Source organism: Peromyscus leucopus, chromosome 2 (assembly GCF_004664715.2).
Source record: "Peromyscus leucopus breed LL Stock chromosome 2, UCI_PerLeu_2.1, whole genome shotgun sequence".
Lineage (NCBI taxonomy): Eukaryota > Metazoa > Chordata > Mammalia > Rodentia > Cricetidae > Peromyscus > Peromyscus leucopus.
The window spans coordinates 5671534-5743622 of NC_051064.1; the positions used below are offsets into that span (position 1 = coordinate 5671534).

General features: G+C 42.5%; 1 protein-coding gene and 1 non-coding gene across 2 annotated transcripts; one reads left to right on the forward strand and one right to left on the reverse strand.

Annotated features, from left to right (window-relative positions):
- The first annotated feature begins 3173 nt into the window (after positions 1 to 3173).
- Positions 3174 to 50948, forward strand: Zbtb10 (zinc finger and BTB domain containing 10). The gene is made up of 6 exons (XM_028887545.2): positions 3174 to 4201; positions 25123 to 26005; positions 40544 to 40642; positions 45446 to 45622; positions 45810 to 45982; positions 46237 to 50948. The coding sequence occupies exons 1-6, from the start codon at positions 3230 to 3232 to the stop codon at positions 46540 to 46542; spliced, it is 2610 nt and encodes an 869-aa protein (XP_028743378.1). The 5' UTR covers positions 3174 to 3229; the 3' UTR covers positions 46543 to 50948.
- Positions 42529 to 42634, reverse strand: LOC114705629. Its single transcript, XR_003736418.1, has one exon. It is a non-coding gene; the product is annotated as a U6 spliceosomal RNA (small nuclear RNA).
- Positions 50949 to 72089: the final 21141 nt, after the last annotated feature.

The window sequence follows — 72089 nt, forward strand, 5'->3', positions numbered from 1 at the left end:
GAGTTAGAAGGCAGCCTGGACTGCACACTGAGTTCTAGGACAACCAGGTGTAACACAAACGTTAAATGGTCTTTTAATAAAAAACCCCAGAGCCAGATGTTAGGGTAAATGCTGGAAGACCAGAGAGCTAAAGGAACAAGCCACTGACATGTCTCCCCTCGCCAACTCCATAAATCCTCTGACTCAATGTCTCTGAGTCCTCAGCTGAAAGCTTTCCAGGCCAAAAGCTTCAGCCAACAAAAAGCTCTAGCTCCTGACTCCTCACACCTTATATACCTTTCTCTGCCTAGCTGTATTACTTCCTTCTTAGTGCTGGGATTAAAGGCATGTGTGCCTCCCAAGTACTAGTAGCAAAGGAATAAAATCCCAAGTGCTGAGATTAAAGCCTGTGACTACCAAGCACTGGGGTTAAAGGTGTGTGCCACCACTGCCTGGTTCTGTTTCTCTCCTAGACTGAGTCAATCTCATGCAGTCCAAGATGGCTTTGAACTCACAGAGATCCAGACAGATCTCTGCTTCCAGAGTGCTAGGATTAAAAGTGTGTGCCACCACTACCTGGCATCTGTGTTTCATCTAGTGGCTTGCTCTGTCCTCTGATCTTCAGGCAAATTTTATTAGGGTACACAATATATCACCACAACCAGGGGTATGAAGCGAAGCCTCCTCTAAACAAAGTAAACAAACCAAAAACTTCATTGAGGTAGCTGGGCATAGTGACAAAACTGTGGAGGCTGAGGCAGAATGAATTCAAGGCCAGCAGGGCTACACAGAAAGCCATCTCAAAAAAAAAAAGTATTAGCAAACAGTCATTTATAACACTTTGGAGAATTATAACACATGGCTTTAAATTTTAAAAAAAAAAATGTGCATCTGTATATTGCCTGCAAGTATGTCTATGCGTCATGTGCTGCCTGGTGCCCCTGGAGCTGGAGTTACAGGGAGGGAGCCAGGTCCTCCGGAAGAACCACCATCGATCCAGCCTCCAGCATCTTTAAAACTTGAAAGTGGAGAGACCCTTTACCAGCTCCCCTTTCCACCCAAAAGGGGGAAAAAAAGCGCCAGGCATGGTGGTGTACACCTTCGGGAGGCTTGAGGCAGGTGAATCTCTGGGGTTCGAGGCCACCCTGGTCTAGTGACAGCCAGGGCTACATACAGAGACTCTGTCTTAGGGAAAAGAAAATTTAAAAAGGAAGGAAGAAAGGAAAAGAAAAAGGAAAGAAAAGCCCGAAATACGCTTGAACAAAAGAATTTTAAGATTAACCTTATGGGGTATGGTGGTGTACATCCGTAATCCTAGGCACTAGGAATACTGAGGCAGGAGGATTGCTGTGAGATCAGCCTGGGCTAGACAGCAGGGCCCTGTTTCTTTTGAGACAAGGTCTCAAGTGTGTATCCCTGGCTGACCTGGAACTAAACCATGCAGACCAGGCTGGCCTGGAACTCAAGAGATCCGCCCGCGTCTTGGAAGATCCTGCTTCAAAAAATTCCAAATTAAAAAAAAAAAAATAAGTAAGTAAATAAAAAACAATTATCAACTTTGTCAATTAGTAAAAGTCTAAACGCGTTAATGTTTTCCAAATAGAGCATAATGAAGGGGGAGGGTAAGTTTAAGGGCTCCTAATTGGCAAGCCTCTTCCTGAAAAACTCGACTAATACAGCGACGGGAGGTTCATTTCCAGCGTAGACCGTTCTAATCGCTCTAAATTCCACTCCGCGATGCCAACAGCTTTTCCTCCAAGTCCTAAAAATGAATTCTGCCCTGCCTGCACACGCTGCCTCCGGAGCTGCACTCTCTTCGCAGGCGCCCGCAGCAGCGCCCGCAGCAGCTGACTCCTCCCCGCTCGTGGGGAAAACCCTGCCTAATATTTATAACGCTATGACATACTGTAATACTCACAAGGTGGTTGTAGAAGTATAAACACGACTGGAGTTATCTGATTGGCTGCTGGTGATGTAACACCCATGTCAATACTTCCCAGTGAACGCACGTGTTCGACCTTTTATTTAAATTTCCATTTCATCACAGCAATAAGACACTCGGGGCGGTGCATTTTCTGTGAACCGATCATTGCCCCGGGCCAGAGGTGCTGCCCGGCGCACACAATGCGCCCAAGGAGGTGTCCTCGCCAGGAAGGCACCGCCTGGTCCAGTCTTTTGTGAAAGGAACAAAATAAGTTCACTTCCTCGGGCACGGCCACCCACCGCCCAGCCGATGACAAGGCTGCTGCGCGCTCCCACCGCAGTTACTCCTGGAGTCCCAGGTGAAGTCGTGGCGAGAGCAGGCAGGGCACGGTGCGCCCGGGCGGGCGAGCGGGCGGGCGAGCGCGCGGCGCCGAGGCGGTCCCTGACACCCGCCAGCTGTTTGTCCTGGCCGAGCCGGCCCCGCCCCGAGACCCCGGCCCCGCGCCCCGCCCGCGTCCGCCCGCCGCCCGCTTCCTTCCCGCGGCCGCACCCCCGCCCGCAGGCCCGAGCGGCCGGCCCCTTTCCCGGTCCCCGGGCGCCCCCGGCCCAGCCCAGCCCGGCCCAGCCCGCCCCCTCCCCCGGCCGGCCCCCACCCTCTCCCCCTCCAGCGGTTACTGCTACCCCGGTGCATTGTGGGCGCACGGTCCGTTGTTCATTTGCCATTCGACCTCCGCCAGGGCCTGGTCGGACGGAAACGCTCCGCCGGCTTTATTGTCGGCTCGCTATGTGGCGGAGCCCGGCGGCTTAGCGCGCCTCTCGCGTCCGCGCCTCGGCAGCCGGCGGCGGCGGCGGCGGCGGCGGCGGCTGGCGGCGCGGCTCCCCGAGGACGGGGCTCTGCCGGCGGCGGGCCGGTGTGTGCGCGCGGCGGCGCTGAAGCGGGGCAGCGGAGGGGCGCCCGCACTCCTCCTCCTCAACTTCGAAGGCCGCACGCGCCCCGGCTCGCCGCTCCGCCGCCCGCCCACCTCTCCGCGCGGGACGCTGCCCGGAGCGCGGCGGGGCGGGGGTGGAGAGGACGCGGCCGGGACAGCGGCGAGCGAAGGCGGCGGCGGCGGCGGACGCGTGCGGCGGCCCCCGGGAGCGAGCGCGAGCCGGCGGCGGGAGGGTGAGGCCGGGCCGGCGGGAGCGCAGCGCAGCGCAGCGCAGCGCCGGGGGCGGGGGCGGGGGTGAGACGTTGGGGGAGCCGCGGCGAGCGCGCGGGACGCGGCCCGAGGCCGGGCGCGAGCCGAGGCACCGGGCGGCGGCGGCGGCGGCGGCGGAGGCGCGCGCCATGTCGTTCAGTGAAATGAACCGCAGGACGCTGGCGTTCCGAGGAGGCGGGTTGGTCACCGGCGGAGGCGGCGGCGGCGGCGGCCCCACGAACAATAACGCTGGCGGGGAGGCCTCGGCTTGGCCTCCGCAGCCGCAGCCGCGACAGCCCGCGCCGCCCGCGCCGCTGCAGCCCAATGGGCGCGGGGCCGACGAGGAAATGGAATCGGAGGGCCTGGAGCCCCAAGACTCGGAGGCCTCCGCCGGGGCGGCCGCCGCCGCCGAGGACGCCAAGGAGTTGCTGCTCCCTCAGGACGCGGGCGGCCCCGCCTCGCTGGGCGGCGGCGCGGGGGGCCCCCTGCTAGCGGAAAGGAACCGTCGGACTCTGGCCTTCCGCGGGGGAGGCGCCGGGGGTCTCGGCAACAATGGCAGCCTCCTCCGCGGCCGCCCGGAGACCTCGGCGTGGCCCCTCAGGCATTTCAATGGGCGAGGGCCGGCGGCCGTGGAGCTGGAGCTGGACGCGCTGGAGGGGAAGGAGTTGATGCAGGACGGCGCGTCCCTGAGCGACAGCACCGAGGACGAGGAGGAGGGGGCGAGCCCGGGCGACGGCAGTGGGGCGGAAGGCGGCAGCTGCAGCAGCAGCAGGCGGTCGGGAGGCGATGGCGGGGACGAAGCGGAGGGCAGCGGCGTGGGAGCTGGCGAAGGCGAGACTGTCCAGCACTTCCCGCTCGCGAGGCCCAAGTCCCTCCTGCAGAAGCTCCAGTGCTCCTTCCAGACCGCTTGGCTCAAGGACTTCCCTTGGCTGCGGTACTCCAAGGAGACCGGCCTTATGTTCTGCGGCTGGTGCCAAAAGACCCCCGAGGATGGGGGCAGCGTGGACCTTCCCCCGCTGGGGCACGATGAGCTTTCGCGAGGGACCCGCAACTACAAGAAAACCCTGCTCCTGAGGCACCACGTCTCCACCGAGCACAAACTCCACGAAGCCAACGCCCAGGTACAGTAGCCTGCTCTCGCTCTTTTGGAGATCTTTTGGGAAAGGGTTATCAGCAGGGGGAAAAATGACAGCGGAGAGAGAAAAAATAAAGGTCCCCGGCGTGAAGGCGTCGTTCCCATCGAGAGAGGTTCGGGGGAGCTTCTGCGTAGGGGTTTAGAAAGCCTGGGAACAAAGTTTCCCGAAGTTGTGGATGTATTGGGGGAGGGGTGGAACGACAGTTTTCTAATGATAGCGCTGGATTTATCTTCTGCTGCTGCTTCTCTTTTTAATGACTAAGGGTTTGTCTAGGAGATTGAATCCGAAAGAGTTTGGAGATTTTAACCTTAGGGTTGACTTAATTTTTATCAGCGGAGATTTTAGAACAGTCTACTGCCTTCTTCGTATACACGAAAGTGCCAGAAGTAGTCTGAAGAGTGGATTCAACAGTTTTCCTTAAGCTTTGGTGCTACTGGCAGCCCACTCTTAAGAAATTCTCGTGTCCCGTCGAGATACTGTGAAATATGAGAGGCATATGTAAATATGGAGGAAGTTAGTTGAATAACATGAATAATTTTACGATGACCATCTCTGTTAAACTTGAACCTTCTTACCAAGGCTAGCTTTGGTAAAATTATTGTACGTTTTACTTACTTTTATCCGTATTTCTCTTCTGAGACTCTATTACCCCTTTCAAAAACTTTGCTGTGAATAGCCTGCCTGTGTGTTAAGCTTAGCTTTGGAAATGTTTAATGTGAAGTGATTTGGACTTCATTTACTTACTGGAAAACGATCAGTCCTTAGTTACAAAACAAGCCTACCCATGAGTTTTAATTCCTTCTTTTCTTAAAACGGTCTTACTCTAAAGATAGAAGCCTAACCATTTTGATAGTCCTTTTCAAGGCAAAGAGATGTTGATCAGTCCTCCTTTTTATGACTCAGACAACTTGTGGTGGTGGGTGGAATTCATTCTTTTGTATTGCTAGCCAGTCATTGATTTTTAGAAAGCCAACATTCAGGTATTAGTACCTCACTGTGTTGATGGGAGCGAGCCTGTTTCTCAGCCCATGTGCACTATAGTTTCTTCGGCACACAAGTAACCCAGCTTATCTATTAGAGGCTTTTAGTTATTAGAGGCATGGAGGTTTTGTTTTTCCCAGAAGGCAGGGAAACAGGGTTTGTTTTCGAATTGATGTTGTTGTTTGCACAGAAGATTACTGTTTTTTTTTTTTTTTTTTTCCTTTTCGAGACAGGGTCTTGCTATGTAGCTCTAGCTGTCTTGGAACTCACTCTTTGTAGGCCAGGCTGGCCTCAAACTCAGATCCGCCTGCCTCTGCCTCCTGGGATTAAAGGTGTGTGCCACCACGCCTGCTGGAGGCCCCTCATTTTAAAGATAAAAAGCCTAGACATTTTTAGTAAATTGCCTTAAATCCTGGATGACAGCTGAGACTAGTGCCTATAAGGGGTGTTGTAATGAAAAAAGGGATGAGTTTTGAGCAAATCTGGGTTCAGCTCTCAGCTTTCTGCATTACTACCTTTGGAGTTTGTCCTGGAGTTTGATAGGCCTAACATTTGTCTTGTTTTAGGTGTGCCAGACTCATTTTCATTATTCTGGAAAGTAGTTTTGTTTTACAGAAGATGCATTTCAGGCACTAAAGGGTTAAGTATAATGCTGAAGGTAGTTAGTCAGATGATAGATGCTGTGGCTGGTGAAAATGGAAAGCCGAATTTTCCAAGTGTTGGTAAGTTTAGAAATATTATTTAAAAAAATGGACTGAGCTTGTTAATCTACAGTGGATCAAGTACTGTTTCCAGAATATTCTGTTCTGTAGGCAAACATGAATGGGGCTGAAGATTGTAATTAGCTGCTCAGTGATCCTGAACTCAGGAAGAGGGGATTAGTTGGATAACCTTATGGTAGAACTAGTATGGGTGTATCCTGCAGGCATGTACCTGGATCTCAGAGTTCATTCCTAGGTAAAAACATTTTCTAAACTTCATTTCTGAATTACCCCTTCCCATCTCTAACGACACTGCCCTTTAATGTCATCTAGGAGCCATCCACTTTGATTTAGGACATTCTGTTAAATCCTTCCGGGTTATATATTGGTCTCCTGGATTGAATTTTAGGTGTTACCACTTTGAATTGATCCTCACCATTTTTCTTAGTTTGTAGCTAACCTTAGAGGAGGGATAGCTTGCTCTTCCAAGAAACACCTGAAAACCTCTTTCCCTTGTTAATACTTGTGACAGCTTCCTAGTACTTTGAGCAGAATTTGATCTTGTTTTGTTGTGGTGGTGCTGGTTGTTGCTCTGTAGCCTTTGATTACCTTTAGGAGGCAGTGTAACACAGTCTGTAAGGGTCCAAGGTCGTCTTGGGTCCTAATCCTCCACTTTGATTCACTGTAGGAAAGTTCGTAAGCATCTACACGTAATCAATTAGTAAATACTATTATTTATTGTCGTGCTTTTTTTTTTTTTTTTTTTTTTGGTTTTTCAAGACAGGGTTTCTCTGTGTAGCTTTGCGCCTTTCCTGGGACTCACTTGGTAGCCCAGGCTGGCCTCGAACTCGCAGAGATCCGCCTGGCTCTGCCTCCCGAGTGCTGGGATTAAAGGCGTGCGTGCTTATTTTTATTATAGATTACTTTAAGGAAAAAACTAAGATAGTGCCTTGTTGTCCCGGCTGGCCTGGTTGGCCTCAACATTACCTCTCAACATTCTTTGGTCCTCTTACCTGTTTTTCAGATGTTAGAACTCCAGGCATGCCCACCATACCCAGCTGAAGGTTTACATGTATTGAAGCAGTGCTGGGTATCTGATCTGGGATCTTAACCTGTGCTGGTTCAGTGCTCTTACCGCCAAGCTTCACTCCCTAGGCCCAAGATTTAGTTAGTCCTGGTCCCTTGTTCATCAGTGGCATCTTTTACAAATTGTCTTTTATTGCAGCAGCAGCAGCATCTCTTAGCACAAATTGACTTCAAAGTCTTTCAGTATCAATTTTTTTTTTGGAGGGGGGGGTTCGGAGAGAGGGTTTCTCTGTAGCTTTGGAACCTGTCCTGGAACTCTCTGTAGACCGAGCTGGCCCCGAAATCACAGAGATCAGCCTGTCTCTGCCTCCAGAGCACTGGGATTAAAGGTGTGTGCCACCAACACCCATTGTGTCATCAGTTTTGAAGCCAATTGGTCATGGTATTGCTCTTGATTCTAGAGAGCCAACCCAACCGTATTCCCTTTTCATATTGTCTAAGGCCAAGGCCCATCAGTCTGGGCATTCTTGAGTTTTCCTCATTATTAATGTAATTTCAGAGTATCTTGTATTAGCTTCCTTATTTAAAAAATGAAATGGAGGCTGAAGAGTTGGCTCAGTGGTTAAGAGTGCTTATTGCTCACTTGTTCAGAGGATGGAGTTTGATTGCCATCACCCACTGGGTGGCTCAAAACCATCCGTAACTCCAGCCCAGGGGATTGAGCAGGCACAAATGTGATGTGATGCATATGCATGCAAAAGTGTTCATACACATAAAATAAATTTTACCTTATGCCTGTAATCCTAGTACTTGGGAAGTGGAAACATGAGACCATGAGGGTCAGTAGTTCATGGTCATCCTCAAGAGTGTGTGTGTGTGTGTGTGTGTGTGTGTGTGAGAGAGAGAGAGAGAGAGAGAGAGAGAGAGAGAGAGAGCGCGCGCGCGCGCGCGCCTGCCTGGGCTACCCGAGACACAATCTTAAAATGAAAAACATGAGAGTTCTAAAATTCAGGCAAGAATTGAATTTGACTTGGACATGGTGGCATACTTCCTCTAGCTCTGGAAGGCACTGGGATTAAGGAAGCAGGAGCTCAGTCAGATTTAGCACACACCAGTTCCATGCCAGCTAGGGCTGCATAGTGAGACCCTGTAGGCTACAGAAGGTTTACTTCCTCCCTCCTGAGGTTGGTTTGTTTGCTTTTGGAGACAGGGTCTCACTTTGTAGCCCAGGCTGACCTTGAGTTCATGATCACCCTGCCTCTTATCTCTGGATTTCTAGGATTATGTGAAGAACCACCACACCACCCTGCTTCCTCAATCATTTTCTCTTCCTCCTTTCTCCCCCCACCCCCAGATAGGGTTTCACTGTGTAGCCCTGGCTGTCCTTAAACTCTGTACACCAGGCTGGCCTCTTAACTCAGATCTGCCTAACTGCCATCTGAGTACTGGGATTAAAGGGTGTCAACACACTCAGCTCTCATTTTCTTTCTTTCTTGGCTAAGGATGGAATCCGAGGCCTCGTTTATGCTAGGCAAGCACTCTTTTTCTATTAAAGGACTTTGTTAATGTTACATGTGTAGGGGTGTGTGTGTGTGTGTGTGTGTGTGTGTGTGTGTGTATTGTGTGGATATGTACACATAAGTGCTTGGGATCCCCCTGGAACTCAGTCCAGGGACTTGTAAATCACCTGATGGGTGGTCGGAACGAGCTTTGAGCCTTTTGGAAAAGAGCAGCCCTTGTTGTTTTTAAAGACAGGGTTTTACTGTGCTTTTTTAGCCCAGGCTAGTATCCTACAGAAGATCCCAGTGCTCCAGTCTAAGTGACAGGATTCCCAGCTTGTATCATGCTGGTTTTTTTGTTTGTTTTGTTTTGTTTTTAGTGTTTTGAGACAAGGTCTCACATCATGTAGCCAAGGTTGATCTGAAGCTCATATTGTAGACTAGACTGGCCTTGAACTCCCAGATGCCCACCTGCCTCTGCCTCTTGAGTTGCTGGGGTTAAAGGCGTGTGCCATCCTCTCTCCTGCTGGGTTTTTGAGCATTTGGGCAGGTATTTGTACATTACTAAAGTTCACTTTTATTTCTCGTTCTTTGGAGGTCAGGTACTGGAATTGAAGCTAAGGCTTCTCACAAGCTAGGCGAGAGCTTTACCATTGAACTGCATCTTTAGCCGCCCCCTGCCCCACTTTAACTTTAAAGACAGGATCTCACCAAGGTATTGCCCAGGCTGGCCTGGAACTCTTACCCTGCAAGCCCAGGCAGGCCTTGCACGTTTGATCTTCCTGCTTCAGCCTCCTGAGTTGCTGGAATTACAGACATGTTCCTTGCCAGGACCTGTTTCTTCTCATGCTTTATACAGATAAGAAAAGTCCTTTTGGTTTCTTGGTGGTGGTGGACAGGCTGGCTGAAGTCCAATCCTCCAGTGATCTCCTGTCTGCTTCCCAGTCATTGGAACTTTAGGAGAGTATCCCTGCATTTGGATTCCATATTTGTCTTTTTATTTAGACCTTAGTTAAGGACTGCTAAGGAGAAATGTTTTGGTGGTGGTGGTAGTTAGGAGTTTTGTTGTTTTTGAGGCAGGGTTTCTCAGCCTGGCCTCAGACTCCCATATTTTTTATTATTTTTAAAACACTTGTCTATATGTATGTGGGGATTGGAGGACAGCTTTATGGATGTCAGTCTCTCAGCTATGGCCTTCTAAAGAGTGCACTACTAGTTGTCAGGTGTGATAAGACTCTTACCAGCTTGGCAACCTATGGGGCCCGACTTCAAACTCTTAAACTGCTGCCTCTGTCACTGTTGCTGAGACTACAGATGTATATCACCAGGCTTGGGTTGGGGAAAGGTTTCTTATTTGGGGGAGGCATTTTTAACCTAGGGCCTCATTCATGCTTGCTAGTCAAGTGCCATTGGCCTAAGTCCACAGCCCCTGGGAGCAATCCTCAAGATCCTTTGTGAATCTATGTTGAGGCTTTGTGAGTAAGAGGGGCCCTCCATTTGAAAGTATCGGGAAGGCAAACTCACTGGTTTGGTGCTGGAGGTCTGTATATATAGTATTGAGTGTCTTCAGAGTCAATTTCAGGAACTATCTCATTCAGAATTTGGCCATTTGGCCCAGAAAGACTTTAAAATTGCTTTAATTACAGTGATTACTACTGTAGCTTGGTTCAGAGCACGTTCTACCCAATTGTGAAATTCTCAGAGCTCCAATCACTCGTTCCGTCAACTCTGTGCCATCTGCTAAGCCTACAGCATGCACCCAAATTATTATTATTGTAAGTTTAGTTAACCTTTCCAGAGATTAAAGAGTGGATTCAGCCCAGTGCTGGGATTGAAATTACTGACTGGTTGGAGTACGATGCTGTCAGGTGGAGAAGAGGAAGGTGAGGCAGGGCTGCCAGCCTTTGCTTTGGAAACAGGAAGTCCCAAAGGTTGATTGGTGTTTACTTTTACTTGGTTGGCTAGTTTTTAACAACTTAGGAAGAATTCTGAAAGTCTTTTTTATTGTGTTCTGTGTGTACATATGTCCGTATGTGTGGGAGTGTGGGTGCCTGTGTGCTACACAGCGTGTGTGTATGGAGAAGACAGCTTTCAGGAGTGGGTTCTTCTACAGTGGGATCTAGTGTCAGACCTGTGCTCTTATAGCTGCTGAGACATCTTGTGGGCCCTGAAAGTCTTTGAGGCAGGGTCTCTCTTGTATCCCAAGCTGAACTCATATTCTATGTAGCTGTGGATAAACTCCTGTCTCTTCATTCACCTCCTGAGCACTGAGATTATTCTGCACTGGGAATTGAACCCTGGGCCTGATATATGCTAAGCAAATGATCCGCACATCCTCAGCTCTTAAAAGTCTTCTGAGAGGAGGGAAAGCTAGTATTGTATAATTCTGTAGTTCATTCGTAAAAAAGGTGGTTTGTTTCCTTTGTGGCTTTCAAATTTCTAGAAGTATACACTTTTATATATCTAGAAGGGGCTTCTTTCTCCTTAAGCTTACCTATATTAGGTAGGTATAAGACGTGAGATAAACCTGCAAGACTTCCCTTCCCTCAAGGAGCAGTCACAGTGAAATAGTATAGAGATCATGTAGGGTTACGTGTTGAAAGCAATGAAGACACTACATACTACAGTTCGGCTCAGAGTCCTGCCTGCAGAGGTTGAGAGACTTACAAAACTGACTCTGAGTGGGAACTGATGCTGACTTCGGTTTTGACCAAGGAGGAAAGGGTGTTCTGCTATTGCAGAGTGAAAATAGTGCTGATATGCCAGAGAGATGGGTTGTTAATTCCTGAGCAGAGTGAAAACTCAGGTTTTAAAAGGTAGATCACCAGATCTCGAAGGATCTCTTCATGCTATAAAGATTGCATTGTAGGGTGCAGTGGAACGTGTCTACAATCCTAGGCACTGCTTCAAGCAGGAAGTCTGTGGGAGTTCAGAGTGAGACCCTGTCTCAACCAAACCAAATGAAAACAAAAGGAGTGCATTGTATTCTGTTAGCTAGTGGTCAACAACACCATTTTAAGTAGGGAAGAATCAAATGTGTATGTGTTGCTATTTAGAGACACCAGCATAATGCATATGTGGGTTTAGAATTTGAGGAGGATGCATATATATGATTACCAAAAATGCCAGGATATTGTGACTTTCACCTTCTCATTCCCCAAACACAGAATTGGAATTTATGGTGGGTGTGGTGTTACACGACTTTAATCCCATCACTCTTAGGCGGATCTTTGAGTTGGCCTACATAGTGAATTCTGGGCCAGCCAGGGCTACATAGTGAGACCCTGACTTGAAGAAAAATAAACCAAACAGAAGTAGGCTTTCTGGGTGTTTAAGCCTCAGAAGAGAATACCATCATCACACAAGGGCACAATAGAGATGATAGACTGCAAAAGAGAGATGTGTCTTTTTCCATCAGTGGTTAAATTTAATACCACTAGAAGATTGGGATTATATTTGCTATGACCTTGTTTGTCCTCACATCCTAGAAACTGAATTTGATTTTTAAACTTGGAAGCAGAACTTATTTTCTCTCAACATGTTGTTCCTAGTGAGTTCTTGAAACAAAAGCAGTACTGAATTTCATGGTTTTAGTACTTTAAGTTTACATATTGGTGATTGTTGAAAATGTCTCTTCTGCTATCTGATTATCATAAGAGGACTAAATTCTGAGTGAGGAAGGAAATACTTGATAATTTTTTATTGCTAATGGGTTGATGATAAGCTATGGTCAAGTTTGTATTATTTAGAATTAAGCTTTTTCTCCTTCATCTCAAAAGGTGACTTGGCTAGTGGTCTACAAGTGGTCTGCAAGTTGGAGGATAGTTCCCCAAGGTAGAATGATACAAGATAGTAATCCTTCTTTGTTCTTTCTTCCATGTTTCATCACTTAAGTTATTTTACAGGCTGTCTCATTTCCCATTAACAGTCATCTTCTGCAGTTTCAAGGTCTTTGTTTCCTCTAAATACCTTACATTATTACCACCACCACCCCCCTTTGTAGGTAAGTTCTCATGTAGTAAAGGCTGGCCTCAAATTCTTTTTTTCTTAAGATTGAAAAGTTATTTTATGTGTATGAGTATTTGCCTTCATGTATGTGTATGTGCACCACTTGTATACTGAGGCTGAAAGAGGTTTCAGGATCCCCTGGAACTGGAGTTACAGGCATGGTATGGGTGCTGGGAACCGAGTCAGCAAAAATACTCTTTTTTTTCCCCCTTTTGGTTTTTTCAAGAAAGGGTTTCTCTGTGTAGCTTTGTGCCTTTCCTGGAACTCACTTGGTAGCCCAGGCTGGCCTCGAACTCACAAAGATCCACCTGCCCCTGCCTCCCGAGTGCTGGGATTAAAGGTGTGGCCACCACTGCCCGGTGCAAAAATATTCTTAACTGCTAAGCTATCTCTCCAGCCCCTGAACTCAAGTTCTTTGTCACTGAGTGTGGGGCGTTTACCCACCACCCCCACAGCTCCCCAGAGTTTTCTTGAGTGAGATCAGGAAATATTAGATAGAAGGATTTATAGCGGAGAATCTTGCGGAGATAAACAGATAGAAAATAAAGGATAGCCTTGAGAGGGCCTGGAACCTATTCCAACGGACCCCGACTGTCTCTGGCCCAGGGTTTTTATAGAGACGCCAAGGGGTGGAGAAAAAGACCTCCTCCCCCAGCACAGCCAAGTGCAGACCATCTCAGACACCTGCACTCAGGCCCGTGGTCCTGATCATCCTCTATGTGGACCTGCTGGGTAAAGCCACGAGGAACCTGAGAACGGGCTCCCACAGGTCCCCCTTTCTTAATATATAAAAAAATAACTATTAATGGCTTACACAGCAATCTCCATAGCTGTTACACCTCCCAGTATGGGAGTAGAGGATGATATAGATGGCATTTCTCTTGAATTAGGTCCAAGGTGACCACAGCAGTCTTAGCTGCTTCAAGCCCTTTCTAAACCAAAAACTCTTAAGGCGACTACAAACTTAAAGAATCCCTTAGCTTCGTCATTACCATTAACAGGTTAACATAAATATTGCTATACATAGTCACAATTCTCTCAATCTTACAACTCAAAGCAAACTCTTAACAGAACCATTTGAATTAACTATATATAGCACCATATATGCTAACAATTTTCTCCGTCTTACAACTTTAACTCAGTCATTTGAATTTTCTTGTTAACAGAACATAGGAAAAACTTCGATGTATTCACAAACTTAAACATTTCCTCAACTCCACAAAACCAGGGTGCATTAATATCAGTAGGTTTCTGCGAACATAATTCAATCTCATAGCTCCTCCTTTTCTTTATAATTTTTAAACAAAAACTCAAACCTAGTTAGAGGAACCCAAACTTATAGAATTCCTACAAACTTTGCCATATTGAAAAGCAATATTTTCAATCTAACCATTAACACTTTGAAAACTTTTAGCAAAACATCCAAAAGCTGTTTCTTAATAAAACTCTTTACACACTTTAAAAGTAGTCTCTTAGTATACCCATTTGCATTTCTTACTAACAAAACATGACATTAATCCACTCAAACAACAATTTAAATTAAATAGACTAAGGAATATTAACTCTCCCTTTTCTCTATAATTTTAAGCAAAAATCTCAAGCCTAGTTAGAAAACCCAAACTTTTCTGTTTAAATAGTTCCATTTGTAACACAAAACCAGTTCCAAAAGTAATTCCATTTTTTTTTTTTATGAGACAAAAATTCTATGAAAATATCACTGAGTTCCTTTTGTGCTGGCCATCAACTACTGGGCACAGGGGATGTCCTTAAGTGTGGTTTGTACATCAAGTGAGACACCACTTGGAGAAATCTAATCTTGCCTTTGCATGTGATTGTCAATTAGAGGGAGCTTCTTGGTTAGGGATGGGAGTTCATACCCACTCTCCCCTTTCAGTGATGGGATTCTGTATTGTGCCCCAGACTCTGATTCATAACCTATCAGTCCCGTTGTGTCTGGGAAATACCATTTCCTTGGTGTCATTCTTCCTCTGTGACTCTTACAATTTTTCTGCTTGATCTTCCATGTAACTACCTGAGCCTGTAAGTTTTGACCATTGCTTCTCTTCCTGAATTTCACAGTCTTACAAGCATATATGGATTTATTTTAAACTGGTTTGTTGTATTAGTTTTATAAAGGTGTTTCTTTTTAACTGAATATGAAATTGATTGTCATTGTTGAAAGGTAGTGTTTAAGTGAATCTTGACCCAGAATCAAAATACAAAAATCAGGCCATAGTTGGTGCAAATATATTCCCAGTAGAGAAGGGAATACGGCATCTCACACTCCATTTGCTCTCACTGGTGATCTAACTTACAGTGCTTACCCAAACTGACCTTTTTCATTCCTAAATCATTCTTTAAGAAACCCACAAATGGAGTCATAGCATCTTCACAGAAGTCCAGCAGAGCCAGCATGCTGTCTGAAGCAATGTTCTCACCTCGAGCGGAGAGGGTGGGTGTTTTGAAATTAGCAAGGATGGCTTTGATATATTCTCCTGCCTGTCATGAAAGACTCCACTTCATCCGGCTTGTGTTCTTTCTGACTGCCTCTGATTGATTCCATGTAATCCTGATGTGCTCTTTGCCGTTGCCTTTCATGAAGCCAATTTCCTGCAGGTGGTAGTTCATTGCTTTATCATAATACAATGATAGCGTGTGTTATCTTTTTTTTTCTCTAGTCAAGCTGAGGTATTATCTTTCACTGCTGCTGCTGTCCTCCTCAGCCAGAGCCATTTTTTTAAAAATATTTATTTATTATTTATACAGAAGAGGGCACTAGATCTCATTACAGATGGTTGTGAGCCACCATGTGGGTGCTGGGAATTGAACTCAGGACCTCTGGAAGAGCAGTCGGTGCTCTTAACCTCTGAGCCATCTCTCCAGCCCCAGTAATTCCATTTTTACATAAACAGTTCCACAAAACAATTAATAAATCACCAGTTAATAAAGCATATATGCATACACAAAACTGCATCTTGATTCTAAGTAGAAATACATTTCTTCATTTAAACAGTTCCGTTTTTAACCCAATTCCAGAAAACCATTCCTAGGTCATTACTCAAAACTGTCCCATTGCAATGAAATCTCTATGGTTTATTTCATTTAAGTCTTAAAATTCAAATGATAAATTCTGGTACTAGCCTTCCAAATATGAGAAATCTATAACCAAAATCTTATTGTAATTTTATCTCATTTTAAGTTCAAAAAGTTCAAACAAGAAATAAATTCTGGTATCAAGCTTTCACTTTCAAATAGGAAGAGACGTTTTTCAACCAAAACTTTTTGCAGTTAACAATTTTAGTTCTCACAGACAGACCTTTTTAGTATAGTAATATTTTAAACTGCACCATTTTTGCTGTTAGCTCAGGTTTTTCTGTGTCAGGTCGATTTTCCACGGATCTCAGCTGCGGATGCCTTGTGCTGGTTCTGGTGTCCGCCATTCTTAGCTTCTTAGCTTCTTAGCGGCTTCTGGAGCTTTTGAAACCATTCAGACTGCCTACTTTGCAGTCTGCTAGGACACTATCTCCTGTGTCTCAGGTGTTTTCACCATATACATTAATAGACTCACACTTAACATTTACACTTTATCACAAACTCACATATAACATTTTTTGCCTTGCAAAGCATTTAGACTCATATTCAACATTTACACGTTTTTACAAACTCACATACAACATATTAACATCTACTTATTTATACTTTATAGACTACTTTAGCAAATATATTTCTTATTAATTCTTATATACTTATATTCATTCCATCTTATTTCTTATTTAAACTTACATTTACAACTAGCATCTTACAGGCTTATTACTACATGTCTTAAGACACTTTAGATACTTCTTACAAGCTTATATTCTTAAAGGAACTCTATAGATCTATTTTACAAACTTATATAGGCTACCATTAGCATATATCTAACTTAGCAAACACCTAAAGAATTCTTAACACAGATATAACGACAGAATTTTTACAAACTCACGTATCTTATTTTCATCTTTCTACTTCTTACTCTTAATTATTATCACCATCTGTATTAGAAAGATTCTCTTAACTAGACAGGAAGTACGTACATCATTTCTAAAGTTTAAGAGTTTATAGTCAGCTTTGTTATAAAGCACTGGGATTTAGTGAGTGTTGTCATTATAGAGTTGTGATACTTGTTGCTAGGGGGCTGTAACATTTTCCGGACAAAGCCACACCCCAAAGTTGCCGAGTTCTCTCAGCCTTTCCGGACTGGCAGAGATGCACTGTCAGCAGTAGACAGATTTTAACTAGAGGCTGTCCCTTCATAGTAGTTCCCCCAAGTGCTTCGATTCAGACAAACGTTTCTATTACAGCAGTATTTTTGGTTCTTTCTACCGAAAAACTTCACTTCACGCTGAGGGTGAAATTACCATATTTAGCTGCTGTAAAGCTCTTCGCCAAATACTGCACAGCTATTAGGTGATATAAAGTATTTTTCTAAAGCCAAAAGCTAGTAAAGCCAAAAGCGGTACAGCTCCAGACTCACTGTTTGCATTAAACCAGTGACAAAACCTCAAAAATACTAATAAACTGCTTTCCCTTGTTTTGAGGATTTTAAAGTGGCTTGTTTGCTTTTATAGGTAGCTTTCTGTCATCCAGCTACTGTAAAAATTTTGCACAACTATTAGGGTAAATAAGGCATTTTACCAACGGAGCCCCAAACCGCGAAGCACCTAGTTCCATATCCTTTCAATCTTTCATTGGAACTGATACTTAAACTTAGACGACTTTCCTTCTTCTTTTAAAGGCTGTATTTTTTTAAGTTTACCATGAATATATTTTTGAGCTGACAAAAGTGTTTCAGGGCAATGTCGCCATCTTTAGCAGAAAAACTACCTTTCCCAGAATGCATTTCCCTTATATCAGTCCATAATAATATCAGTCCCTTATATCATTTCCCATATTTTTTATCGGGTTTGAGAGTCAACTAGTTCTCTTTTACCAGACTTGCTTACAAATTCTTGCCCGGGAGGTTTGAACAAAGTTTTTTGCTTTTGCAATGGGAGATTTGAACAAGCATTTTACATTTTCAGCTATGGGACATTGGGAGGTTTTTGGTCTCTCAACTGGCTTCAACAGGTGTTTCAACTTCATCAGACACTGGCTCCCAAATCAGAACCGCACCTGCCTCGTTAGCGCGCATTGAGGCTGGCATTTCTGATAGCAACTTTCCTTGGGGCTTGTGTTTGTTTTAGCCAGTCAGTGAAAAACAAGATCATTTACAACAGCTTTTCCATAGCTCCTTCAGAGATTTTCTCCCACTGATTTATCTCATTTTGCTTGTTCCGACCCCCCCCCCCCAGGTGCAGAGCTTCAGATATCTGAGGCTCTGTTCCTCTGCTAGCTGCTTTTGGAGGTAGGGGCTTTTTCTCTCCCCCTGAATCTGCTGCCTCCAATTCTAGCAGCTTTGTCAGGTCATACATTTTCTGGGGAGGAATCTGTCCCCTCTGTTTCTTCAGAGTCTTTCTCCCAGACAGTTCCCAGTTTGGTCTCAGTTTATCCCCTCTACCCCAGAAACGGTTTCCGACACTACAGCGGCAGCTTTCCCTGCTACTGAAGGTAGGGGTTTTTTGTCCGTTTCTGTTTTCCGGGTCTGTGTGATTTGCATACAGACTGAAAATCTAACAAGGGAGGTTTTTGCCATCTCTAAACTCCCATTAGGACAGGTGTTTTGCCTCATCAGGCCTTCACCTGGCCCAGTCCCCAGTGGGTTGTGTTTGCTTGTCTGGGTACTCAAGGACAGAGCTTATGCCAGAGGCAATCACCCCTCAGGGCTACACCCCCTCATCTGATGGCAAGTCAGTTGAAACAAAGCTTTCTCAAAGAGGTGCTTTCTCTGACAGAAAAGAAAGCTTTACTCTTGGATAGTTCTGTTCTGCCCTGGCTGGGCTCTTTCCCCAGACAGCGTTCTGACTCGGCAGCACGACTGCTTTAGACACAGTTCAGCTTTACTGTTTTCCCAGAAAGGTCCTTACTCTGATAGGAAACTTTTTCTCAGATTTCTTTTTGCAGCTGTGGACCTATCAACCCGGGACTTGTAGAAAAGTGGACAACTGTGCCGTTCTCACTGGCTTTAGTTTTGTTTGTTCATTAGCAATCTTCCCCTGGGCCCTGCACCTTCCTGCCTCAGCTCTGTGCTCCAGGAAGTTCACAATTGCAGGAACCCTAGTATCCCCGAAATGCACTCCAACTCAGAGATGCTGGCCAGTCGCCTCTGGGTTTTTGGTCAGAAGCGAGGATACAATGCTAACAGTGTTTGCATTGCTTCAGGGGATCTTTGCATTGGACGATTAGGAGCACCTTTTCATTCTGAAACACTCACTCAAAACCTTTGCTGCTTCAGCTCGGCTGTAACTGAAAAGCTTGACTTTTTTGCTTTTCTCAGGTAAAGTTTCCGGCCCTTTTGGGCTCTCTGTAGCTCTTTACCCACACTCTCCCAAGCGTTTCCCTCAGGGGACTTTGACCCACTGTCTTACTAGCTTCAGGAGACAGAACTTAGAAGAGGTTTTTAGGAACTTGTCCTTGCCCCCTGCATTGCAGGGAGGATTTTTTAATCTTGAACGAGAACTTAGAGAGGCTTTGCTGTTGTCTTAAGAGTTTTGTTTTCCCTTAGAGCTAATCACAGGTGCTCCCCATACTAATATCTTCAGGTGATTCTAATTTTTGTCCTTCTGAGAGAGTTCTGAAAGGCTTTAGTTTTTAAGTTTAAGAGCTTTTGAGAAAGATTAAGGCTTTTTAGAGAGTTTCCCCGCCCCCCCCAAATTTTCCAAGAAAAGCTTTATAGTTTGAGAAAGTTTTTTTTTTTCCCCCAGGAGAAAAAGACCAACTTTTCCCAAAACTTCAACTTTAAACTTTGACTTCTTACACCCCCCCATTTTTGCTTCAGGGAGAAAACTCTCTCCTGCCGCATGGACTTAGCATTTCAGCTGTCCCCAGGTCAAAAGCTTCCATAGGAAACTTTTTCTTCCCCATAAGCTCAAAGAGCTTTTTTTTTTTTTTTTTTTTTTTTGGTTTTTCGAGACAGGGTTTCTCTGCGTAGCTTTGCGCCTTTCCTGGAGCTCACTTGGTAGCCCAGGCTGGCCTCGAACTCACAGAGATCCGCCTGGCTCTGCCTCCCGAGTGCTGGGATTAAAGGCGTGCGCCACCACGCCCGGCTCTCAAAGAGCTTTTTTACTACCCGTAAAGCCCAAAGAAAGATTTTTTCCCCCAGTTTGCGTTTATAGCTCCCAATGTTAGAAAATTGAAGAGTTTTTCTGTCTAGTTGCCTTACTTCTTCCTACACAATCTTACACTTCTAAGTTTTTCCTAGACTATATTACTACCCAATATCTTATACTTATTTTTCACAGATAGAAATTGAGAAAGGGATAGAAGATAGAAAATTTTGACAGAAGAGAATTTCGCTGCAGCATCGGACATCCTTCCAGTCCACTTTCCTTTTCTCTCGAGGATAAAACCCCTGCCTCCCCAAAAAATATATATAAGAAATATATATTTTCCATAACACCAGCATGCCTTTCCACTGGCAGGGCTGACTCAGCACTTTCACCAAAAACTCTGTAATAAAACTATTATTTTCCTTTATCTTTAGTCCCTATTACTTTGTCTTTAGTCCCTGTTCATTTGTCTTTAGTCCCCCCTTTTTTCTAGTTCCCCCCTTTTTTTTCTTTAGTCCCTTTTTTTTTTCTTTAGTCCCTGTTCGGGCCCCATTCTGCGGGGCGTTTACCCACCACTCCCACAGCTCCCCAGAGTTTTCTTGAGTGCGATCAGCAGGAAATAATAGATAGAAGGATTTATAGCAGAGAATCTTGTGGAGATAAACAGATAGAAAATAAAGGATAGCCTCGAGAGGGCCTGGAACCTATTCCAACGGACCCCGACTGTCTCTGGCCCAGGGTTTTTATAGAGACGCCAAGGGGTGGAGAAAAAGACCTCCTCCCCCAGCACAGCCAAGTGCAGACCATCTCAGACACCTGCACTCAGGCCCGTGGTCCTGATCATCCTCTATGTGGACCTGCTGGGTAAAGCCACGAGGAACCTGAGAACGGGCTCCCACAACTGAGGATGATTTTGAACTCATGATCTTCCTGTCTCACCACCCCAATGGTGGGGTTGCAGATATATGCCACTTGCCTAGTTTTTATGCAATACTGTGGATTAAACACAGGAATTTATGCATGCCAGACGAGCACTCTGCCAATTGACACTATTAATAGTAGGTTCCCAACTGGTCACAGTAATTCTTGTCTTAATTCTCTGGTATTGATTCCTCTTCACATTGCTGCTGTAGTTATCTCTTCAGTCTGTCTGCCAATCCAATACTTACTATATGTATTTTTTTTTTTTGGTTTTTCGAGACAGGGTTTCTCTGTGTAGCTTTGCGCCTTTCCTGGAGCTCACTTGGTAGCCCAGGCTGGCCTCGAACTCATAGAGATCCGCCTGCCTCTGCCTCCCGAGTGCTGGGATGTATTTTTTTTTTAAAGCTTGGATTTGGGTTCCATCACATACCTACCTATCTTTTGGGAGGCAGAGGCAGGTGGATCTCTCCGAGTTGGATGCCAGCCTGGTGTACAGAGCTAGTTCCAGGACAGCCAGGGCTACACAAAGAAACCCTATCTTGAAAACCAAAACCCACACAGGCCTTGAACTTGAAATTCTCCTGCCATGGCTACCCCAGTCACTGCCACCATTATAGGCCTTTGTCACTAGGCTCAACTCTGTTTAATTGATTACAGCCCTTGTATATATAGTCCAGGGTGGCCTTGACCTTGTGATTCTCCTGCTCATATCCTAAGAATTAGGATTATGGGCATGTGCCACAGCCTGGAAGTGCTGCTTGTTTATAAGTCTGATGGAAGTGAGGGCATTTACATGTGGCAAATGTGTTAAGTGCTGATTTGTGCTTTATGGACATTAGATTACAGTTCTTGTATGAATCTAGAATTTTAAGGATGCTATAGATCATCCTGGTTATCTTTTTAAAATGATATCTCATTTATTTAGAATGTTCATCATCCTGCCCTATTTTATTCATTTTTATGTGCATTGGTGTTTTGCCTGCATGTATGTCTGTGAGGGTGTCAGATCCCCTGGAAGTGGAGCTACAGATAGTTGTGAGCTGCCATGTAGGTGCTGGGAATTGAACCCCCGTCCTCTGAAAGAACAATCAGTGCTCTTAACCCCTGAATCGAATACCCTAGAACTGGATTTAAAGGAATACATAGTGAGATCTCACCCAAAATCAACAAATGGAGGTAGTTATATCTAATTATTGCAGCCATTCTAATCTACATTACTGGGTTCTACAATCAATTTGTGTAAGATTTGTGGCATTTGTCACACAGAATGTCCTTATTTTAAAAAAAAATACTCAGTCAAAAACACACCCATACTATACAAATCACTTTGTAACCATTTTTTTCCTCATTACAACTGTAGAATAGCACCAATAATATCTACTTTTACAAATAACACCAGTAATTCCTTTCTCACTACTATTGAAGGACTATGCTATGTGTAACAGCTATTAAGAAAGCCCTTCAAGGAGCTGTCGAGATGGTTCAGTGGTTAGGGGCATTTGTTGCTCTTGCAGAGAAACCTGGGTTCACCTTCCCAGTACCCACACATTGGCTGAACTGTGTATTTCAGACTGGCCTCAACTGTGAACTTCTGCCTTGGCTCCCCAAATTCCATGATTACAGGTCTGTCCATCGTGCTGCTTGTTATTTAAACTTTGAGCAGTTTACTTGTAAATGCTAAGTCACGGCTTCCACAGACCCTGCATGGAAGTGCTGCCACCTTTTGTCAAATGTCAAACAGTTTGGCCTCTTCCAAGGGTTCACACCTTTACTACAATACCCGCTAGGTAGAACTTGGAAGCGATCAAATGAGCCTGGTTGTAAGCCAGGTATACAGCATACACAGTTTAAAGCTAGGTCTGTACCTAAAAATCCCCTTCCTTTTTTGTGTTTCCTACTGTCTGTGGAGAGCTTTGGCGAAGTTACTGATTTTTATTCAGGTAGTCTGTTTTTAAAAGGACCTAAGTTTTATCAGGTTAGTGTGGTTGGCTTTTTCATAGAAAGTTACGTTGTAACAGTGTTTATCATAGGCATTTTTAGAATTGTCTTCTGTATTTACATAAGTCAAATATTTTTACTCTTATGCTTAAATATTTTGAGATTTTGGAATGTTTATATGCAAGATCTATGTTTTTAAAAAATGGCCTTTTAGAACTGGGGTGGACCTCATCTCATGCATGTTGTGTGCAGGAAGAGGGAAGAGGGAAGGGGGAGACAGGGACATAGTGAAGCACCCATCCTTCGGCATCTCACTGTGGATCACTGGCCTGGATCGTAGATCACCTGCCTCTACCTTAGTGCTGGGATTAAAGAGTCGTTGTACCATGCATGCTCCAGCTACCCCTTATTTTTGAAGTCTCACTCTCTTTCAAAGCAAAAGGTTGGACTTATTCTAAAGAAGAGATTTGTTTCACCTGTTTTATTCTTGACTGTTAGTTTTAGTAAAGGAGAAATAGTTAATGTACAGCATGGAACATTCTAGTATGAAAGGATGGGCTTGGGGGGTTTTCTGTAGTAGAATGGCCTCATGAAACTAAGGTCCTAAGGTCAGTGGAAGATGAGTGCCAGCGGTATACTGCAGTTCAGTTTCTACTATAGTTCACATTCTTCATTCGTGACTGCGTATGTCTCCAATGCTGGCTGTATCCCTGAACACAGAGATCTATGGGATTAAAGGCGTGTGCCACCACCGCCACACTCTGTCTATGGCTCTAATAGCTCTGACCCCCGGGCAACTTGATTTATCAACATACAATCAAAATCACATTTCAGTACAATTAGAATACCACCACACATAGGTTTACAGGTGGTCCATACTGTTCCATAGTCTGTGAAGCACTGACGTGTACTAGAATACCAATACTTTGGGGTTTTGTTTTGTTTTGTTTATTGGTTTTTTGAGACAGGGTTTCTCTCTGTAACTTTGCATCTTTCCTGGAACTCACTCTGTAGTCCAGGCTAGCCTTGAACTCAGAGATCCGCCTGGCTCTGCCTCCCGAGTATTGGGATTAAAGGCGTGCACCACCACTGCCCAGTGGGGTTTGTATTTATTTATTCTTTCATTTATTTATTGCTAGACTGTTAACAATTGGAAAGAGTGCAGAAATAACGCAAGCCATATTGAAAGTGGTGGGAATAGAGCTCTGCCTGGAGTGTTTGCCTAACTATTAACTGAATGAAGCCACAGTTATTTTTTTTTTTTTTTATTTTCAAAACAGGGTTTCTCTGCGTAGCTTTAGAGCCTGACCTGGAACTCACTCTATAGACTAGGCTGGCCTCTCCCTCCGGAATGCTGGGATTAAGGAGTGCTGGGATTAAAGTCGTGCGCCACCACTGCCTGGCCACAGTTACTAATTAAAACTAATGTTAACAATATCACTATCATTTAAGGAAGGCCTCACAGATAGTGAGTTGCCAAAGGACACACATTCTGAAATTAGATCATACTCTTATTTATGTCATGTAATTTTTTTTAAGATTGATTTAGTGGGTGTGTGTTGGGGGGATGCAGTTGCTCTGCACCCAGAAGATGGTGCTATATCCCTTGGAACTAGAGTTAACAGATGGTTGTGAGCCCACTTGTGTATGCTGGGGATTGAACCCAAGTCCTCTGCAAGAGCAGCTAATGCTCTTAACCACGGAGCCATCTCTCCAGCCCTGTATCATAATGTTTTGTTTTTCTTGCAGGGCTGGGGACTGAACCCAGAGCTCCCAGCCCCCCAACTTCCCCTCTCCCCTTAGGCTGGCCTCAAACACACTGTGTAGTCAGATGGCCTTGAACTCCTGATCCTCCTGCCTCAGGTTCATCCATTTGAGCTGTAAGGTGTAGCTTAATTGCTATATAAGAATCATGCTAAGTAGAACTATAATGAATACCTGTATGCCTCATGAGATGTAAAATTTATATACATTAAAGCCTCTTGAATTCAGGAATTTTTAAACACCTTATAGATGAGATATAATATTTGTGACCTTAAAGAGAAAGTATTTTGAATTATAACTGGATATGCTAGTAGTAGAAGCAGTTTTTCTCCTGTCCATCTTAACATTACCACTAGTTTAGATTTAATTAACTTCATTGACCTAAACTGTTTTTTTTTTCAATGTTTGCTTAGACTTAAAATTTACCTTTTCTAATAGTGTTAGGTAAGGTGGTATGCCTGCTGTGTTATGACTAGGGTTTTTTTTTTTTTTTAAGTTTAGTGAGAAGAGGAGGGCTTCTGCTTTCCTATCAGATAAAGCCGACTAATTTGGTTCACATAAATGAAAGTTTCTTAAAATAACTTCTTTTCATTTTAAATTTTCTTAATTCATATCCATAGCTTATATTTGAAAAGAGGGACCAATGAAATCCTGCTGATCCTCAGTAAGATGTGTTCATTTAATGAGTTGCATCACACACTCTTTTTTCATTCCTTTCAGTGTTTAGTATGGTGAACATTTCTGTCTCAAAATGTATAATTCATGAATTGATATACTTGAGTATTTTTTAACTGTTTATTTTGACAGTTACATTTGTTTTCTTTGGATTGGGGGCTTTACAATGAAAATAAAGTTTAATGTTAATGTTTTCCCTCCAATTACAGGAGTCAGAAATACCGTCAGAGGAGGGGTACTGTGACTTTAATAGTAGGCCAAATGAGAACTCTTATTGCTATCAACTTCTTCGACAACTAGATGAACAGAGAAAGAAAGATATTCTTTGTGATGTCAGCATTGTGGTGAGCGGGAAAATCTTTAAAGCTCATAAGAACATCCTGGTTGCAGGCAGCCGTTTCTTTAAGACTTTATATTGTGTTTCAAACAAAGAAAGCCCTAACCAAAACAATACTACCCACTTAGATATTGCTGCAGTTCAAGGTTTTTCAGTCATCTTGGACTTCCTGTATTCTGGGAACCTGGTGCTCACAAGCCAAAATGCCATTGAAGTGATGACAGTGGCCAGCTACCTTCAAATGAGTGAAGTTGTTCAAACTTGCCGGAATTTCATTAAAGATGCCTTAAATATAAGCATTAAGTCAGAAGCTCCAGAGTCTGTGGTTGTGGACTATAATAATAGAAAACCAGTTAATAGAGATGGCCTGACTTCATCACGGGAACAAAAAATTGCCAGCTTCTGGGCGACACGGAATCTTACCAATTTAGCAAGTAATATAAAAATTGAAAATGATGGTTGTAATGTCGACGAGGGCCAAATAGAAAACTATCAGATGAATGACAGTAACTGGGTCCAGGACGCTTCTCCTGAACTGGCTGAAAATGAGTCTCAAAGTAAAGCAAAAGTGTTTATTTGGAATAATATGGGCTCTCAAGAGACTGGCAAAGCAAGGAGGAAAAACCAAACTACAAAGAGATTTGTTTATAATATACCACCTAATAATGAAACAAATTTAGAAGATTGCTCGGTGATGCAGCCACCTGTTGCCTATCCAGAAGAAAATAAGGCCCTGCTCATCAAGGAAGAACCAGGTAACTATCATGTGTGCAAAGGTATCTGTTTTCATTCTAACTGTAGTTCAAAAGTAATTTTGAAATTGATTTTTAGTTATGAAAAGTAATAGAACAGGGGTACTCCAATTTTGGTGGTGGTGGTGTGTGTGTTTATGAATACCTAAGTATTACATATACAGATTCTTTTTGTCTTAGGATAAGGTTAAAGCTCTTGAAATGCATAAGATGAAGCTGTCTTTCAGTCAGAAATGCATTTAAAAAAAACGTAGCCAGAACATTAGTTAGTCAAATCATCCAACAAGAGCTCTATCTTATAAGTGATAAATAAATGTCTTATAATTTATTAGACAGTAACTGAAAGTGAAATAGTTGTAGAGCTTGTTTTTGTTTCACAACACTTTGGAAAATTGTAAAATTGAATTCTTGAGTTAGACCCTTCAGTGTTATCAAGGATTCTGACTCCTGCTGGCGGCCTCTTCTCTGTTTACTATGACTAGAGGGAGTGCTTGGTTGTGGTGGGTAGTTTGTCATTTTGAAATATTTGTAGGATCTAGTTAACATTCTTTTTATTTTAGCATATTTATTGCTATAGAAGTTTGCCAATTCAGAGATGACTCTTAATTTGTTTAGAGCTTGGCTGCTTAGCACAGGTATTCAGAAGCAGGAGACTGTTTTTCTTGTCACCTGAGTCTCATTATCCTTTGTGTAGCTGAGGAGGTTGGTGGGGTGGTTTGTTTTTGGAGAATTGCAGTTTTTCTTTTCAAACGTAGGCCAAAGAGACCTTTGCTTTCAGTATATTCCCAAGAGAGTATATGCAAAAATCTTAGCATGTCTTATTGGTGGTAAAGACCTTTTTAAAAAATGGAAAAGACTGCTGAAGAATAGAAGAAATAGAGTGGACATTTTCTTTTACCTTAGTTTCAACTGGTTGTTCCCAACTTTGAAGCATCTGGGGTGGTGGGGAGGAGTGGTTGAGATTTTCTACCCGTATTTTAGGTTTGTGTACTATTAATTGTATGATCTTTTTTTTTTTTTTTTTTTAAGATGCCTGTTTACCTCAAAACATCCTTCGTCTGGGCAGGGTTGCATTTTGGAGGCAGGCAGGCAGGTCTCTGAGTTCAAGGCCAGCCTGGTCTTCAGAGCATGTTCCATTATAGACTGTCTCAAAAACAAACAAACACCATGCCTGTTTGGTGTCTGATTTATATGATAATGAGGATGAAGTATTTTCTGTTAAATGTGTGTGTGTGTGTGTGTGTGTGTGTGTGTGTGTGTGTGTGTGTGTGTGTAAAAGCCATCGCACACACATGGGAAAGTCAAAGGACTGCTTTGTTGCGTTCTCACTTTTCAGAAGGTTCCAGGAATCAAACTTGGGTTGCAAGGCCTGCAAGCCAGGCACCTTTCCCCACTGAGCCATCCTGCAAGTCACAGAATTGTTCTTCCTTTCCAGAAGGCAAGCCTGTGAAATGGTTTTTGACCTTTTGGATTTGAGTTAGTTTTCACTAGTGGAAATGAGCATGCATATTGGATGTCCTTCTTTTGGTTCATTTTTTGTTTGTTTTTGAGACAGGGTCTCCCTATTAGCTCTGGCTGTTCTGGAACTCATATGTAGACCAGGCTGGCCACAGACTCATAGAGATGCATGCCTCTGTCTCCAAGTGCTAGGATTAAAGGTGTGTGCCACCCTGCACTACTGCTGTTCTTTTTCCTTGTATTTTATATCAGTTTTTATCAGCAAATCCCTGATGAGACCTTTTGTTTTGTTTTTGCGACAGTCTAAAGTAGCACAGGCTGCCCTCTAATTGACTATGTATCTGAGGATCACCCTTATATCCATCTTGATCCTCTTGGTTCCACCTCCCAAGTGCTGAGATTATAGGGGTATGTCAAAACTCCTGACTCTGAGGCAATTTTTATCTAATAATAGATACCTCAGATAGATGATAGATTTTTTTTTTGTTTGTTTGAGTTTTGTTTTGTTTTTCGAGACAAGGTTTCTCTGTGGGACTCTCCTGGCTGTCCTGGAACTTGATTTATAGACCAGGCTGGCCTCAAACTACTGAGATCCACCTGCCTCTGCCTCCCAAGTGCTGGGACTTAAAGGGTGTGCCACCACTGCCTGGCTTCAGCTTGCACTTTGTGTATTGACTTACTAATGTAGAGGTCCTGGCCAAAAATGGTAATGTAGTATTCCAATATGGTAGTAACTCTAGAATGTTTAATTAAAATTATATGGGCGCGCGCGCGCGCGCGCACACACACACACACACACACACACTGACAACTTGGAAACGTGCATATACTAACCCTTTGGAAAATAAGCAGGTGTTTTGGGTGATGGCATAACTCATCAGAGAGAACCCTGTTCTTAAAGTTGGCACCTAAGGACTGGAGTGACCTAAAAACCAGCAACAAACAAACAAACACAATAGTGTTGACCCATGGTGAATACTTTGAAAAGTCTTAACACTGTTAGCAATTATTTTAACATCTTCTCACCATATCAATTGCTTAGTTCTACCAAAAATTGTTGGCAGTTTAATGTGTCAGTTTAATCTCATCCTAAAAATGATTCTTTCTTGCTTTTACATCATTTATAGCACTTTGGTATCTAAACTTGCTTCAGTCACAAATTTGGTTTCATTGTGAGAAGCTGCATATCAGCTGGTGAAACTTGTAATTTCACAGTGCCTCTAGAACATCACTCAGTGGCAGAAAAGTGGGTCTTCTCTCACCAACTAGTTTGTCAGCACAGGGAAGGAAGTGACCAGTCAGGTCAGTGTGTACAGCATTCATGGACAGCTCGTACTCTGGCCTTGCTGTTGGACGACCCTGTTAAAGCACACGCCTGAGAACTAGAGGTGACTGCACTGTCTACATTTTGTGATTGCTCACAAAACAGTTCCAGTAGGCATTGCTTTTATCAAAGCTGCCTAGAACAGAAAGTAAGAATGGAAGATTGTAGAGGCCACTCATTTTCTGTGGTATTCATCTAATAAAAATAAATGTTCAATATCTGAAGCTGATTTTTTTAAAAAATCCCTTAAAAATGTAGCTAATAGCAGCACTGAACTGTAGTCTTTTATTTTGTTAATAAGCAAATTATACTAGCTTCTAAAAATGCTTTATAATTGTTATTTATACAATGTTATCCAATGTGCTTCCTTTTTCCCACTTTGCCCCAGAGTAATCCAAACTGCTACTCCCAATATATTTTTAAAAAGAAGCAGGAAAAGATCGTGACTTTTTGATTTTTGTTTTTTAGACAGAGTTTCCTCTTTGTGATGGCTGGTCTTGAACTCAGAGCACTTGCCTCTGTTCCTCCAATGCTGGGACTAAAGGCATGAGACACTTTCTTATACCTTTAGAGTACAATCATTAATCTTAGGTAGTTCCTATGCCTTTTATGTAATAAAAATCAAAATAAAGTCTCAAAAAGGGGGGTGGAGTTCAGAGCATTGTCTGCGCTTCCACGAGTCCTGAGTTCAATTCTCGGCGCCCACTTAGTGGCTCACAATAGGCTGTGACTCCAGTCTTCGGACCTGACTCCTTCTGATCGCACAGGCACCAAAATGAGAAGTGGTGCACATGCATGCAGGGAAAACTAATAAAATAGGTTTCTAAACAGGAAGGAAAATAGACCTTATTAAGAACTTTATGATCAAGAAATAATAGTATGAGAGGAAGCATGAGACTGACCTTTTTTTCAGACGGTGTCTTACAGTGGAGCTTTAAAGAGCTGACCAGGACTAACTCCCTATGTAGACCAGGCTGGCCTCAAACTCACAAAGATCCTTTGCTTTCCCAGTGCTGGAGTTAAAGGTGTGCATTACCATGCCTGGCTGGATTTTTAATGTAAAGAACTGTAAACATGATGCAGCATTGACCAAAAAGCTGTACTTTGTGGTTTGTAAAATTGAAAGGTCATAGACCACATCTATGTAAACAGAAGGCACTGTAGACAGCTCCAGTGAAGATTTGTCGTTAGTACTTGTCAAAGAGTGGCTCTTGCTCTTCGCTCCAGGTTGGAACCCTGTATCAGGATAGCTGGAACCTTTTAGGGATTCCAGTTGAAGTTACAGGTAATCTACTTAGAGTTGGATCAAGTGAGATCAAGTGATGAAGTAAGAGCCCAGGTTCAGTTAGACATTGAAAACCAACTCCCCACTTTATGACTATGATTGGTATGATTGACTAAGTTGAGGCTGTGAGTGTCTTTATTCTTTGAAATACATTGCTGTTTTACAGGGGCATATGAAAATAAATGACAAGCATAAAAGCACGTATCTACTGTGGATCTACTGTGGTCATGTCTAGTGCCCTTAAAGTTGGGAAAGACCTTTGAAGTTATTTATAACAGTTTGCCAGTGCTGGGTACTTTCTGCCAAATGCTAGATAATTGGTCTTACATAGCTTGGCTTGTTTGAATACTGACAAACATGACCTTCTTAAACAGCCTGTGTATATGATAAGTGTTATTAGAAGTTGCCTTATATTGAGCCAGAATTAACTTCTGTAATGCTCTCATTCTGCCATTTTTTTCTGTAATTTCAACATAGTTTTAATCCTTTTAATTGGATTAGAAATTGAAATAACACCTGAATCCTTGTCTTTCTAGTTTAAGTGCCATTCCCTCTACTCTGTTGAATATAGAGAAGTGAACTTTGCAAGAAAGTTCTTACCAATGTAACAAATACGTGTATGTATTAAGGCGAAGGCCTTTCTTTCCCAAGATTATTCCCTAGTGAAAGGAGAGTCTTCAAATTCATGTCTCATGCTAAAACCTTAAATTCACAAACTTCTACATCATTATTGGTGCTTAAATTTTTATTTATTAAGAGAAAAAAATTAGTGAAGTGTTTTTTGCATAGATTTAAAGCTTTATTACAAACATCTGAAAAGTACTAGTGAATATTTTGAAATCCAAAATCAACACTTGACACATTTGGACTTGTGAATAATCCCTTAAAGGAAACGTTGCTTCCCTCAGGTCATAAGTCTGTAGTTTGTAACTGCAGCTCTGAAAATGTCTTCTTCTGTCATAATGGTGAAGGTGCAATTGCATCTCATAACCTTTTCTGGAGGTTTTATTGAGGTGGGACATTGTGATTCTTTAAGCTAGCATATCTTGTTTGACTTAACTGGATTGTCTTGATCATATCTTTGATGTATCTATACACCAAAATACATGAAGGGGGAACCTGGAATATTTTAAATTTTTGTCCTTTCATATTGGATTTATAGGACAATCTGAAAACTTGGCAATCAAGTAAAGGGAAAAAATTCTAAGGATTTTTTTAAATCCTTTGCTAAACTGATTTGTTGCCGGTGAATTAAATTTTAACCAAATTAGGTGAAATCTAAGATTTAAGATTTAAGATTTAGTTACTAATTTATTTTTCAATATTGAGTTTAAATGTAGGGCCCTGTGAATGCTAGGCAAAAAATTTACTAATGAAGTATACATTTAGCTCTTAAGGGTTTTTTTGTTTTGTTTTGTTTTTAATTCTGACACAGATGTCCTGGCTTTCATTGAACTTTGTGTGTAGCCCAGGGAAACCTTGAACTTTCAATCCTCCTGCCTCCGCTTCTGAAGCATTTTGGTAACTGGCATGTGCCACCACAACCTGTATCTTTTTTACAGATGGTTGTGAGCCACAATGTGGTTGCTGGGAATTGAACTCAGGACCTCTGGAAGAACAGCTAGTACTCTTAACCTCTGAGCCATCTCTAGCCTTTTTTATTATTACATTTCTAATTTTGCATGTTACATATGAAAGGGTACCACAGTGTGCATTTGGAAATCGGAGGACAGTTTGCAGGAGCTGGATCTCACCTTACACCTCGGGTCCTACGGAGCCAACTCAGGACAGTGGACTTACTTGGTAGTAAGCTTCTTTACCCACTGGGCCATCTCACTGACCCTAGCTTCACATTTTTAACTTGCATAATTGCCTTTTAGTGAAATAGCATATAATTTGGTATTTAGAAAGCAGTTTTTGAGGAAACAGTGCTCAAAGTACATACCTTTAGGGAATCCTAATAAAGCATGTATCCAAAAATAATTAGTAATTCTAATTATAGGAAACTTTTAATTAGAGTTATACGCTAGCCAGCATTTCTGTTCTCCTATGTTTGTGGTGATAATTGTTGATTATTATTACTTTGGGCATCGCAAAATTCTTAAATGCTTTCTAAATTATACATATTCTTTTTGTTTTTGTTTTTCAGACAGGGTTTCTCTGTGTAGCTTTGTGCCTTTCCTGGAACTCCCTTTGTACACCAGGCTGGTCTTGAACTCACAGAGATCCGCCTGCTTCTGCCTCCCGAGTGCTGGGATTAAAGGTGTGCACCACCACCACCACCACCACCACCACCACCACCACCACCACCACCACCACCCAGCTTTTGGGGGGGGGGGGTCTGTTCTCTTATCATGTAACTCACAGGGGCTGAACTCAGGTCATGCCTTTACCCACTGAGATAGTTCACATGCCATTAAAATGATAGTTTTATGATTGTTAGACATTTTTGAGCTCTCCCACTGTTTGACCTTGTCATATTGTATGTATGAACTGTTCAAAGTAGAGTCTAGAACTGTTCAAAGTAGAGTTTATTTTGGTTGAGATGTGAGTTTTAGGTATGGTTTTGTTACTTAAGAATCCTAGTGTACCTCAAGCAATCTCTAATGGGAAAGGAGGAAGGCAGCCAGCTCAATTTAGAAATTATATAATATCTCTAAAAACCCCATTTTTTTTTTAAAAAAAAAAAAAAAAAAAGAAAATATGCTTCCCAAGTCCTGGAGTTACAGGCCTGGCCACCACTTTGGGGCTGCATGTTGTGGTTGCAGGGTACTGCCTATACCCCAGTGGGATGTTGGACTTAATGTGCATTCTCCATTTATGGACTTGGGCTGGATTCCAGATGTTTGATAAAACTTTCGGGCATCTTTGTTAAAGACTATGTTGGGAAGAATGAGCCAGATTTAAAAAAAAAAAAAGCCATTTTCATTAGGAGGAAGGTTTATTGCTCACTTTAAAAATTGGTAGTTATTGGGTCATGAAATGGTACTAAATAAGAATTTTAAAATAATTTAAAGAGATGGAAACTATAAGTGTCTACCATCCCCCCCATTACTTTTGCTCTTGATATTTTTTGTTTATTTTTCTTTTTGGAGATTATCTCTTGGCGGTTGAGGCTGGATTTGAACTGATCTTCCTATCTCTGCCTCCCAAGTACAGGGATTATAGGTCTTTGTCACAGTGCTCAGATTTTACTTTGCATAGGTCTTTGTCACAGTGCTCAGATTTTACTTTGCTCTTAATTCTGGATTCCTTTCTTTTCTGCTTCATTTGGCTGTATTGGTGATTACTGCCTATAAGTTAGAAACACCAGGGACGGAGGTGAGACTAAATGAACTTGAGAGCTGAAGAAAGCCATACGCAGATTAGTCCATAAGGGCATTTTGTGATTGTGTGCTGCAGGCATCAAGTGGTCTGAACACCATTAAGGTGGACCTCTAAGTTTGGAGAAGAGGTAGTTTGTTCTGATTTGGTAGTGCAAGGCATGAACTGGGGGCCTATCAGAGCTATTGTGCATCTATCAGAGCTAGTATCCCATCCCTCAAGTTTATATAATACTGAATATTTAGTTTCTGACAGCAATATAGTAAGTTGACCAGACTGTTAAATTTATCTTTTTAAATTTTTACATTGAGTGTTTTGCCTGCATGTATGTCTGTTCATTATGTGCAAGGTTGGTGCCCATGGAAGCTAGACAAGAACTGAAACTTTAAAGATGATCGTGAGCCTTCATGCGCATGCTGGGAATTGAACCCAGGTCCTCTGGAAGAGCAGCCAATGTTCTTAACCACTGAGCCATTTCTCCTGTTTTGTTTTTACAGTTTTTTGTTTTGTTTCATTTTTTTTCAAGACAGGATTTTCTCTGTATAACAGCCCAAGATGTCTTGGAACTCACTGTGTAGACCAGGCTGGCCTCAAACTCACAGCAATCCACCTGTCCCTGTCCCTTACCTCTCGAATGCTGGGATTAAAGGCGTGTGCTGCCACCGCCGCGCCGCCGGGCTCTCTCCAGTTTTGAATATCTATGTCTGTCTCTGTAGACAGGTGTGCACATCCACCTTTTTTGTTTTGTTTTGTTTTCTGTTTTAAAGATGGGTCTCACTCGCCTGGGACCTGCTTTGCCAGGTGGGCTAGACTGGTTGGCCAAGAAGCACCAGGGATCTTCCTGTATCCACCTTCCCCGCACTGGGTTATAAGTGTTGGACCCATACCTGGGTTTTTTTTTTTTTTAATTTAAAATTTTTTTCTGGGGATCACAATCATGTTCTTGTGTTTGCAAGGCAAATGCTTTGCTCACTGAGCTATTGCTCTCCAGCCACAGTACTTGAAAATTTTTATTCTCAAAGCTGTACTCTTTGAAAAATGTTACAATGTAGTAAATGAAACTTTTCCTGGGACTCTGGAAACAAAAATTTTAAATCTCAAGGTATCAGCATATTCTAGAAGTTAAGATTAAGAATGTCTTACCTGAAACTAACTTATAAGCAGTAATTCATGATATATTGGCTGCATAGGAATTATGGGGAAGGTTGAAGTGTGGGAGGTGGGCTGGCGTTGAGAAGAGAAAGCTTGGGAAAGAGAGTTGGTATGGTGGTGTGTGGGTATTTGCAGGGAGAGGAAGAAAGACATTCATGGCAAGGTGGCAAGGGACTGGAATGAATGGACAAGAGAATAGGAGAAATGGTGAATTGAATGGAAGAGAACTCAGATGTGTTTAGGGTTAGATTATAATTGTATTTGTATGCCAGATTATAAATTGAATTTTGTTTTATGACTCGGGAAATAGAAGTTTCTTAAGCAGAGATTTGATCTGTTTAATTAGAGAGGACTGAGTTACAGAGTGTGCTGAGGGAACTAGTTAAGGACTATTTGTTGGCAGAAAAAAACTATTTGAATAGTGAGAAGAAGAATCTATGGAGGCTAGTATAAGCAAGACAGGGCAATCAGTCCCTTGAAACAGTAGTTTGAGGGAAGGAAAGCAAGTTCTAGGATGTTACAGGAACTAGCATTTACAACATTTTTTTTAACATTTTGTTTTAAATGAAATTACTGGATAGGAAAGAGTGAAGAGAGAAAAATGCCTGTGCCTGTTTATGAAAAATGGGCTTGCTTTTAATAAACTATATGCAGACATTTTTGTATGCCGTGATAATAAATTATGGAGTATGTTTATATGAAAGTGAAACTTGTATAGATCAGAGTCTCAGAGTTTTTGTACAAGGGAATTTTAGCTATTTTAAAATTTCTCTCTACTCATATCTCATTCTTTTCAAGAGTATTGGTATCCTAAAGAAAGCTGGGGACCACAACCAGATGTCGGGGAGACCTTCCTCACCCAGCTGCAGTGCAGTGTGCACAGGCAGGTGTTTTGTACACACCCCTCCTCAGTTCACAGTGACCACTAGCCTACTCTTGTCCAAGGCACACCTGCTGTGACTGCTGGTACTAAGATTAACCTGATTTGCTGGTAGTACCTTGTTTCATCCTGTGTTTTATAGCTCAGTATTTCATTTAATTATATCACTTAATATAGTTTCGCAGTGCATTTTGTGGTGAACATTTTGAGACATTCTTATTAAACTGCCGAGACTGGCCTTGGATTTAGACATCCTCCCACCTAAGTTTCCTGATTAGCTGGTCTTATAAACAAATGTGTATATGTGCCTGTGTGGGCCCTCATTTGGAGATGAGGGAATAACTAAGTTAGTTACCTCTTAGATACAGATTTTGGGTCCTCAGATTTGGGGTCAGGCACCCTTACCTGCTAAGCCATCTCACAGAATACCCCTTCATCTTTTGGGGAGCAATGAAGGGAGAAACAGATACCCAAGAGTTTATTTTCTAATCTTAATTTTAGAGAAAAAGATGGTTTAGAGTTAGCTTTGCTTTTTTGTTTGATTGTGTGTGTAGTGTGTGTGTGTGTGTGTGTGTGTGTGTGTGTGTGTGTGTGTGTGTGTGTGTATGCATGCATGCATGCAGATTTTGCCTGGATGTGTGTCTGCACCACTTACTTGCCTGGTGTAGGCAGAAGCTAGGATGTCAGATCCCCTAGAACTGGAGATACAGACAGTTGTGAGCTGCCCTGTGGGTGCCGGGAATCAAACTTAGGACATTTGGAAGTGCAGCCAGTGCTCTTGACTGTTAAACCAATCTCTCCAGCTCAAGAGTTAGTGTTACGCCCCATAATGAAGAAGACCAATTCCTAAGTAAAGTACCCTAATGTGAAAGCTTATTATCGGCTGGGAAAACTCACTCATTGAGATTTGATTTTGATATCAAGAACCAAGTAGTTGGTCCCTTCAAGAGATGTAGCTTAATAACTATCCCATAGTGTATTTTTGAGTTGTGAAGGGAAACGGTGTATTGATTTTGGATGAGAAATTCTGTACTTAGTATCCATGTAGGATTAAGATCAGGGCTTGAAGATTCCATTTTTTGCAGTGCTGAGCATTGAACCCAGGTGCTTTCCCACTGGCCTACATCAGGAGACCCCACAAATTAAACTTAATACTTTAGGGTAGGAGATAGGAAGTGCCTCATTTAAAGAACTAGTTCATACCTGAGATCATGAATGAGGCCAGCTGGTTGAGGATGCTTGCAGCAAATCACTATAGAACAGCCCTGTATTTGAAACCACCTTGACAGAAACTGCCATAAGAGGTGGTCTGAACACTTAAGAAATTACTTCCAGCAGGGCATGGTGGCACAGCCTTTATTTAATCCTAGAAATTGAAAAGCAGAAGCTCCTATGGGTTCGATGTCAGCCAGGGCTACATAGTGAGTCACTGTCTCAAAACAAGAATAATGACCTTCCCCAGACACTGAGAAAAGTAGTAGTTTGGATAATGTTTAAAAATTTACTTCTTGATGAATTAAATGTACTTTTTAAGAAAGCAAAAACCACTAAATTCTGGGTAGATATTTTCAGTTTGGGGATGTTTTAGTATAGTTACTAGAATTACTACCATTAGGTTGCAAAGATCAGACTTATTCTAGCTGATACTTAAGAATATTTTAAAATACTTTTATTTGTCATGCACTGTATAATAAATCCTGGGAAAACATTACAGACCTTGCTCTCAAGGAGTTTATCAAGGGCGTTCATTCCAAGTGAGCTGCTGGTATTCCCCAGTTACTCTAGCTAATAGTTGCACATGCTTCCTACAGAGAAAACAGATACTAACATTCTTGAAATGTGTCTAAACTCTGACTTCAGATCTCGGTATATTCCTGCCTCCCCCGCCCGTGTGTGTGTGTGTGTGTGTGTGTGTGTGTGTGTGTGTGTGTGTGTGTGTGTGTGTTAGTAGAGAAGAGGTATGTGTGTCGAATTACTGGTGTGAGCCTAGCATACTCAGCACTGTTTTCTTGAATACTCCAATCTGAAGTTGTAGAATCTTTTTAAAAAGATTTATTTATTTTATGTATTTTATGTCCATGAGTTGCTATCTGCATATATGCCTGCATGACAGAAGAGAGCATCAGATCCCACTATAATAGATGGTTGTGAGCCACCATGTGTTTGCTGGGAATTAAACTTAGATCCTCTGGAAGAGCAGCCAATGCTCTTAGCCACTGAGCCATCTCTCCAGCTCCAAGTTCTAGATTCTTAAAAATATTCTTTCTCTTTGTTGATATATGTTCAGTGTCCTTCATGTCTTTCAGTGACTTCTGGCAGCATTTAAAGATGTTTACTTTTACCCCTTTAAAATAATTATTTCTCATTCTTCCATCTTATAGTCAAATTTCTTAAAATATCCCCCCATTCTTTTATTCCCAGCACAGGCCAGTCTTCTTTCCAGTTGCCTTTGTTAACCTTTCAAGTATTATCCCCAGAGTGTTATAGATACTTTGTGAATGAGGTAAAAATAATTCTGAGGTCCTTTCATATTCTTGGCCTTTTTTCATGGTCTTATTCTTTGCTGATATTGTTTCTCATTATCTGACAACTCAGACCATTTTGTTTGCAGCCCAAGCACCAGATCTACAGTCTTCATTTAATTTCTGTACTTGGAAACAAATGGAATAATAGTAATAATAATAATAATAATAATGAGCATTAAATGGCATTAGAACCTTAAACTCAGTTTTACAAAAAATTGTCATGGAAAATCTGTCTTTAATTTTTAGATAAAATTCCTTAGACGACTTGTTACAATAAAGATTACTGCCATAAATCGAAAGGGTCAACCTGAGAATTTGCTCTGTGTGTGTGTGTGTGTGTGTGTGTGTGTGTGTGTGTGTGTGTGTGTGTGTGTAGATCCCTGTCAATGCTGGTGTATGGTCTTTAAGAACCAGTACATTAAGAAAGCAAAATGACCTGTTGAGGAAGTGGAAGAGTTGGGGTTCAGTACCAGGTAGAAGCCAGCCTACCCTTTTAACCCAACATCCTGATGCCAACCACTGTACTTCCAGGTGTGTGAGACTCAGTGCTTATGAATGACTAAATGTCACTCTGTACCCTCCCTGTTCCACCTCCTGGTTTCCTTTGCTGCCATTAGAAACTAACTTCTCCCAACAGTGGATTCTGCGACCACCCCTTGTGTCAAATGGTCTCACTTTCTCCCTTGCGTTTGTTTATCACACCCAGCCCTCAGCTTGGGTTACTGAGAACTGCTTTCTGCCTGCCTTTTCCTCTCTCCCTCTTCTGTGCCGCACTCCTGCAAAGGGCAGACACTGGGCAGCAAGTGTTAGAGCCTGCAGCCTAGGATTCCTTTGTAATGGTGTCTCCATCTCCTCTCACACTCCCTTTATTCATTCATGACAACATGAAATCACTTTTTAGGATGCAGGTAAAAGCTATTTCTTATTTAAACTACTTCTATCCCCTTTAAAAATAAATAAAGCCCTTAGCAAGGCCTGTTCTAAACCATTATTTTACACCACTGGTTCACAGTCGTGTGCCACTACTACTTTCTTAGGACTTCAGTAATCGCTCTTCATACTTGTGCACTGGATTCGTGCTGTCCGTTGTATGAATGGATAGGTAGCAGTTTACTTACCCACTGTCAGGACTTTTCACAGAGGGGTTTTTGTTTGTATTTTTTATTTACTTTGGAGGATCCAGAGCAGTCAAGGATGATTATACCAAGGAAGTCTTGAGGCAAGGAGCTGTATAGTTCAAAAAGGAAGAGTTTTAAAATGTATTCAGATAATAACTCAGTTGAGTAGAGGGTTTAATACCGTGGGCATCATCCTAGTATAGTAAGGTCACGCTAACTAAAAAGCTTAAAAATCATCCTAAAAGCTGTAGTAAACCATTGAAAAATTAAAGATACATTTCAGAAAAATCTATATTTGGCCAGCAAGGAGATAGGAAGACCTCATTTCGTTAGCATGAGAGGAGTGAAGTCAGTAGGATTCAGCAGATTTATAGCAAATTCCAGAGAAAAGGGCACGTCATCACCATGGCTTTAATAAAGTGCTGCTTCTCTGTCTTTCCAGTAGATGAAATAAGCCCTTAGCCAACAGCAACAATAACAATGATAATAACTGCTTCTATGAGAGCTCCCCCTGGTATTTTAACTGCTTCTATTTCTGAACCAAGAAGAGAACAACTTCAATCTGTTTTTAGTATTTGTAGTTAATACTACAAGCAGCAACAGTTGAGTGTCAGTTAGGCACCTGATGATAACATTTGGCTTGCATTATTCAACTAATCTTCCTATATTAACTCTTGATGATGTATAAATGCAGAAATAAGGCAGTTAACAACTAGGGTTACTACCTGAGACACCTTGATTCTTTAAACCCCATTCCTAGCCAGTTGCACATGTTTTTATGATTGAAAACTATTTTCACGGAAATTCATAAATTACGCTAAAAAGATGGCTCAGCAATTAAGAGATGTGCTTGCTCTTGCAGAGGACCCAGGTTCAATTCCTAGCACCCACAATGTGTGGCTTAGAGCCATCTATAATAACCCCAGTTCCAGGAGCTCAAACAAGCTATGCACAATGGTGCACATACATGCGTTCAGGCATTATATTCATACACAAAGTAAAATAAGTAAACCTTCATTGTTCTTGGTATATTCTTCGATCTTGTCCTACATGACTATATTTTAAAGAGGGTAGTATTACCTAGGATGTTTAGAATGTTCAGAGCCTTGGTTGAGTCCTCAGCATCATACAAAACATTTAAAATAAAAACATTTCATTAAAGATATTTTCATATATTAGCACAGTTTTCACAATTAATACTAAGTCAGAAATATCAGGGCTGGTGAGATGACTTGTAAGAGTTTGTTGCACAGGAAAAGTTGTGTCTTCGCATCACCTGGACTTTATTACATGTGTTTGTACTGATGTAGCTATGTCTCTGTGGCTTACAGTTTTGAACATGTGGTGGATACCCAATACTGGAAGGCCTCTCAACTGGCCTGCATCATAAATAAAAGAGATCCAGGGAGAAGCTGGTGTTGTTGGGTGGATGGTTTTGGTGTGCTTTGTGAATAAACTTACTGTGTCATTTTCAGATTTAGACGGTGCGCTACTCTCGGGGCCTGATGCTGATAGGACCGTGAACACAAATTTATTGGCCGAGGCCTGCAGTGGACAAGATGCAGGAGATGCTGGTAGGTACAGTGAGATTTTTAGTAAGAAGGAGCCTGAGAGGATCTGAAGTGTGGAGTGCTATGTTTACATGTTTACTGGAGTCTGCTGTAGGTTCTTTGCTACCTACCGTGTGCAGATGCTTCCAGTTAGAGACCAGTCTGAGGTTGGTTACGGTTGTGAGGACTTTAGGAACTTGATAAATCAAACTGATATTTTTGGTCTTGTTTGAGGAGACTTCATCAGTATTTTCAACTTTTAAATATTGGGCAGTTTAATGGAGTTTATAGCTTCCTGCCAGCTTGTTGATGGAACTAAAAGGTCAATTATCACAATAGTTGACTAGTGTATTTTAATTAGTTTTGTAAAATAATTGTGATCATTGATAGCTATAGAAAAGGTTGAAAGGGACTGTAGAGATAGCTCAGCAGTTAAGAACACTGATTCCTAGTACTCACATCCAGTGGCTTACCACCATCTCTAATTCCAGTTGGGAGTTGGAGATCTGACACATGGCATTCAGAAGTACCTGCATTCATGTCACACATACATGCAGACACACACACAATAAAAAAAAGCATAAAAGTGAATTTAAGAGAAATGTTGATAAATTTTAAATAGTTATACTTTGCGGAAACCTTAACGGGTATGAGGGCAAAAATTACATGAATCAGTTATAAATAAAAAGAAAGATTTCTTTACTAAAATGGAAAAAAATAGAAGGTTGATAGAATTGGACAGGAAAGGAACCTATTTTGTAACCCTCAAAAATAATTCTCTAAATAAAGGGTTTTTTTTTTTTTTTTTTTTTAATTACTGCATTTTATTTGTGTGTGTGCATGTCTGCCTTACCAAGAAGGAAGAGGTTAGCTATACCTTAAAGAGATTTGAGGAGCATTAATACAACCAACTGTTTAGAATTACTGTCATTAAAAACACCTTAATGAAATGACATGAGCCCACTGATGTGTGATACGTTTGGGGCACACAGCATTACCTAGGTAGTATCTTTTTGAACAGTATTTAGCTTGAATCTTATCTATGAGGAGAAAATTTAAAAACACAGCAGGCAGTCCGAGTTCTAATGGCTGAAAAGACAAAGACACACAAGGAACCGCTAGATGTAAGGAGGCTAAACTTCATGCAGCATGGGTCTTGATTAGATCATGGACTTTTGCCCTTTTAGGAATAAGGGTAGAGAGCATTTTGGAAATAGTTGGAAACGTAGATATGTATTATTTGTTAGCAATATTCAGTTTAAAACTTGTTTTGTTAGGAGAATGTTTCTAGAATTATATGTATACAGACACTTATATAGTATTTAGGCATAAAGCAAAAAGTACATGTTACAGCGGCACATAAAATGTTATACACAGGAAAATGTGGCGAAATTAACACTTAAAGGTGAGATGTAGCTGTAGCTTCAACTCTGTACTTGAACTCCTTTCTAAAATGAACGGTGGAAGAACAGGAGGCATTGCTGGTAAACGTTGTCACTGGCTCCTGCCACTCCCTTTTCGGTGCTGGAAATCAAACATCAGGCCTTGAATATGCCAGCCACACCCGTACTTCTGAGATACACCTTTTTGTTTTGTTTTGCTTGAGACAGGTTCAAACTGTATAGCCTGGGCTGGCCTGAGACTCAGCTCTTTCTGCCCCTACCCCGCAAGTGCTGGAATTAAAGGCATGTACTACCAAGTGCAGCATGCCTTTGGGTTTTTTTGAGCAAGATAGAATTCTGAAGATTTTTAAAAATAATTATTTATTGTTTGTACAGAGAATTACTACTGTCTTAAAGGTATTTATAGAACCCAATTATTTGGTTTAGAAATTGGGTCCAAGAATATAAAACTGTAAAACAATATGCATAAACAGCTTTCTGTGGAAAATGAGCCATTTTATTTATTTTAAAAATATGGAACTCTTCACGAGTTTGCATGTCATCCTTGCGCAGGGGCCATGCTAATCTTCTCTGTATCGTTCCAATTTTAGTCTATGTGCTGCCGAAGCAGAACGAGCCATTTTATTGTTTAATTTTTAAGAGTAAACCTTTGGTTTAGGGTCATTTCCCTTACGAGGAGACATTTTGATTCCTAATTTCCCTTCCTTCCCCCTGAGGTCTGACACATGCTAATCCAGTACTGGCTCTCCTGTGATCCCTAAGTGGTTGTGTACCATAGGTCAGCCCTCGCTTTATGAGTTTGGTCTCAAACTGGGCTTTCTCTGAATCTGAGGAGTGTATCGCAAAGATATTAATGACCATTAATCACACTCTTGAAATAGACCCTGATGCCTCTTAGGTATGTTGAATCACAATGCTATGCCGTTACTCAGCTCCTCATAATTTCTTCAAGTAATCTCTACTGATACTAAGAACTAGAAAACGTCTGTGAAATTTAGGGTTAGAGTTTCTTTTTAAAGTTTTAAAAAATACTTTGATTTATTTGTGTGTACACGCTGTGTCACTGAGATCCGAAGAGAGCCGAGAGTTGACTTTCTCCATCATGTGGGTCCCAGGGATAAGTCAGATGATCAGGCTTGGCAGCAAATGACTCTGCCCACTGAGCCATCTGACTGACTAATTGTGTATTTATTACCTGTTATTGTGAATGGCGTATACAGAGAAACATGGAATTTGAAGTTTGTTTTTTTTTTTTAAATCTAATTCTAAATCTTGCATGGTCAGTTTATTAATTGTTCTTAATATTTTCTGTCTATATGTAGTCAGTATTATTTTTCTGAATATATTAATGGACCTAATCTGAGGTCAATTTTTGAAGTATTTTGAACAAGTCAAAAACATTCGGTACATGTTAGCTTTCCTAAATACATTTATTCAACAAATAAGTAAAAGTCATGTGTTTTGGACATTAATTAGAAGCACAAAGGTAAGACAGGTCTCGCTGTCCTTGAGAGTAACTTTAATTTGTTTTGTCCTCAGTTATTGAAGAAATAGGAATCATAAAGCCCAAACTCAACTAGAAGTAGAAATGGAAAGGCTGACTGCCCCAGGCTGCCCCTTCCCTTCCCTGTCCCACATGTTTGCAGATGTTCTCACTTTAAAATGGTGAAACTTTTTTTTTTTAAACCAACAGCATTGTACTTACAGTTATAGCCTCAGAGGGCTTTCTTGAATTAAAAAAAAAAGACTAATAAATATATTCCAAATTCAAGACAGTTCATATAATGGTAATGAAGTACATTTTAGAAAAACATCCCACAGAGATCTTTTTAACTTCCTTGTATATTCTTTTACCAAAGAAAATACATTTACTCTAATTTTTAAAGGGACAATATTTATGGTAAATGGAAACTTAGCTGGTTTATGAAAACTAAAGGAATTTATGGGGGGAAAATTATCAGAAGTGCTTGGGACCCGATGTGTTTAAAATGTTGGAGTCTTTCAGAAGTTGACATATTTTGCATGGCTAACTCAGTACCAAGAGGAGGAGCTGCAATAGAAGTTGACATCCCTCCCTCATCTAAAAACTTGAAAAGGCTCCAAAGTCTGAAGGTTTTTTGAGCACAACATGCTATTCTAAAAACATTCTAGATGTGTGAGCATTTGAGATTGTGGGTTTTTATAGATTAGTGTTGTTCTACCTGTATTACTACATTAATGAGTTCTGCACACGCCTATATTGAAAGGGTGTGTGTCAGGGAAGTCAGTTACAAGTGCCTTGCAATGGGAGCCTATTTACCATGCATGGAGAAACCTCCCAGAGGTCTTTATTTTGGAATGGAGCAGCCCAAAGGGCTCAATCAGGAGATGTTTGTATGTCTCTGGATGGTTAACTGACTGACTATATTCCTCAAGCCTGAAGGAAGGGCTCCATCAAGTTGGTCTTTGATCCCTTATTGAAAGCGTAGACTTTTCACTGTGAGTTAGGTGGGTAGCCCTTGATTTTTGCAGCCTGACAGGTTCTGATTTAGTTTGGTTTTTTTTTTTTTTTTTTGAAACAGGGTCTTATTTCTTACCTAGTCTCGCTTTGTGTCATCTTGCCTCAGCCTCCCCAGTATTGTGATTTTATTGTCTTAAAAAAGAATCTCTGGCAGGTGTGGTGGTGCATTTGGGAAGCCAAGGCAGGAGGGTGCTGAGTTGAAGGTTGTTCTCAGCTATATGGCAAGTTCAAGGCCAACCTGGACTGCATAAGACCATGTGTCAAAGGGGGGAAATGGAATTGTTGTGACTGAGCGGGAACTGAGTAGCAAGTTGGCAGGCACTGAAAAAGAACTGATAGTTGATGGGATCAAGTGCCAAAAACTGATTCTGTATACTTACATACAGAAAAACATTCTTTGACCCAATAAAGTGTGTGTGTGTGTGTGTGTGTGTGTGTGTGTGTGTGTGTGTGTGTGTGTGTGTGTGTGTAAGTAAAATGGAATTGAATCCAGGAAGAGATAATTCCTGACTGTGTATTTGCCTTGTTTTGTTACTATATAGACTAGGCTTTTGTTGTTAAGCTCACACTTTTGGAGATTCAGGAATTGTATTTATATTGTTACAGTATGGGAATTGAATCTCAGGTCTGGTATTTTTATTTAGGTTTTGGAGTGAAGACAGAGTGAGGGAATTGGGTAGTTTTTGAGACACAGGATAACATATCTGACTCCAAATTCATAGTGTATCTAAGGTTGGCCCTGAACTCCTGGCCTGTCCCAACCTCCCAAGTGCTAGGAGCACAGGTGAGAGCCAGTACATGGTATAGTAATTAGATCATTATCGTTGTTCTTATAATTGTATTTTATTTTCTCAGGCTCTAATTAAGAGATAACAGACTTTTTTCCCCAAACATTTCCTCAAAATCACTTTTCAATTGTACTAGGAGTATCACATGAGTACAAGTATGGTTTGATGGCTGGCACTTCAAGTGATTACAAGTATGGGTTACTAACAAGTACTTCAAATGACTACAAATATGGATTCATACCGGGTGCTTCGAATGATTTCAAGTATGGATTATTGCCAGAATCTTGGTCCAAACAAGAAACGTGGGAAAATGGCAAGTATTATCAACAAATACAAGTAAAAATTCTAAATTTTAATTAAAGGCTTCTGTATTCTGAGTTTTAAAAAATAAGTAGTGGGGTTAACAGTTGCTGTTCTTATGGGTGGACATAGAAGTATTGATAGAAGGTTTCTGCTTAATGATCTGTTTATGTTAAACAGTACTTTTTTTCCCCTTTAAGGTGACTCATCTCTAATCATGAACAAGTTAAAATGCCCTCATTGTAGCTATGTAGCCAAATACAGACGAACACTAAAAAGGCACTTGCTCATTCATACTGGAGTAAGATCCTTTAGCTGTGACATTTGTGGGAAGTTGTTTACTAGAAGAGAACATGTAAAAAGACATTCCCTGGTAAGTGACCTTAAACTCAGTGCTATGATGGAGATAAGGGTTTTTTTGCCAGTGATGTTTCAAGCATTTTATTTGCAAATTTAAAGAAGTATGGTGGAGTTGCTTTGAACAGAATTATTTTTGAGCTGATACTGTACTTCGTCTAAAAAATATTAATTAGCTATCCATTCATTACTAAGTGTAGGGCTTAATTTGAATGGCTCAAATGTGTTATCTGCACTATCCTAATTTTGGATTTTTCTCCCTTCAATTAGGTGCATAAAAAGGATAAAAAATACAAATGCATGGTGTGTAAGAAGATCTTCATGTTAGCAGCCAGTGTTGGAATAAGACATGGATCTCGACGCTATGGAGTGTGTATGGACTGTGCAGATAAGTCACAGCCAGCAGGGCAAGAAGGTGTAGATCAGGGACAGGATACAGAGTTCCCTCGGGATGAAGAGTACGAGGAGAATGAAGGCGGGGAGCCCGATGAAGAGCTGCCTGAGAATGGAGAAGATCAGAATGATGCATCTCGATGGGATGAATCAGGAGATGTTTGTATGTCTCTGGATGATTAACTGACCTACTATACTCCTCAAGAATGCTGCATTTGGACATACTATGAATCGACAATTTGGATTGTTGAACTTGAAGGCTTGCAAAATATGGTACATGCTGGATGGTAGTTATGTTGCTGTGAAAAACTGTAGGGTTAAAGCCTTATAGCAAAAAAAAAAAATTTTTTTTTATATTTGCACAGGACTGTACAGCAAACAACCATGTGGTTGGATACATGGAGTCCCCACATATTCAGTCAGTTATCAAAGTAAAATATTTTTTATTTATAGGATATACAGTTAACTATTTGGGTTCTATGAAAATATACTACTTGTCCTTTATAGAGCTTACATTCATGTGCCACTTTAACATGAATGAAGAAAATTCACTTATGGAAGTACAGTGACAGTTGACCCAATCACTCTGTCAATCAAACCACTCAGGCTAGTTTGTACTAGTAGAGTTTTGTTTCTATTTTTATTTTATTAATTTTATTTTTTTTAATACAGATTTTCAGTGAGGGGCTTTTTCAACCCCATTGGTTCTATTTTCTTGTATTTTTTTTTCATTTTATTTGCTTCATAACTTAAACCAAGTCTCTTCTAGTCTTAGATATTATTTCTTAATTTTGTGCTGATAGGCATATGTTTATAAGAACTGGAGAGGTAATTTATTGGAATGAACTGACTCCCCTGTCCTCCCTTCCTTTTTTGACATGAATTTTACTACTTCACAAATGAAGAATGATGTTGCGAAGTTACCATGGTGAAGCTGACACATACCACTAAAATGATTATGACTTAGAAGTGACTTTCTCCTGCTGCTCTAATCTGATAAATGGTTACTACATGATGTTTTCTGACATGGTTTTGGTTTGGGTATCTGTTACTTTGGCACTATTCTTGTTTGCCTCTTATATGTTTGCCAGTGTACTATACCTCAGCCTTATTTGAAATACAGAAGTCTAATTGAAGAAAAGTCATAGAAAAATACGTAAAATGATTTGTTTTATAATTTATCCTCCATGTCCAGTTTGGTTAGCTTGTTATGCAATATAAGTGAAATATCAGGATTTTTCTCCTGTGCCCTTTTTTATCATTAAAATGAACACAAAATGTGCATTCTCTTTTGTTTCATACTTACCGGGATATTGAGTGTTTTTTAAATTGTGACTGATAATTTATTTTTCCATTCCTAAAAGTCACCACACCTTGATGAAATCTTTATAGTCACCGTGATTCAACAGTCTGCGAAAGTGTTACAAATAAAATGTTGAGAGAGAGCCTTTATTGTTCCATTATCTAAATTCTTCAGGAGTCAGAGTGATTCGTTCAGTTGAAATTGTTAGGTTTATTTTGTCTGGTGATAGAAGAATTAGCTGATAGTGGAACTCTGAGCTTTTTACTTGCTATCATGATGACATGTATCAGGAGCATATTGTATATTATATAAGATTGAGAGACAGCATATTTTCAACTTTCTTTTAAATACAAATTGAGTATATTTTCCTATTTTATATCAAGTAACTAAATTAGGCCAGTTGTGTGGAAGAAACCACCGAGCTGCTTTGACAGACACAATCTTTTTGGTGCTCCGTCTGGTCAAAGTTGAAAAGTTGATTTCCATTTAAAGAGACAGACTTGATCATTGCCTCTGATTTCAGTAGAATGATGGTTTGAGATTGGACAGGGACTTTGTGCGTGGGTAGATCAGAGACGAAAGGCTGGCGTCCTGTGTGAGATGTACCCGTGGCCCTCTAAGTTGTGTGGTAGTCTCTGCACACCTGCGAGCCTGGCAGAAGGGTAGTGTGGGTTTGGTTTTTGTTGGAAATGAAGAGTACACCTTATTCTCAGTGTTTGAAACAAATGAGTACAATGTAACTCTAGTGAAGTCCAAAGTAGACATAGTGGGGCAGAAATATTATGAATGAAAAAGTATTTTAAACGTAAAATGTTCTGCTTTGTGAATATGTAAGTATAGTATAAAGATTTCTTTCATCCCGTTTATCCCCTTCCTTTAAAATAAACCATAGTTTACAATCGGTAGATCTGTCTATATATAAATATATATTAAAGAGCAAATATATATATTTAAAAAAAATCACCTAAATCTGCTTTATTAGACAGTAGTTCACTTATTGCATAGAAACTGGACTTGGCTTTACATTCTTAATGTACTTTATTTTACTCAAGATACGACCTTACCTTGAAACAGAAAGAATTTCTTTTATTACTTAAATCATTTATGTATATCTGGTAAATTATGACCAAATTTTTGTTAGATTGCATACAGTGAATTGAAATACACATTTGGTACACTACGGGATTGTTGTGCTTTTGTTTTGGTTTTAGTTGGAAACAGGTTTGATGTAGATGACTTATTACTGTTAATTTAAAATATTCTATAATTGTCCATTGCCTTTTATGTCGTGTTGTGACAGATTTGGCTATATTTTTAGTCATCTGAAGTATACTTTAAAAAGTTTGTTTTTAGGTAATCCAAAGGAAAAAAAATGTTTATACTCTTGAATATATATTTGCCTCAGCCTATATAAAAGTTCCTTTGAAGTAAGTAAACACTTTACCAGAAACAGAATTGACAGATTTTTCTACTTGCTGACTGCCTAAGTTATTTTGTTTCATGATCTTGAGGGATTGCCTTTTTTCCTTCTAGATCTTTTTTTAAAAATAGTTTTAGTACTAAGGTATACTACTGGACGTTTCTATTTTTTTAAGTATATTCCTTTTCTGACAATACAACTTCAGGAAGTTGATAAATCGCTTAAGAACTTTTGATTGGTCTCAGAAAGGTAATGGATTGAATACTCATAATTTTGTCTGGAAGTCTGGCAGAGTTATGTTGTACATTTGGTGAAGTTTTTCTTGTAATTTATATTTTAAATAAAATATTTTTAGAGTTTTTAATTTTAATGAAGGGGAAGAGCATACACTTTCATATTCCACAGTGGTAATACCATGTCATAAATTCAGATCATGTGTTATTTCTCCCAGACACACTTCCATATGGTCCCTCATTTGTCATGGTTCCTAACTCTTATTTTTTTCTTATTTACTAGACAAGTTGCTAAATTTTAGCACCCTAGGGATCAGGAGCTTGGGGGTATGCAGTATTGGAAGAGGAAACTGGACAATAACCAGAAGTTTTGAATTTGGGGGGCAAAACACCATCTGTCTTAAGTGGAGCCATCCTGGTGAAGAGTGGGGTAACTCCTTGCAGTTCCTAGAGTACTAGAGCACACTAAGTAGTTTAGTACAGATGTGAGCCAGGAGGAAAAAGTACAAGCTCGTAGAAAGGGAAGTGAGGAGTTAGAGGACTGGGGGCCTAGAGTATAAAATGGGAAGTAGTGACAGGCTCGGAGAACTTAAGTCTCTGAACAGCACGAGAGCTTTAGACTCATTCCTCTGATTCAGGACTCAGAAGCTCCCACACTTTCTGGTCTGCCTACACTTTTGTGTTGTCTGCCTTATTTTTTCTAGTCTCTAGGTGCTATTCTATTTTTCAGATAAAGACTCAGAAAGACTCAGACATTTGCCGAATTACCACAGCTTACCAGATCTGGGTTTGGTCAGGTCTGATCTGAAGCCCTGGCTCTTTTTTAGGAGGCTCTATTGGTGCCTCAAAACAACCTTTTTTGTAAATTTATATCCTCCCTATAAAACAGCTGCATAGGAATTTTGTATCCTTTCTGCCCCAGTGAGCATCCTTACCACACTTGTCCTCTGCTAGAGCTGTTCTTGTCACTTTGACTTAAACACACCTCAGCCTCATTGTAGTCGGTGTTACTAGTGGCCGTGACATTTTCACTTTTTAAAAGGATGTTTTTTTAATCTGGAGAACTAGATGTAAGCCTCAGTTTTTGTGCCGTTCAGTCACCCGGATCCTTAAGCTTAACTATGGTACCTAATCTACACAGTTAGAACTACCAGATGTTTTCTTAGTCAATTTAGGATTTAAAATAGGATTATTTATTTTGTTCCCTCCCTGCTGTATCCAGTCTTCAAGTGAAGTTGAACAAGGTAGTTTAAAAGATATTAGGGATAAGCACACTTTCAAAGATGTTTTCTAGCCCTGAATTTTAGGGTATCTAGGTACTAAATTTGGAATACACTAGCTATTAAGAACAAAATTTGGGGTTTAGGAAAGGGATGATTGAGGCCATTATGATGATGTGGGAGAATCAGCATCTTAAACACTGTAAACAGAACACTTTTTCTGCCTGCTGTTTGTAAAAGCTCTCTGGGAAGAGCTTTTACAAAGACCAATTTTTTTTTTTTAAATGTAATTTACCTACCTAATATAAGTGTCCTGAGACATGTATGTAAACCTCCAAAACCTGTTTGTCTGTGTATTTAGAAAATACACAAGAATCTTTATCAACTTAAAATATAAACTTGTGAGCACTAAACTGCTTCTGGCTTTGTGAATTTTATTAATATTTAATTCTGATTTATTTGCAGGTGTGCTGGTTTAGACTCATTGGGGTAAGGGGAAACACCTTTGTAAACTTGGAACATTCAAATGCCTTTGTACTTGGACTTTCCAAGTTAGAATTGTAGAGACTGATGAGGCTTTTCTGTTTGTCTGTTTTTTTATATGGAAGTGCATAAATAAGACTACCTCCCAGTCCTCTTGCAGGACTGCTTTCATTAATAGACAGCAGTGGTTTGTATGCGTTATACTTACCTTTTAGAATTTTTGTAGGCTTTCGAATTCACATTGGTGAATTCTCTTGGAAATGGGTTGAAAATCAAAGGTGAAACACTATCCTGTATATACTGTATATTAGACAAATTGATTACAAGTAAATATATAAGATTATAAGTTTCAAGTCTTTGAAATTTATTTGTATAGAGAATGCATACAGCAGTTGACATTGCCTCCTTCCCTCCTTACTGGGCCTCGCTGTAGTGTAGGCTGACCTCAAACTCTCAAGGTCCTTATTTATTTACGTCCCAGCCTCTGAATGCCAAGATGGTTGCTGTCTTGCACTACACCCAACTTGCAGAGTCACTGGTAGAGCAGAGGAACTCGGAATAGCCACCAGACTCCAGTTCCCTAGAGAAGTGAGTTTTCAGGTTGGTGATGGGCAAAGGTGATGGGAGGCAGGAGCAAATGTCATCATGAACTGTCAGGTACAGAACGAAGATGTGTTTTATGGGGTTCCAAGAGGGAATGATTGTGAACACTTAAGATTTTTGAGTTTTGAGTGAACACTTAACAGTTTTGAGTTTTCCAAAGGTGAAATGGGGCTGCTTGGGGGCTGGCGGGATTCCATCACTGAATGTTCTAGATGTATAAAAGATAGTTGACAGTCACCTTGGCTAAAGCAGTATTAGCCAAACATTTTTGTTTCACATTGAGTCTTGTTACTTTTTAAAGAGTTAGGACCAACATAGTTACCAACATTTTATCTCCTTGGGTAGTACATGAAGTAAAATTGATAAGTCATGTACTATGTATGTGCAAATATTTAAAGAAGCTTGTTTTGACACTAACAGACAGTTGGGAAGAGTCAAGTTTAGCCTTATGAAAAAATGCTCTGTAAGCTTTTTGTTGTGATAGACCAGGGTTTGAGAACTGCCAAAGAAAAATTATTTGATTTATGACTGATTGATTTTAGAACTGAGCCTGGCATGGTGGCTTATGACTTTAATTCCAGTATCCCTGAAGTTAGGAACAGGAAGATCTCTGTGAGGTTGAGGCCAGCCTCGTCTAAATAACCAGGTTTCAGGGCAGCCAAGACAGACCCTGTCTCAGAAAACAAGAACTCTTTAGTTGTGGAGTTTAGTCTTTGCCATAGTTGTCATTCTGAAGTCAGTAAATTCTGGAGTACTAAAGTACTGGAGGACAGCTACAGCAAAACACTAGGCTGCTGCGCTAGAGCACCCCCCCCCAACACTCGGGTGATGAGGCATGCGGGGCTGCATGGCGGAGCACCCCCCCCAACACTCGGGTGATGAGGCATGCGGGGCTGCATGGCGGAGCACCCCCCCCCCAGCACTCTGGGTGATGAGGCATGCGGGGCTGCATGGCGGAGCACACCACCACCCCCAACACTCGGGTGAAGAGGCATGCGGGGCTGCATGGCGGAGCACCCCCCCCAACACTCGGGTGATGAGGCATGCGGGGCTGCATGGCGGAGCACCCCCCCCAGCACTCGGGTGATGAGGCATGCGGGGCTGCATGGCGGAGCACCCCCCCAGCACTCGGGTGAAGAGGCATGTGGGGCTGCATGGCGGAGCACCCCCCCCCAGCACTCGGGTGAAGAGGCATGCGGGGCTGCATGGCGGAGCACCCCCCCAGCACTCGGGTGATGAGGCATGCGGGGCTGCATGGCGGAGCACCCCCCCAGCACTCGGGTGAAGAGGCATGCGGGGCTGCATGGCGGAGCACCCCCCCCAGCACTCGGGTGAAGAGGCATGCGGGGCTGCATGGCGGAGCACCCCCCCCCAACACTCGGGTGATGAGGCATGCGGGGCTGCATGGCGGAGCACCCCCCAGCACTCGGGTGATGAGGCACGCGGGGCTGCATGGTGGAGCCGGACTCACTGTCCCACACTGGCTCCTAACAGCATGGTGTCTTCCTCACTGTATGCATCTTCCCTACCAACTGGACACAGTTGAGTTTTTCACAATATGGTCAGTCTTAAATTTGGCAATAAAAAAACCTTTCAAGTGTAGCTGGCTATCTGTTAGATCTCAGTGAGGGACAGAAGACTGATTTCTTGGCGCACACCACAGCAGAGAGAACAATTTGAAACAGCTTCCAGACAATGGAAACTGAGTAGAAAGGCCGGGAGAGTCCATTGCAGAGACATTGCGGAGAGCTGTAGGGCCCGGGACTCCCGAAAGCACATTTCAGTGTTTGTGTCGAACTCGGTCCATTTGGAAGTGTTGCCAGTTGTGGAAAATGGCGACAGCTTGGGGGCCCTTTATCCTAACAAGTGTGCACCGTGGATGACCATACTTACCAAACCTAACCCGCCCCTAACAACATCTGTGATACACTGTCTGCGGCATTACAGTGCTCAAAAGGATTAGCCGTTTGCTACAAGCCCGATTGACCGGATACTCTAGTTGCCAGTGTTTTGTTTGTGAAGAGGAGTGTTGGGTCTTGTCGTTTATGTTTGTCATATATATGAGAGACATAATGTGAAAGTTAAGATGAAGCTTAGTACCCCGTCTATTCCAGTGATACTGTGGGGGGGGGGCATGAATGCTGGGGTCCATACGAAAGTTTGAGATGGCTTAGTTGAGTCAGCTCTCTGTTTTTATGTGGCTTCCAGGGGTTAACTTGGGTCCTAAGGACTAACAAAGACCTTTACCCACTGAGTCAACTTTCAGCACAGTTAAAAGTTTTTGAGACGGGGTCTTGCTAAGTAGCTACAGCCAGTCTGAAATTTGCTCTGGAGTTGAGGCTGGCCTGGAATGAATTTATCGTGATCCTCCGTAGTGCTGGGATTACAGGTGTGCCCCACCACACTCTCTCTGTGCCCTCCCCCCCCCCCTTTATTTACTTTTTTTTGATGTGCATAGCATTCATTAATATTTTTGCCCAATTTCAATCATCAGTATGTGTGCATGCATAGGCAGGTATTTTGCTTTTTAGTCAAGATTCTGATCTGTGTGGGAACTAAAACTGAAACAGGTAGTGATTCTGGCCATGAGACCACTCCAACCAGCAGTATAGACCCAGCTGTAGCCCTGAGCAAATATGTTCTAATGCCGACCAGCCTGAGCAGTGGGGCATTTTGTTTTCTCCAGATTAGTATGTCTTCTCCCTTTGATGGTACATTGAAGAATGCCATGCCTTCTTAACAGCAAGGAATCCTTTCTTTCTGGAGTTGGAAGTCCGCCGTGGCAAGAGAGCGGCACTATTTCAGCTGACAAGCCAAAGATCTTTACACTCCCAGCATTGATTAAGCAGTCAGACCTTAATAGGAACCCAATGGTTCTGTACCCTGATGTCCAATATGTTTCTCTGCCTTGACACCCTGGTTCCCAAGAGAGAAAATCACCAATACTTCAAGTTCAGAAATTCATTCAGAACATAATGAGACTTACAAGCTGATAAAAACAGGGTCTCACTATAGCAATCTGGCCTGGAATTCCCTGTTAGCTCAGGCTGTCCCAGGACAGGTGGCAATCCTGCCTCAGCCTCCCAAGTGCTAGAATTACAAGTGTGAACCAGTACACATGCATGTGTAGGTATAGAAGCCAGAAGTACCTTCCTCACTCACTCATCACCTTTTGAGACAGGGTCCATTGCTAAACTTGGCCAGCAAAAGCTACAGAGATCTGTCTTCACCTCCCAAATGCTGGGGATGCCGGTGCACATGGCCTTTTATGTGGATGTTAGAATCTAAACTTGTGTTTGTGTGGCAGACGCTCTACCAACCAAACCATCTTTTTTTTTTTTAGTACTTATTTTTATTTTATATGCATTGGTATTTTGCCTTCATGTATGCCTGTGTGAGAGTGTCAGATCCCCTAGAACTGGAGTTACAGACAGTTGTGAGCTACCATGTGGGTGCTGGGGATTGAACCCAGATTCTATGGAAGAGCAGTCAGTACTCTTAACCACTGAGCCATCTCTCCAGCCCTGAGCCATCTTTTTTAGGTTCAGTTATGATTGAGTACTGTACTGCTGACTTTCCATGTCAGGCTTTCATTAATATCTATATTCATAAAAATGTGTCACCACTAAATCAGACTTGCCATCTTGATAGAGCTTGAGAACATAAGATTGTGAGTCAAAGTATGTGACCTGCAGATTCTGTCCAGCTGCTGAATGAATAAATTCCCAACACTAAAGATTATAAAATTGAATCAGACATTTTTCTTTTCAGATGTACTGATCTCCCATTGTAAGCCCACACCATGGACACTCATTCTGTGGTGCTGTCAATAAATACATGCTAATTTTTTTTAATTCTTTGAGACAGGATCTTTCTACATATTTCCATTTAAAACACATTTCAAAACTATATGTGATGCATGGCCAGTAAACCAGCATGAGGGAGGTAGAGGCAGAGGGATCAGAAGTTCCAAGTCGTTAACTACATGAGGTCAGGACCAGCCTGGGTTATATAAGACCCTGTTTCAAAAAACACTAAAACTAAACCACATGATTTGGCATTGGTTAGAATTGGCCCATGAATTTCTCTTCATATTAATACTACAGTCAAGGACTATGGTTTCTTTTCAGATTGTATAAGTCTTTTGCCCCTTTAAATTTAGGGGTAAAATATGGATGTAGCTCAGTAAGGATTACTTGGCTTACATATACAGGCCCTGGGCTCAACCCCCAGAATTTTCATCAGTTTGGTTCTAAAGGATCTACTAGAAAGTTCTGTTGCTGGAGAGATACCTCGGTGGTTAAGAGCACTGGCTGTTTTTCCAGAGGACCTGGGTTCAGTTCTCAGCACCCACATAGTGGCTCATGGCTATAACTCCTGTTCCAGGGGATCCAACACACACACAGACATACACGCAGGCAAAATATCAATAGACATTTAAGAAATGAAAAGTTCTGCTTCTCTTCCATCTAATGAGACTTCCACCAGGAATGTCAAATGTAATCGGAATAGACATCGTAGAATTCTGCTGTGAGCATAATCACTAGGAATGGCAGAGGTTATTATATGGGTATCACACACTGCTCAACCCATCACAACCTAGATTCTGGCGCCAATAGTTAGTTAAATAGAATCATTCTTAAAAAGCTCTCTAAGATCTAATTGCCAGTCCACCCATTCTGCACCATTAGACATTGTAACGACAACATCCTTAACACTCCTTTGTTTGACCCCATAGAATTGGCAGTGCCAGCTTGGTCCAGTGGTCCATACCTGTAATCCCAGCTACTTTGAAGGCTGAGGCAGGAAGATCTAGTTTGAAGCCAGTCTGGGCTACATAGTGAGACCCAGTACAAAGCAGAAGGAAAGATGGACATCCCTGCTCTTCTTTTTTGTGGTATTCTCCAGTTAAATGACCACAGTCAGTAATCATTTGATGTATCCCTAACCTCTCTTCAGAGCTCACAAAAATTTAGATGACACCATGTATCGTTTGGTGCACACAGGATCCTGAGGCACAACCTTCATTTAGGTAATAGTTCCTTAGTTTCTGTTGGATGTTGTCAAAGGTCTTTAGATTTATATTTTACTCCATGGTGATTATAATGAACTGATAACCGCATGACAAAGTCACTTTGAGAAAAATTAACCACATTTGGCTGGGGAATGTAGCTTAGTTGTTGGAATGTGTGCCTAGCATGCACAAAGCCCTGGGTTTGATTTCCAGCATGGCATAAAACTAGGCATGGCTGTGCACAGCTGTAATCCTGGCACCAAAACTGGAGGCAGGGAGCCTAAAGTGTTCAAGGGGCTGTGTAGTAAGTTCAAAGCCACCCTGGTGTGTAGTTGGAAGGTTTCTCCAGTCCCACCAGGCCCCCGCAGTCCCATGGCTCCCTTATAAAATAATCACTCAGCTTATATTAATTATAACTGCTTGGCCATTAGCTCAGGCTTATTACTGACTAGCTCTTATACTTAAATTAACCCATAATTCTTATGTTTAGCCACATGGCTTGGTACCTTTTCTCAGTTCTGCCTTGACATCTTGCTTCCTCTGTGTCTGGCTGGTGACTCCTGACTCAGCCTTCCTCTTCCCAGAATTTTTCTCGTCTGTTTGCCATGCCTATACTTCCTGCCTGGCTACTAGCCAATCAGCGTTCTACTTATCAACCAATCAGAGTAACTCATATTCATAGCATACAGAAAGACATCCCACAGCACTGATGTGCCTAACTGAATTCATCACCTGTGTCTCTGTAACTATACTGGGAAGGACACTGGAAAAGCTCCCATAGACCAGCCCCCAGCCGCTGTTAAACGCTTAAATGCTTGCCTCTTCGTGAGTGCCTCACACCATGTCATTTAGCTGACGTCTTCCTTGAACTGAGTCAAGTGGAAATCTGCCTTTCTTAGAACCCACTGGTAATGTTGCCATCTCCAGAAGTCTGTATTGGAGGTGATGTTTTCTCATGTGTGTAACATAAGCAAAAGGAGGGAGACAGTACAATGTGTTTGAGGCATGCTTGGACCCTTAGCAGTTCATGGCACCTAGGAAATAATCCTAGAAGTCAGGTGGTGGTGGCCCACACCTTTAATCTCAGCACTGAAGAGGCAGGCAGATCTCTGTGAGTTCCAGGCCAGCCTGGTCTACAGAGTGAGTTCCGGGACAGTCAGAGCTACACAAAGAAACGCTGTCTCAAGGAGAAAGAAGGAAAGAAAGAAAGAAAGAAAGAAAGGAAGGAAGGAAGGAAGGAAGGAAGGAAGGAAGGAAGGAAGGAAGAAAGAAAGAGAGAAAGAAAAAGGAAGAGGAAAGAAAGAAAAATGAAAAAAGAAAACTAGTATGCCCAAGAGAGTTTACAGAATAGCATCTAGAATGACCTCTTGTAAACAGCATGTTAATTTGCTGTACTAGGTTAGCTCTTGGAAAAACAAGCTTAATTTCATATTAAACTTGCAACTTAAAATCAGAATGTATATGTGCTTCAAGAATTTATTAATTGGGGCCTGGAGCCAGGCATTGGTGGTGCACGCCTTTAATCCCAGCACTCAGAGGCAGGGCCAGGCAAATCTCTGTGAGTTCAAGGCCAGCCTGGTCTACAGAATGAGATCCAGGAAAGGCGCAAAGCTACACAGAGAAACCCTGTCTTGAAAAACAAAAAAACAAACAAAAGAAAAATTTAATAATTGGGGCCTGGAGAGATGGCTCAGCTATTAAAGGCTAGACTCACAACCAAAAATATAAGAATTTAATAATTGGGTTAATGCAGCATAATTCTAATACACATTTGATTATTAAATTCCTTCTAGAATATATATTACAGAAGATGAGAGGCTTTTTTCTCCACTTGCATTTCAGATCATAGTCTAAAAGAAATGAGAAATATTTTTATTTTTCTTATTAAATATTTATGAAACCAAATTTCAAAGTCTCAAGCCCAACCCCCAACCCCCCCCCCAACCCCTGTCTTCTTTACTTTTTGAGACAGATTGTCTCTATGTCTCCCTGGCCATCATGGAACTCACTATGTCGACCACGCTGGCCTCAAACTCATGAAGATCTGCCTGCCTGTGCCTTCCAAGCACACAGGTATGAAAAGCGCCATGCCCCGTCCTCACGCTGTTTCCAAGTGTGCGTCCTTTGCTATTTTTATCATGTGTGCTTTGGGCACGGGGGTTATGGACATGTGCATGACAGTATGCCTGTAAGCACCTGTCTATCGCACGTGGTATCAGTGTTCTGCTCTATCACTTTCCACTTGATTCCCTTGACAGGATCTCTCCCCAGACCTAAACCAAGGTTGACAGCCGTCTGTCCTTCCGTCCCCACTCCCAGAAGTTGGGTTACAGGGGCAAAGCCTCATGCCTGGCTTTTTAATGTGAGTATTGGGGATTTGAACTAAGGTCCTTGTGTTTGCACAGCAAGAATGCACCCCATTGGCATCTCCAGCCTCCTGTTTGTTTTTGTTTTCAGATAGGGTCTCATAGAGCTGATGCTGTTGAACTTGCTGTGTAGCTGAAGAACTGGGTTGGACCAGCCGCCACTTTTATGACCCAGGGTCCTCTTGAGTAGGGAGAAGTGAGAAAGTTATAGATAGAAGTACAGAGAGACAGAGACAGACAGAAAACACAGGACAGCTCGGGAGGGCCTGGGTCAAAACCCACCAGCCCCTTCGGTCTCTACTAAAGCCTTTTATAGGAATGCCAAGGGGTGGGGCAAAAGGCCTCCCCCCAGCACAGCAAATGCAGACCATCCCAAAGATCTCATGACCATGCACGTGGTCAGTCCATCCCCCCATGCAGCCCTGCTGTGTAAAGCAAGCTCAGATCTCACTAGGAAACCTTTGTGGGCTCCCAGAAAGAACTGTTAATTTTATACCATTTTGAAAAAGATGTAAGTATAGGCCACTCATGTCTGTATGATGGGAGAATGGCGGCATTGCCTGTTTCTATAGCCAGTTTAAGTCCTGAAGTTATTTATTGCTCAGTATATTTCTAAATTTCAACCTTCAAAAATATGGGTCAAGTTGAGCTTGGTAGTACATATCTGTAGCCCCAGCACTCAGGAAACCCTGAGGCAGGAGAATCTTGAGTCCAGGCTGGGTGCATAAGGGAGAACCTACCTCTAAATAAATAAATAAATAAATAAATAAATAAATAAATAAATAAATAAATAAATAAATGTGGGTTAGGAAATGTCACGGCAATGGCTTCTCTAAATGTACCCCACAAGATGAACTGCACTCCACTTGAAAGACTGCCATAGACTTCACCTTCCTCTCGTCCGTCACCGAATCCAAGGCTAGGGCGAAATCCGGGGCAAACCAAAGCTCCTGCAGGGCCGGGGGCCTGGCTAGACCATGGTGCTCACTGCCGTTTCCAGCAGTTTCTGACTCCGAAAGAAGCAGCCTGTTGTACTCGAGTGTGACAACTCTCTGCGACGATGGTTGGATTTAAGCTTGCTTTGGGTTTTTCTCAAGTTCCCGGCACTCCTTGATTTTAAGTTCTGTGTAAGCCATTTTTTTCTTCAGAATATGGTTGCATCTTGTTGGGTTTCTGTTATGGCTGTGAGAGGGAGTTAGTCTAGGCTTCAGCATGCCGGGCAGGGACGCAGACGGAGCCTTGTATTAACATTGGGACTCTAGACCTCAAATGAGCACACATCATGTAGGCAGGCAGAAAGCAAATCAAGATGGATTAAGCTAGTTTACCACTGAAAAGGTCTTCTTACATGCATGCAGAAAATAACTTGAAAAAAGTCAGATTTGATGATGTTTCAAGTATATCATATATTAATATATATAATCATATATTAATATCCTGTGTACTGGCTGGCTCTGTTTGTCAACTTGACACAAGCTAGAGTCATCAGAGAGGAAGGAGCCTCAGTTGAGGAAATCCCTCCATGAGATCCCGCTGTAAGGCATTTTCTCATTTAGTGATCAGTGGGGGAGGGCCGAGTCCATGGTGGGTGGTGCCATCCCTGGGCTGATGGCCCTGGGTTCTATAAGAAAGCAGGCTGAGCAAGCCACGGAAGCGAGCCAGTAAAGCAGCTCCCCTTCATGGCTTCTGCTATCAGCTCCTGCCTCCAGGTTCCTGCCCTGTTTGAGTTCCTGTCTTGGCTTCCCTCAGTGATGAACAGCAATGCGGAAATATAAACCAAATAAACCTTTTCCTCCCAACTTGGTTTTTGGTCATTGTGTTTCATTGCAGCAATAGAATCCCTAACTAAGACATCTTCCTTTTAAAAGAGCCTTGGTAGGCTAGCCTGGAACTCAGTATTAGCCCAGGATGTACTGAAACTCAGGGAAGTCCTGCCTTAGTTTCCCGAGTGTGTGATTAATAGATTTGGGCCACAGCACCCACCTGCTGTCCTGCTTGTGTGTGTTGGGGGTGGGGGATTGGGAACTGGGGATCAAACCGGAAGCCTTGTGCAGACTAGGAGAGCTCTCAATGCCCTGATTTCTCTTTCTGCCCTTTCTACTACTACTACTACTACTACTACTACTACTACTACTACTACTAATAATAATAATAATAATAATAATAATTTTGTTTTGTTTTTTAAGACAGGGTTTCTCTGTGTAGCTTTGAAGCCTGTCCTGGAACTCGCTCTGTAGCCCAGGCTGGCCTTGAATTTAGAGATCCACCTGGCTCTGCCTCCCAAGTGCTGGGATTAAAGGCGTGCGACACCACTGCTTGACTACTACTACTACTACTACTACTACTACTACTACTAGTTTACTTTTATATGAGCTTTGCCACCATCCCTCTTTAAAATTTCACTTATTCATTATTGTGGGTGGTTGGGTTTGCATGTACCGCGGTGAATGTGGGGGTCAGTCCGTCAACTTTGGGGTCCGTTGTCTCCTTCCACCTTAGTGTAGGTTTCAGGGATCAGAACCCACGTTGACCTGCCAAGGCATCTCCCCGGCTTGACCAAGTCTCTTTTGACGGTAAGATCCAAGAGCTTCTAGAAGAGGTACAGAGGGCAGGCAGGGAGAATGAAACATGCCCTAACTCGAATCATCTTGATGCTGAGGTATCCTGTCCATGCTCACATCAGCAGGGTGGGTCACAGCGTGTGGCTGAGAAGTCACAGGGCATTCTCATTCTTCAGGGGTTCAAGCCTAGTTGGATCCTGTGTTATGTGGTTCGTGCTGGAATCATGCGTGCCAATAAAAGGCTTTGGCTGGAGAACTTTCTGGGGTCACTCTTTGTCATGGTTTCTGAAATCAATCATGAGTCCCTTGGGAGTGCCCGTGAGTCTTGCCACACTGAGGATGGAACCCACAATTTACTCACACTGGGTGCACTACACCTGCAACCCCTGTTCTTTTTGATACACCATTTTTTTTAAAAAAGTACATCTCTTACTGCTTTTATTGACATAATTCATTTTGGGAGTATCTGGCATTCAAAACCTTTGGGGGGGGGGGTTATTCATCTCATTTTATGGGGATTTGCCTGTTTTTATGTCTGAGTGTGTGCAGTCTGTGCTTCCAGAGACCAGCAGAGGGCGTCAGACCCCCCGGAACTGGAGTTACAAACAGTTGTGAGCTGCCGCGTGGGTGCTGGAAACCAAACAGGGTCCTTTGGAAGAGCAGCCAGTGCTCTTACCTGCTGAACCATCTCTCCAGCGCCAGCATCAGGCGCTCATAGGGAGCAAAGCTTAACTGTGTATTAAAGAAACATTTGGGGGATTTAGCTCAGCGGTAGAGCACTTGCCTAGCAAGCGCACGGCTCTGTCTGGGTTCGGTCCTCAGCTCCAGGAAAAAATAAAAAAAAAAAAAAAGTATGCCGAGTGGCGATGGTGCACACCTTTAATCCCAGCACTAGGGAGGCAGAGGCAGGTGTATCTCTGTGAGTTCAAGGCCAGCCTGGGCTACAGAGCGAGATCCAGGACAGGCTCCAAAGCTACACAGAGAAACCCTGTCTCAAAAAAAACAAAAAACAAAAAAACAAAAACAAAAACAAAACAAAAAAAAAGAAACATTTTAAGCAATTGAAACTAAAAGCCAACCTTCCTTTTAACTGAGCCTTATCATAGTAATTTTAATATATTTCACCCTGGGATTAATAATTAGGAAGTAGCACATATTTAAGGCCTTTCTATCTCAGGGATGAAGGCTAGCCAAAGATGGCTAAGAAGTAATCGTTTGGGGACTGTGGCTCTCTCGTTCACTGGAAGAGAACAGGTGAACTTCTGTTGGGGCACACTATGAAAAGAAGACTGGAAGCCAAAGTTTCTGACTGGAAAAGTGGTCTGGAAGGCTTCAAAACTAAGGCACAGTTAGAGATGAGCTGGCTTTACCTCCACCGAGCGGGCGAATTTGGTGACTGGTTGAAGAATGTTTCTTTCACTGTCCAGACCATGTGGTATATTATGAGAATGCTGTTGCTAACCGGTGTATTTCTTTAGCCCTCAGAGAGACACTGTATTTTTCATCAGTAAATATTGATCTAAGTTTATATGTATGTACATTGTCTTTTACAGTGTCTATACAAATAATTTTTGTAAACAATCTATATAAGTTATTTATAATGTGACTTTTGTTTGAACAGGGTCTCATTGTGTAGTCATGGCTGGCCTGGGGTTGTGGGCAGTCACCTTGTCTCAGTAGCACTGGTATTTCCAGCAGGAGATGCCAAGGCTGGCATGGCAGCTTGGAGGTTTTAGTTTTGGGTGAGGGGGTTGTTGTTTTGTTTGTTTGTTTTGCTGGTCTTGTTTTTAAGACAGAGTCTTATATATCTTAGACAGGCCTCAAACTAGCCAAGATGATCTTGAACTCTTAACCTTCTGGCTTCCGGCTCCCAACTGCTAGGATTACCGGTTCTACCACACCTGAATTTTTAAAGTTTATTCGTTGCGTCTGCGTCTCCTTTTCCCTCTTTGTATTAGAGCATGATGTATATTCCACGCCTTGTCTGTCTTCGCGTTAGAATTCCCACTTCAGCTCTCTCTCTAGCTGGCTTTCGGAAGTGATCGCTGGTGATTATTTATTTACTTGTTTGTTTGTGTAATCACTGAGAGACACAGGGTCTCACTGTGGAGCCTGGTTTACATTTACTTTGTAAACCAGGCTATCCTGGAACTCTGGAGACCCACCAGTCTCTGCCTTCCTCCCAGCCAATTCTTTCCGTACATCTAGCCAGGCTTGGATGTAAAGGCGTGGTTAAGAATCTTCCAGATTCTCAAGTGAACCTAGGGTGAACTTGAATTCAAACTTACTGGACAAAACTTACCTCAACGTTTACATTTTATTCTCTTGTTTGCTGTGAATTGCCAGGTCTTCCAGGAGCCACCTCTGTGGGACGTTTTCTCAGCCTTTGCCTTGGCTGTCCTGCCCTGCCCATGACCTTCTTATTTAAGCAAAACTGGCCAACAAACCCAGAGCAAGCCTAAAAAGAAGAGTGTTGTTTCTCCTTTAAATAGCCTTCCACAGGGATTTTCAGGCTGCTGTGGGGTCCAAGTGGTTCTTTGAAGATGCCTCTGGCCTAGCCGGGTGTCGGGCAGGCTGGAACAGAGCAGGTGGGGCCTGGGCCTTAGCCAAGCCTCAGTGACCTCAGCCTGGTGTTTATCTCCCTTCTAATGCGTGCAGACTCCAGAGCTTACTGGTTTTGTTCTGTTTTTGTTTTTGTTTTTTGTTTTTTCTTTAAAGCTAGACACAGTGACTCATGCCTGTAATCCCAGCTCATGGCAGGAAGGTTGCCATGAGTTCGAGGCCATGCTGAGCTCCATTGCTGTGGGACGGTCTATATGTCAAATTGCTCTGATTGGTCAATAAATAAAACACTGGTTGGCCAGTGGCCAGGCAGGAAGTAGGTGGGACAAGGAGAGAGGAGAATTCTGGGAAGCAGAAGGCTGAGGCAGAGAGACGCTGCAGCCGCCGCCATGACCAGCAGCATGTGAAGACGCCAGCAAGCCACCAGCCACGTGGCAAGGTACAGATTTATGGAAATGGATTAATTTAAGCTATAAGAACAGTTAGCAAGAAGCCTGCCACGGCCATACAGTTTGTAAGCAATATAAGTCTCTGTGTTTACTTGGTTGGGTCTGAGCGGCTGTGGGACTGGCGGGTGACAAAGATTTGTCCTGACTGTGGGCAAGGCAGGAAAACTGTAGCTACACTCCATAACTCAAAAAAAAATGTCACTAATTTAAGCGCACTGGCATGTCATATATTAATAGAAGTAGTATTATATCGTGCCCTTGTCGGTATCCATGCTCCAGCTTCTACTTTCCATATGTTCGAACATTAATTCTTAAAGGACTCAATAAGATTATTCCCGTTTTACAAATGATCAAAGTTAGACTTAAAATCAAGTCAATCACTTGCACAAGAGGTTTAGGATTTGAGTGTGTGAGAAGCCTAGAGAGCCAGGTGTACCCCTCATCTGAGGCAGGCCTGGCTAAGAACAGGAACAGCAGAGCATGCCGGCCCTCACTGCGCAGCCTGAGGAACGGGTGCCGTGGAGCGCATGCTCAGTCTGGGATGTGGGCCCGAAGAAGAGGTCTGTTCACCCCCCACCCTGAGGTGGCACACCTGTGATCTGTGTGTCCGATTAGGAAGTGCCTCCAGTTCCAGAGTGTTACCACATGCTGGTGTTAGTGTCGACTCCAGAAAACCAGCACACCCACTCTGGAATCCTCCATGACGTTTTTCATGGTGATGTTATTTGTTGTCCACAAAGTAAAACTCCCCAACTGTGTCATCCTCATCCTGACAACCCTTCAGTACAGGAGTTTTATTTTTATATTTCTCTATTCATAACATACACATTTGTATGCTGATAGCTGTAAATACAATGTCAGGAGAATGGTTGTTTTGTGAGCTTTGTTTCTGGTGGACGAAAGACCTAAAGGAATTAGTGTATGCTGAGACCTAATAGTTTAGACCGGGGGTGGGTTGGGGGTGAGGGGGGGGCAGCATGGAGGGAAAGAACTTCCGCCTAGGTAAGCCAGCCAGTTTCCGTCATCCAGACTTCAGTGGTTGGATTAACCGGCATGTTTTCCACTACCAGGATTCTGTGCCCAGGAACGGCCTAGCCACAGGGTTGGGTAAATGCCCACATATTTTGAGAAGGAACACACCCAACCCCCAGCTGATTTTCAGTGGCTGCTGCCAGCAGTTCCTGGGCTGTGCCCGTTCTCACCAGGGAAAGTTGGGTCCAATTAAAGTTTTTCCTGTTAGGTGCAAAACTTCGCCTGACTCACGGCGGTTACTGCTGCAGACGCTCCAAGAGGCAGGCCAAGGCTGTATTTAGGGACTTGCTATGAAGTCGCCTGTCAGTTCCACCCCATTTTTCCAATCTAATATATATGGAGTGCTAGCAAGAAGTTTATCATTTTAAAAACATTTTTTAAAATCGTGTCATTTTTGTTATCGTTGAAGACTGGCATTAAAGTCTCGGTTTCCTTGCACGGACGGCTGCCCTCCCTTCTGAAGCACTCACGGGTGCCCACATTACCTCATGTGACCGTTGCCATGGAGTCCTTTAAATTCTTGTTCATAAAAATGTTAAAATGTGCCTTAAAATGTTCTCTGTGGATAAAAAGCTTCTTCCTAAAAGCTATTTCTGGCGAATTCTCTTTCTAATTGTGTGTGTGTGTGTGTGTGTGTGTGTGTGTGTGTGTGTGTGTGTGTGTGTGTGTATTGGCAGTGGCTGGCCAGCAACACCAGGGATGAGTCACAGTGATGAGCACAGTGACCCTCTGACAGTGCCGTTCTTCAAGACATCTTAGTCCCTCCTGCTGGCCGTGGCAAGCCCCGTGGTTGCTAGGTAAGGTAAGTGCCCGGCCGTTTTTTCTGCTTGGTGTGACTTCCATCACACAGGAGAAAACAGGACTGCCTTGTTCTTACCTTGCTGTGGAAGACCACCAGAGCTGTTCTTTCAGTTACACATGGAGTCGTGATTGGGACTCACATAAGTAGAGCTAGGAAGGCCAATGGAGAGATCCTAAAGTGGGATGTAGACAGAGACAGTAAAGAGGAGGCCAGGGTGGCAAGAGTGGCCGTTGGTTAGTTAAAGGTGGTGAGAAAAATACGATTGCATCTGCTTCTTTTAGAAACACAAACCTGGACTTAATTCGGTTTTTTCCTGTTGAGGCAGGGTCTCATTATACAGTTCTAGCTAGCCTGGAACTCACGATGTTCCCGAGCCGACCTCACACTTGCACTCCAACTACCTTAGCGGACCTGTCCCGGCCTCCCAAGGGCTCAGGTTAAGAGCATGCTCCAGTGACTAGAGAGTTGGTTTAGTGGTTAGGACCGCTGGTCTTACAGAGGACTTGGGCTTGATTCCAGTACCCACATGGTGGTTCACAATCATCCCTAACTGTAGTTCCAGGATGCACCTGATACACAGACGTATAGACACTCACACACATAAACAAATCTCTCGTTTTTTCAAAAAGGCACGGACCATCACCCATCTTTTTTATTTATTTTTTCTTTGCTGAGGTACTGGTGATTAAACCCATGGCCTCTGGCATGCTAGGCAAATGCTCTACCGCTGAGCTACATCCAGTTTTTTGATTTGAGAGGCTGTCTTGCTAGATTATCCCGTCTGGCTTTAAACTCAATCTGCCATCCAGGGAGGTCTTGAACTTGGGATCCTGCTGACTTAGCCTCCAGAGTTTAAGAACATAGATTGGCCTGGACCACCAGACTTGGCTTTACTTTTTTTTTTTTTTTTTTTATGGTTTTTCGAGACAGGGCTTCTCTGTGTAGATCTGGCTGTCCTGGTACTCACTTTATAGACCCGGTTGGCCTCGAACTCAGAGATCCTCCTGCCTCTGCTTTCTAAGTGCTGGAATTAGAGGAGTGCACCACCACTGCCCAACGAGCTTTACTCTTGATATTGCTGTTACTGTTCCCTGAAGCATCCAAGCCTAAATACTGAAAGTTCTGCTAGTGGTTTTGATTTGAGACAGGTTCTCATTGTATAGCCTTGGCTGTCCTAAAACTCGTTATGTAGATCAGGCTGGCCTCAAACTCACAGAGACCCATCTGCTCAGCCTCCCAAGTGCTGGGGTTGAATGCACTGCACACCAGCCAAAAAGACCTGAATTTTTTTTTTTTATTGGTTTTTCAAGACAGGGTTTCTCTGTGTAGCTTTGCGCCTTTCCTGGAGCTCACTTGGTAGCCCAGGCTGGCCTCGAACTCACAGAGATCCGCCTGGCTCTGCCTCCTGAGTGCTGGGATTAAAGGCGTGCGCCACCACTGCCCGGCAAGTCTTGAATTTTAATAAACAAAAAACTGTGCAAACACATACTGCGTAGTCCCCTGATGCTGCCATATAGGAACTACGAGGAAAAGATACTTCATAGAAACAAAAATATCCTTTTGAAAATAAACTTACAACTGTGTAACAGTGGCAAATATCGTAACTGTGCATGGAACATAGCTCTTTTCTTCTCTCAACGATTCAGTGTATGGGACTGAGATGAGCAAGATGAACACGAAAACCTGTGGTGTTCACCAGCTGAGATTGGAACACCCCCATCAAAAGCAGGGTGATAGGGGCACAAGGGCCGAGGAAGCAGAGGAGGTGACAGTCTGGGGCGGGGTTTGGGGGGGTTGGGGGGGAACCAGCCAACCTATGGCGATGACAAACGGGAGGTTTAGAGCAAAGTGGAACGACACCCATGCGCAGAAATGCCAGAGCCAGACTGTGACAGAGCAGAACAACTTAAAAAATCAGTAACTTCAGCCGGGCGTGGTGGCGCACGCCTTTGATCCCAGCACTTGGGAGCAGAGGCAGGCGGATCTCTGTGAGTTCAAGACCAGACTGGTTGGTCTACAGAGGGAATTTCAGGACAACCGGAACTACACAGTGAAACTGTCTTAAAAAACTAATAAACCCGTTTAAAATGTTAAACTTAACCAGAGTCCATCACATGTTTCAAAACATTTATCAGCAAAACAAAACCGTAACACTTGCCATAAAAATTCAATTTACATGCAAATGACAGAAATGCAGGATGAATATTCTCAAATAGAAATTAAAACTAGGAAAGGAGTTGTGCTATTTTTCACAGTTCTAATACTCTAAACTTGCACATGGGAAGTGAAGGGAAATTAGTGATAGTTGGCTGAGACCCAGGAAAGCAATTGATAATCTCGCTCAGTCCTCCAATACAGCCAGAGCTTTCCCAAGGTAGAAGAGTCTATACAAAAGCATTCTTCACAGTATTGTTTATGAGAGAAAATATTTTTAATTTCATGCGTATGTGTGTTTTGTCTGCATGTATGTCTAGATGCCATATGTGCATGGTGCCTAAGGAACGAGCAGAGGAAGGTCAGGTCCCCTGAAGCAGGAGTTACAAAGGGTTGTGAGTTGCCATGATGGTGCCCTGATTTCACTATGTAGCTGGGGATAACTTTGAACTCTGACCCTCCTATCTTGCCTCCTGAATACTAGAATTATAGGTGTATGCACATCACTGTGCCTAGCTCAGTCACATCTTTTTATGATAATAAATTTGTGAGTCTGTCCAGACATGGTGAGGCACACCTGTAATCCCAACACTCGGGAGTCAGAGACAGAAGATCTGGAGGAGTTCCGGGCACACCTAAGCTATGTAGGGAGCTCAGGGCCAACCTGAGGTCACTCAGCTAGCAGCCGCAGGACCTGGATTTAGACCTCGGTTGAAGGCCTCCAAGGCCTTCTGAAGCAGTGGCCCCTCCACACCCGCGGCTCATCCGCCTTCTGGATGAAGCAGTTTCTGGCACTCAGTGGAAACTGCCTTAGCGGCTATTTTCAAGTCATTGCAAAGCTTTCTGTTTGTCCATGCCCCGTTCAGAACAGAGACTCAGAAGGATTACAGATCAACCAAACAATTACACTCCAGAAAGCTTCAAGTAGATAGGGTTGTACTTCCCTGTAATATAACACATAAGCAAAAACCTTTAGTACTGTTTTGTGGTCGTTTGAGGTATGGATATTTTTACATAATCAAATCATTTTGTTTCTTTAGGATTTATGCTCCTGGTGTCTCACAGAAGGTATATTCCTCAATCCAAAATTGTTGGAATAGCCATCCATTTTCTTTCAGTAGTTCCCTTTAGGTGACTCTGTGAGCCATTTGTGGGATGCTTCGGTAGTTGACTTGGAGGCAATCCATGTCAGAGGGTCCAGGCTTAACATGCTTCTGCCTTCGTGTGAGTATGAGAAGTTAGATGACGATTTTGTCATGACACTCTCTTCTCCATTATGAGTCTTGACATCTGAATTGATTGCGTTCAACTTTAATTCTGCTTTTCAACGGATTCAGTTGCCTGGGAAGCCGTTTCGTGTTTATTAACTGCAGAGAAGTCACGGACAGAGAAGGAGTTCCCACTGCTAGACATCAATCTCAGCTCACTATCTAAACAACTAGCTAAGCCTGCAGACAGTGTCTGAACTGCTCTCTTATGAACACCCCATGAGAGATGTAATGTAATAGAGAAAGGGCCTGTTGTGTAGCCTTTCCGTGTGCTTGGCCCACTAATGGATGACCCGCAGGCGGGGACTTCAGTCTCTGAAGGCCCACAGAGTTGGTTATCTGTTCGTGTGATTGAGATTTATAGTTTGTGCTCTCCACCAAATGAGCTCTGTTGCTTTACAGCTGCGGTTTGACCATGAAAACGTCATGATATCTTCCTTCACAATTTTTTTCTTTGTGATCCAAAGGTACTTTGGTCTCCAGCCTTCCCTTTGGGCTCAAGGTGAAGTGCTCCTAAGTAGCCAATTAAAAAAATCTTACTCCACCCACACTTCCTGCGGGAAATGCAGACTCACATGGTTTTATAGGCAGACAAGGAGACCAAGAGGTGTATCCAAGTGACAGCTGCTGTGGGTTTTGTGTAAAAGAGGCAAAGCAAATATTGAAGGGGTAAACCCTGGGCAGATAATGTCTGCACCAATACTGAAGGGGTAAACCCTGGGCAGATAATGTCTGCACCAATACTGAAGGGGTAAACCCTGGGAAGATAATGTCTGCATCAATACTAAAGGGGTAAACCCTGGGCAGATAATGTCTGCAGCAATACTGAAGGGTAAACCCTGGGCAGATGATGTCTGCATGAATATTGAAGGGGTAAACCCTGGGCAGATAATGTCTGCACCAATACTGAAGGGGTAAACCCTGGGCAGATAATGTCTGCACCAATCAGTTCTGTGTGATGATTTACAGCTTATGCTTTGAGGAGTTTTAGTAGTCACATATGCTACTTTCAAATTACAAAATAAACGTGGAGACATTCACTTATGCCCCATTCCTGACACTTAGGAGAAGGGACATTGTTTGATGTATGTATAGTGATTTCATTCTGAGTAAAGAACGTAATAATAGGTTGACAGCCAAATATTCAAAAGAATCATCAAGCCACTTGCTTATTCCATAGCACTGTAGGATGAATAGGGAGACAGACAGGAAGCCGGCAGCTGACTGAGAAGTGGTGGGGAGATGTGTTCGGACAGAGGACTGCTGGCATCCATCTCCTGCGTTTAGGAGGACAGTGCAAACATCAGAAGGTTCCTGCTTTTAGCCGGTGCTCTAGGAGGTAGCATGGCTGTTAAGTTGTGCACGTTTGGGGGAGATGAGTTGGCATGTGTAGGCGGCAGCCCCGAGTGGAGTCTCCCCAGACCGAATGTGCTTCCCAGACCTCCAAGCATGACGTTTGACTCCAGAATTGGTGGTGGTTACACGAGTGAGTCCACTGTGTAACCATTCATCAAATTCTATATTTAAAAGGTGTGTGCTTGTCTTGGAAAAAGGTGTGTGTACTTGTCTCTGTGTGTTATACTTCAATTAAAAAAAAGGGGGGGGGGAGCTTGAAAAGACCAAAACAAACCATCCTTCCACATCTCTGCTTCTGTCTTTCTGCAGCACTCGGTGGTGGCCACTGCTCCGTGGTGGCCACTGCTCCGTGGTGGCCACAGCTTCGTGGCGGCCACTGCTCCGTGGTGGCCCCTGCTCCGTGGTGGCCACTGCTCCGTGGTCACCACCACTTTGGATTCCCCAGAATAATTCCTTCTACCCTTGGCCTGGCCAATCATAGCCGTCCATCCCAGAGTTCAGTGACTGTGGGTGTGTCTTAGGGAGGGCCAATCAGAGTCGTGTGTTGCCCACCCCAAAGTGGGGAGGGAGGAGTTGGTGTTACTATGTTAGTTACAATTTTTTTTAAATCTTACCTGCTTACAAATTTTAAAATCTCCAGAGTCAGGAATCATCCTTGACTGTCTTGGATCTTCTCAGCCCTTGGTGTCGTGGGAAGCCAGGTGACAGCTGCATCCTCATCCTGTCGTCACCTGGAGTTATCCTGAGATGCTTCCCCGTTCAATATATCGGTCTTTTTAACCCAAGCAGAGGCAATGTGATCATGTGTTTTCTCTTCCTTCAAAGCACCACGGATCCAGTGGAAGGCGAATTCCAGCGGAAGGCGACTTCTTACACAAATTGAAAGAAGAAGATTGGTTTCATT

Bases quoted from the DNA above. Each gene is read 5' to 3' on its own strand.
- Zbtb10 (XM_028887545.2), top strand. From the start codon at position 3,230: ATGTCGTTCAGTGAAATGAACCGCAGGACGCTGGCGTTCCGAGGAGGC. The intron at 40,643-45,445 runs GTAGGTACAGTG...CAATTGTACTAG, and splicing joins ACAAGATGCAGGAGATGCTG to GAGTATCACATGAGTACAAG. The intron at 45,623-45,809 runs GCAAGTATTATC...TTCCCCTTTAAG, and splicing joins ACAAGAAACGTGGGAAAATG to GTGACTCATCTCTAATCATG.